This window comes from Lepidochelys kempii, chromosome 26, assembly GCF_965140285.1.
Source record: "Lepidochelys kempii isolate rLepKem1 chromosome 26, rLepKem1.hap1, whole genome shotgun sequence".
Lineage (NCBI taxonomy): Eukaryota > Metazoa > Chordata > Testudines > Cheloniidae > Lepidochelys > Lepidochelys kempii.
In genome coordinates this window covers 9,910,438-9,982,526 of record NC_136405.1, presented here as the reverse complement: position 1 = coordinate 9,982,526, position 72,089 = coordinate 9,910,438, and the positions used below count along the sequence as shown (strand labels likewise).

The window sequence follows — 72,089 nt, the reverse complement described above, 5'->3', positions numbered from 1 at the left end:
GAGAGGAGGAGGGAAGGACAAGGCCCCACTGCTCTTCAAAACTTATTGAATGCCAGCCTTCTGTTGCTTGGGCAATCCTCTGGGGTGGAATGGCTGGGTGCCCGTAGCCTCCCTCCCCGCGTTCTTGGGCGTCTGGGTGAGGAGGATATGGAACGTGGGGAGGAGGGCAGGCGGTTATACAGGGGCTGCAGCGACAGTCTGTGCTCCTGCTGCCTTTCCTGCGGCTCCACCAGACGCCCGAGCATGCCAGTTTGCTCCCCCATTAGCCTCAGCATTGCATCCTGCCTCCTCCCTCCTTTCATCGCGTTCATTTAACGCTTTCCTGGTCTCTGCCATTGTTTGCCTCCATGCATTCTGCTGAGCTCTTTCAGTGCGCGAGGACTGCATGAGCTCTGAGAACATTTCATTGCAAGTGTGGGGTTTTTTTTGCCTTCTAATCTGCACTAGCCTCTGGGACGGAGATGATATGGGGAGCGTAGAAACATTTGCAGGAGGAAAAAAAGGGAGCGTAGTATTAAAAAAATTAGACTTTCACACTGAATCAAGCAATTCACATTACATAGCACATGTGCTTTTGGTACAAGGTGGCATTTTGCCTCTTATATTGAGTGCCTGCTGGTTTGGTGTGAGACATCACACGTGCTCGGCTGGGCAACAGAATTCGGCTTGCAGGCAGCCGTGGTAAGGCAAAGGGTTTCGGCTTCTTCAACCTTCATAACATGTGGGAACAGTTTCAAATAGCAGTGCCCTCCTTTCCCACACCAAGCAAAGCCTGTTGGGTTGGCCATTTAAAAGGAGGGGCTGCAGTTTTAGGGTGACTGTGCAGCACAACCCCCTCCCCACAATTCTCTGGGATGATTGCTTCACCACCCCCCTGACACACACACACACACACACCGCATGGCTAGTATCAGGGAAGATCCCTGTCAGCCAAACGCGAACAGCTCAGCGTGAATGGGCCTCCCCCCACCATGTGGCTAACAGTGGGGATGATTTCTTTTCAGCCAAAGGCAAACAGCCCAGCAGGAACGGGCACCTCTGAATGTCCCCTTAAAAAAATTTCCCGTATTTGAACCAGGTGACCATGAATGATATCACTCTCCTGAGGCTAACAGAATGAGATAAAGAACGGATGTTGCTTGAATGCCACCAAAGCCCAGGCCCATTTGCTGTAATGCTTTGTTCTGCAATGATTCCAGACTACTACTGGCTTGGCGTGGTAAGTGACCTACCATGGAGGAAGGAATCAGGCTGACCTCCCCAGAAACCTTCTGCAAAGGCTTTAGAGTACCTCCAGGAGAGCTTCATGGAGATGTCCCTGGAGGATTTCTGCTCCATCCCCAGACACATAAACAGACTTTTCCAGTAGCTATACTGGCCGCTAATGCATCCCAAGCCGTCAGGGCAAATTAATCATTAAACATGCTTGCTTTTAAACCCTGTATTATATTTCCAAAGGTACACTCACCAGAGGTGCCTTCTCCGGCTTCATGGTCTGGGAGCCCGCCTTGGGAGGGTTGGGAGGATATTGGCTCCAGGGTGATGAACAGTTCCTGGCTGCCGGGGAGAAGGGATTCTCCGCTTGCCTGCTGTGCGCTATCCTCAACCTCCTCCTCATCTTCCTCATCCACAAAATCCTCATCCCTGTTGTGTGAGACTCCCCCCTTGCAGGTATCCATGGGCAGTTGTGGGGTAGTGGTAGGGGTGCTCCCTAGAATTGCATGCAGCTCATCATAGAAGTGGCATGTCTGGGGCTCTGGGCCGGAGCGACCGTTTGCATCCTTTGTTTTTTGGTAGGCTTGCCTCAGCTCCTTAACTTTCACGTGGCACTGCTGTGTGTCCCTGTTGTAGCCTCTGTCCATCATGCCCTTGGAGATTTTGGCAAATATATTGGCATTTCGTCTTTTGGAACGGAGTTCTGCCTGCACGGACTTTTCTCCCCATACAGCGATCAGATCCAGTACCTCCCATTGGGTCCATGCTGGAGCTCTTTTGCAATTCTGGGACTCCATGGTCACCTGTGCTGATGAGCTCTGCATGGTCACCTGTGCTGATCAGCTCACCACACTGGCCAAACAGGAAATTCAAAAGTTCCTGGGGCTTTTCCTGTCTACCCTGGCCAGTGCATCTGAGTTGAGAGTGCTGTCCAGAGCGGTCACAATGGAGCACTCTGGGATAGCTCCCAGAGGCCAATACCGTCAAATTGCGTCCACGCTACCCCAAATTCGACCCAGCGAGGTCTATTTTAGTGCTACTCCCCTCGCCAGAGAGAACAGAAATCAATTTTAAGAGCCCTTTAAGTCAACAAAACAGGCTTGGTCGTGTGGGCGGGTGCAGGGTTAAATCTACCTAATGCTGCTAAATTTGACCTAAACTTGTAGTGTAGACCAGGGCTAAGATGCCTTGACAATGCCAAAGTGGTATAAATAAGAATCAGGCTTGTTAAAAGCTCGCAATCACTTTTCAAGGTAGAACCATATTTTAAACTGGCTTTATTAATATTAAACATATTTTAGAACAACTTTTTATAAAGTTTTAACTATTTCTTTGCTTTCTTTTCCTCTTAGCTCTTTTAATTGCTAGTTTATTTTATCCTGCTCCTTCTGCCGAATTTACCTTTAAGCCAGAGTCCATTTAATACGGTGATCTGTTTTTTAAAAAAATTAAAATCTGTAGCTTGTTCTTCACCAATTCCAATGGGATCACATTTCATGTTCTGAGTCCACACTGATCTGTGATGTATCATATTGCCATGGAGATGTATATCACCATAGCAACTTGTACTTTCCTTAAGCACAGCAGTAAAGGTGGAACAAAATAAGGAAGCTTTGCTGAAGTAAAACAGCAAAATCTCAGTATGCCATTATCAGGAAGGATGCCAGGAAATCTTCTGGTCTAGCATGTTCCTTCTTCATTTTAATAATAATTTAGTGTTTAGAAAGCACTTTGGGGTGCTTGAATGAAAGTATTATTGGTAGTAAGTAAACAGTCTAATGATCTGTGTGTAGATCTAACTGTGCGGTAGGTAAGTATTATCAGTAGTAGAGATGGGCCCAGGCTGTCATCTTGATTCAGGCTTCTCCACAAGATTTGGAGGTGTTTGTGTCTGGGATTTTGGTTGATGCCCTTTACTTACCATTGTTCTTATTAGAGAGATGGGGAAAATAAGCGACAAAGAACTTGCCCAAAGCTATAGATAGCCAGTGTCAGAGATGGTACTAGGTCTGAGGACTTCCTTGTGCTCAGATCTCTCTCCCTGGCAAGGCGGTAGGGCTGGCTGGAAAACAAGAACTCCGTTTTGTGAAAAAAAACTGAGGTTTCAAATTTGTTTCATTTTTATATGGAAACAATGACATTTCTAAACAGAGAGAGAGAGAGAGAGAGACCAACTGACCAATCAACCAAACTGGCCTGGTGGTTAGGGAACTAGACTTGAACCTGAGTTTCCCACATCTCAGATAAATCTCCTAACCACCATGGTATTGGCTATTCTGGGATATTGTTTTCTTTGGTTTTGAACAGAAATTCCATCTTGGACCTGAGAAAGTTTCTCTTCTGCTGAACTGGCATTTTCTTAAGCGGGGAGGGGACAATTTGGCAAAAAATTCCCAAGCAGATCTAGATCGAGGAACCCTTGAATGTTCATTCTGGAATGGAATCTGTCTTACACGATGCCATCTCTGACTTTAGGCAAATCACCCCTATTTTCTGTACCTCTGTTTCCCAATCTACAGTATGAGCATACTAATAACACTTTCTTCAGATTAAGTTGCAGTGTCTCGTAAGTAGACAAAGGAAGGGTGCTGTCATAGCTGGCAAGCAGTAGGTAACCAGTAAGGAACTACCTGGATTGAGTCCCACATTTGTCATTTCTCGTATTCTCCAAAACATAGGTTATGTATTGATATATGTTCTCAGAGTCCATCTTGAACAGGAGTAATCTATTATACAGAAAAACTTCACCCAAGGAAACAAGCTTCCACACAGCTCCACACAAAAAAGCTTTTTTTTTTTTTTTCCACACAAAAAGCTTCCAGTTTTGTCTCCCTTGTTTACCAGGCAATACACCTTCTCTGAAACATTGCACACATCACACAGAAATATCTAGTGACTGACTAATGTAACTGTAAGTCCGTATCATTGCAAGCCCCATGACAGCTGAAAATACCATGGTGCCTGTGAGGCCGATAAATCCAGAGATCTGATTCTTCCCTATGCAAGATACTTCACTGGTAGTTACTTGTGTATTGTTTCTTCTGATTAAGACAGAAATAATTTATATTTAACAATTAATTGGTTTATTTACATAACAGCAGTGAGAGCTTCTATCAGCTGCAGCCTGCCAAAGTCTATTCTGCTCCCTGCTGTTTAGAGTCATGCCTCCCAAAATGGAGGATGACCTTTGATCTCTGCAGCCAGCCAGATCCCCACATCCTTAGATAACAGCAGCAGCTTTCCACATTGCTGAGGGAGAATTGGGACACATATTTTAGAAGCAAAATAAACGTATTGCATGTGCTTATTCGAACTAAAGAAATGTCCGAGCCTTAATTATTCTGGAGGGATATATTTTTCTCATCCAGTCATGCCCTTATGCTTTATTTAAGGTAACTTTCTCCAGTATGGCAAAGTTGCTGCTCACATATTTTCATGAGTGTTCTGCAAATCTTGAATGACATTTTCAAATATCAATAAGATGCAAGCTTTAGGCAAAATTAATTTTAAACCATCTTTCAGTACTTGAGAATTTTTTGAACACTAATCCATTATTTTAATTTTCTTTTCTTTTAAAAAATAAAATAAATACTGGGGAAATAGCCACGAGCTACGCAAGCAGCGTGTTCTCTAGATTGTCTATTGCCCTTATCTATCCCTTTTTTTTGGGGGGGGGGGTTATACATTTTCCCCCATCTGAAATGTGTTTCCAGTGAAATTAATTTTTAAACATGTCCAGAAAGAGACACTTGAGTAGCTTCCCCCATGATGTAATTGACATAGCCCAGATAAAGGAAACATATTGAATTGTGCACTATAGGCATAAAAACGGTTCTTTAAATTAAAAATAAACAAAACAAAACAAAACACCTAATCAAAGCCAGCTTCACTGGCCAAACCCTGTAGTTCCTTGTCCTCAATTAAATGCAAAGCTTGGCTCAGTGGCTGTTGTTTCACTATGTTAGGGACTCTGAGTGGCCACATAAACTTGTATTTCAAATAAAGGGTTAGACACGGGCTAGATGATGCCCCTCAATTCAACCCCTTCCAGAATTTAGAAGGACAGGTGGGATTTGAAGTGTGCATCATCATCCATCATCATCCCTAGCTCTTATATAGTTCTTTGCGCCAGTAGATCTCAAAGTGCCTGACGAAAGAGGTCAGTATCATTGTCCCCAGTTCTATGGGTGGGAAACTGAGGCATGGGGAGAGGAAGCAACTTATTCAAGGACAGGCGAGGAATAGAATGCTGGTCTCCAACCCAGTGCTGTAACCATTAGGCAACATTGCATCTGAATTTGTCCATTCCACAAGATTTCTGGAGTTACTGTCAAATCAACAGTTGGAATATGTAATATGCTGCTATTCCTTTCAGGGCAGGGCAAGTGGGGAATCCTCTCCGGAATATACAAGAGAATTACAAGAGGGAAGGCACTTTGTGGGCAAGTTTTGGGGAAGGGGACATTTTTAAGCAATATAATAAGGGGGGCTAGGAATTGAACCATTTTGGAGACATGGCTAGTTCCTGCTTTTCTTTCCATCATTGCTAATAAGCTGGTATGTAGGATTGTAGGCCTTGAATCCTTGGGATTCTTAGACATAATTTGAACCTGTATCAGTGTTCCAAAGAATCTGCTTCTAATTTCTGAGTTCCCATGCAAGCTATGTTTACCTGATCAATGGTGGGTATTTTGATGTTTCCTGTGAGTAGTTTAATACTGTTGGCCAGTGAGTTACAGTGCTATTCCATCTATACTACAGGTGAATGTTCACCAGGAAAGAGGATTTCTCATTGACAATAGCAGGCATCCATATAAATTATTTGTGGAGGAGTAAAAAGAAAGAAAAGCTCCATTACTTGTCTGTGTGGCAGCTGGGAGGGGGTATTTCTGTCTGCAATCACTTTGTCTGACAGATTAGCAAATTGAAGCATATTGCATGAACTCACAGCTGATCAGAAATATATAATCATCCGTACAATAGAAGAACAAATATATTTAGAAGGGGTGGCTGAACCTGCTGAGACATGAAGAACTGATTCCTTTTATATATATATCAAAAGAAAATAATTGCAATTCATGAAAAGTCAAGGTGACGCATGCAAGCTGCTGAAGTAAAGAGTAGTAGCTCTCAACTGTTTTTGAGCAGTTTGAAGGTGATGCAGAACTGGGCTTTACATTGGATTTACACTGCCTGTGGCTTGCCATTATGGAATTGATTTACCTTCTTCCCAATCAAGTTATTACACTATTGGCACTGTTGCATTAACTCTTCCATCGTGGGGTCTCGTTTATTCACTTAGAAAGTTTTGTGTGAGTGTTCTTCTATCGCTTTCCCTAGGCCCACAAGTCTTTCCAACCTTTTACCCTGCTCAAGAGTCCTTTAACAGGGCTTCAGCCTCTCCAGAGCCCTGCTTCTCAGGGCTTTCCAGTTAGAGCTGGGTGAAATTTTCCAGACAAAACTTTTTTTTCACTGAAAATGCAGATTTGGCTCGACCGAAACATTTTGCCAATTTGTCATTTGCCAAATGGTTTAGGTTGAAAAAAAGAAATTCTGGGGGAAAAAAAATCAAAATATTTAGTTTTTTGACATTTCCAGACCAAAATGTTTTGATTTTTCAATTTGAAGTGACTTCTCCTGTAGAATTTTGCTTTGATGTTATTTAAAAAAAAACATTAACCAACCCCTCAAAATAAAGGAAACCTTTCAGCTTGAATGGAACATTCCATTTGACCCCAAACTAATTAACCAAAAAATTAGTTATTCACATGGCTCTCTTCTCAGTCTTTTAGACTCCTCCCTAGTTACAGTTTCCTCCTGAGCAAGTTCTTGCTTCTTTTAGGTTTCTTTCCCTATAAGTTCTGCCTGGGACCTACAGAGAGCCAACTTCTCTCTGATCTTTTTCCTTCTACCTTAGCTACTCACTTCTCCTTATGCCTTTATAATCCTGTCACTTGGCCACCTGGGAATCAACTCCCGTCAAAGGCCAGCCTTAAAGAGTTGCTTTGGGTGGGACATGGACCCCTGGACCAGGGCCCTGTTGCACAGATGATACCTTCCAGATGCATGAGTTCCTTTAAGTTGATCTCCATATATTGCTTTTGGTCTTTGAATTCTTTTTTTTGACTTCCATTGAATACCCAAACAAAGCGCAACGGGGAACATTTTCTTCACATGCATTTTTATCTAATAATTTCTGATTCTCCATTGACTTGCAGTCATTCCTATCTGTGCACATTTGGCGTACCAACACAGAGTGGTACAGTTCCACAGAGGCTTGGCAGAATTCATTTTGTATTTTTTTTATCATTTTGATGAATATTATCAATATTTTTTAAGCATCTTTCCCCATTTTTATTTACATTTTCTCAGTTGTGGGAAGTTATGGGGGTCAGACAACAGGGTGGTTTGGATAAAAAATCATTTAATGACCGTAGACTGAGGTTCAAAAAGTTAAAGCTTTATAACTGTTACACCACAAATTGTCAACATCGCATGTCAAAATATGCACAGTAAATATCCTTTAATAGGTTCTTAAGAAGCATTTTTCTTCATTTGTTAATCTGTAAATTTTGCTTATCATTGATGGAAATATTTTTTTCGTCAGTTTGTGTGTGTATGGTGAAGTCTCCATTTACTGACATTTACCGATAAATCTGATCCTTCCAAGTCTAGTTGTATGCTAACTCTGCACAGGTGTAATGAGTGGGTGAATCCGGCCCCTAATGTGATACATGCTGTATAAGAAAACATACATAGTAAACTGCAGTACCAGGCCACGATGATGCAGCTAATGGAGTATTTAAATGTTGGTTTTTCACTTAAATTTTTGAATTAACAGGTTAGATCAACATTTCCTATTCAAATCCATAGAGTTACCTTGATTCCAATATTCCCAAGGTGCAAGGGACTCCTTTTTAGATCCATGTACATTTTGCCCATATGTAGGTAGGAGAAGGTCGGTTAAAGCACTTTGATTGTGAGCTGTTTGGGGCAGGGACCGTGTCTTTGTTCTACATTTGTACAGCACCTAGAGCAATGGTGCTCCGATCCACGTTTGGGACTCCAAGGTGCTCAGGTAATATCAATAATGAAGTATTAGAGGAGAGAATTTTCAAAGGTGCAAATGGCAGCTGAGCATCTAATTCCTTTTGAAGTCATTGGAAACTGGGCACCTAACACCTCTTTGAGCCTTCGAAAAATCTTTTCTCTGGATCTCATAATCTCTGAAAATCAGGTCACTTACTCAGTGCGCTCTCTCTCTCTCTCTTCCCTCTGCCCGATATATATATACACACACAAATAAGACAATGTGTGTGTGTGTGTGTGTGTGTGTGTGTGTGTCCTGGGTGCCCAAAGTTGGGCACTTAAACATGTGTGTGTATATAAGTGCCCAACTGCGGGCATCCAGGATTGCCTTATTTGTATTTAAAGCACCTTCTCCACCTTAAGACATTTTAAGTAAATAATACTGAAAAAAGAGTTAGCTACAAGTGACAGATTCCAGAAGAGCAATGTCACCATAATTCAACAGGATTAGCTACTTGATCATCAACATTCTGTGGAGTTGTGATTATACTTGTGGTTCCCAAACTGGTCCTTAGCCCAGTGCTGGTGACGATCTATGGAGAGCTGGTTGGTTATGGAATCCTAGCTTGTTTACAAATCGCATTATGGAGACTTTGCTTTTCCGTGGGTGGAATTGCCGTAGTTGCTTCAGCAATGCTCTATAATGAAGAGTGGGAAGAGGTGTGGCCTGCATGGTGATGTATGGGCGGAGAGTTGGTCCACAGGACAATCAAGGGGCGGTGTACACATTAGAAAGAGGTTGGTATGTACCCGGGTGGAATGGGAGTACAAACCTCACACTGGAAAGGAAGAGGTTAAGGAGCTGCTCTGGGCCCAGGTGGCTCCACCCCACCACACCCTCAATGAATGCAGAGGCTGGAGCAGGAGCTTAAAGCAGTGCAGAGTAGCTCACCGGCAGGCAAGCAGTGGAGGTCCACAGAACTACTTGCTGGAGTTATTCCAAAGGACCGTGGTGGGACACTCAGCTAGCAGGGCCTCTGACTATTGGTGGTCTGCCTGACATGCTGAGGGGAAAGGACTCTGGATGTTTGCAAAATTGGAGATTTCATCTTTGGTGTATTTTGTTTGCATGTCTTCACTTTTCCCTCCTGTGTGGGGCGGCTGGGAGAAAGTGATCCCGGGAGGCAGTCGCATAGTACTCAAGGGTGCAGGATTCAGCTGCCTACCTTTTGGACCCTGGATCTGAACCCGGTGGAGAGGGTGGGCCTGGATTCCGCTGCCCTGAAGGGGCTGGAGGCAAAAAGCCTTTCCCACATACCAGAGACTCAGGACTAGGAAGACCCCATATCCCAGAAAGTCCCCATGGTTGGGCTCTGACTGGGTGAAGCCTGAAGCATCTTGCTGAGCAGCAGACTCTACGTACGCCAGAAGGGGCAGACACGCTTGTGTCCCAGCCAGAGGGCTGAGTCACAGATGATCACTTGTTGCCCCATCACCTGGGCACTAGGGGACACCTGTGGATGCTCAAATAAATGTGTGAGTCTCTAAGGTGCCACAAGTACTCCTGTTCTTTCTGTGGAGAGCAGACCTCTTTGCACAGGGGTTGGCTCAGTCTTTTCAATTCAGCACATTCAGGCCACAGGTGAAGCAGAAAGCATACGGAATTCAGACATCTTGAGCAGTTAAGTCTTGAGCATTTGCTTAAACCACTGCCATTTTTATATTGTGTTCTCTATTCAGCAATCCTGAGATGGCAGTAAATTGTTGGAAGCGAGCTAGACTAACAGGGGGAAATATAAAAGCCTGCTAAAAGTAAGTGCACATACAGAAAATAAATATTTAATTTTGCTTTGAAAGATGTATTTCAGACCAATTCAGAAAGATCAAAGTTGGCAACTTAGCAATAAGATGATTTTTTCTATCTTTTAAGTTAATAGCATGATAAATTTAATTTTCCTTTCTGAGACGCCAAACTCTCTTTCAAGTTATATGGTTTGAGAGGTACAATTAATTGCTTTTGATATAAACATGTCTATTCAGATTTACTTGTATGAGTTAAGATCAATGTGTGATATTATCTCAATTGGAAGCCATAAGAGAAACTCCTGCTTGCTGCTGCTGCTGAATGAAGTTTTCTGGAGATTCAGAGTTTAGCAAACAAAGCCTTCCAGATGACTCAATTTTTTTTATATAATTACAGAAAAATAATTTAAGGGACTTCAGCTGCTAGCTGAAGATTCAGTCCGAGAGCCCTGTCGTATGAAGTTCTTTCTGTAGATCTGTATTTTACAGATTCTGTAATAATGACTGATTATAATATTCAGCCGTAGATCTCAAAAAACTCACGAGGAAGGTAAGCAACATAAGTCTCCATTTTGGAGATGGGGAAACTGAGCCACAGAGCGAGGCAGTGCCTTGCCCAACGTCACACAGGGAGCTAATGGCAAAGTTGGAGATAGAGGCTCCAGGTCAGTAGTGCATCCCTATTCAGAAAAGTAAGGAAGCACATGCTTGAGTAATTGCAGTGGGACATAAAACATCTGTTGACTTTAAGCCTGTGCTTAAGTGCCTTATTGAATAAGGATGGATGTAAGCACTCATTTAAATGCTTTGGGGCTAGAACTCTGGAAATCAGGTGTCTTGACTTCTAATCCAGCAGCCTAGCTCTGCACTGTGTTGACAATGACACTCCGGTGTGACCTGAAGGACCATCTCCAGGAGGAAGAAGGTAAGTCCACATCTATGTACCATTCAGTTCCTGGCCCTCTCCTGAGACTACCATCAAGTCTGCCAGTTATCATAATCCTGATGTGGATGGTCTTTTGTTATGTGGATACTTTTGCATTCAAAACTGGGCTTAGATCATGAAACCCACTCATTTCAGAGGTTCATGTCAGGTTTTGACCTTGCAAACTGATGCTGGGTAAAGTAGTCCAATTCAGCTTTGTCTGAATTACCCAGTGTGTCTTACTTGAATTGGGAGGAGTCGAGAGGTTTCAGAACCAGCCAAAGTAGAATGCTGCAGGGTCCACCCCACCATACGACATGCCAGATGATGCAACAGGATGTTGTGAGCATAGGGGAGAGAAAGGGAAGAGGTGGGATGAATGATGTATCTTCCCCATGTGATTAGAAAACTGCTTCTTCTGCGTGTTAAACAGATATAATCAGCCATGGCTTCAAGTTTTTGTGTTGGGAGTTGGGGTTTGTGAAAGGCAAAACCAACCACTATTGGTAATGCTAAATGTCAGATGTCCTGCTTTGCCTCTAGGGAAGGGGCGGGGGGAGTGGTTTAGATTTCACAGCGACGGTTAGTTTCATGTTGTTTCCCATCTTTCTGTGAGAGGAGGTAATAGCTGAAAGCTCGTGAGATGTAAAAACCCCAAAGGCCTAGAACTGGGGTTTGCAGGGTTCAAGGCCGGCGCTGCTTCTTCGTCACTACCACTGGCCCAGGCAGGATTACCACAGAGAGGTTAAGTTCTGCAGGAAGTCCCGCCCTAAGAGGCATGAGTGACAGCACTCTGTGATTCTCTGTTTGGCTGGCTCTGCCCATATAAACCAGGAATTCATTTCTGGGAGTTGATTGAGCAGCACAGACCTCTGCTGTGCTTCTGTTTTAAACCTCTAGTCCCATTCGTCTTTCCTTACTGAGCCTCACCTTGATCCTAGGCTCCTGGATCTTGACCTCTGCTCGACTCCTGATCCTGATCCAGGTTTACTGTCTCCAACTTAAAAACATTGCTGAAAGACCCTGGCCCAGCCTGACCCCCATTCTCACCTCATGCTCTCAATTTGGTGACAGACTCTGACTTGAAAAAGAAAAGGAGTACTTGTGGCACCTTAGAGACTAACCAATTTATTTGAGCATGAGCTTTCGTGAGCTACAGCTCACTTCATCGGATGCATACCGTGGAAACTGCAGCAGACATTATATACACACAGAGAATATGAAACAATACCTCCTCCCACCCCACTGTCCTGCTGGTAATAGCTTATCTAAAGTGATCATCAAGTTGGGCCATTTCCAGCACAAATCCAGGTTTTCTCACCCTCCACCCCCCCCCCCCCAAATTCACTCTCCTGCTGGTGATAGCCCATCCAAAGTGACAACTCTCTACACAATGTGCATGATAATCAAGTTGGGCCATTTCCTGCACAAATCCAGGTTCTCTCACCCCCTCACCCCCCTCCCAGATCTGGCCTGGCCCCTCTACTGAGCAGCTCACTTTGTGCCCGCAGGCTGCCCACGACCCGGCCCTGAAGTGAGGTCCTGGAAGCTTTACATTTTCTTTCATTGTTTATACTTAGTTCTCCTGGACTAGGGCCCCCAAGATTCCCAGGAGGTCTCCCAACCAAATACTAGCTTGGTCTGGGATTACTTAATTTAGATAAGAGGTGCAGTATGTCTGGTATGTACTGACAGTATTAGACAGAAGCTTTAGATTTCCAGACATGCTTATTGTATCAAGCTCACTGGTCCTAAAACATTGAAATCCAGTGATCCATCTATTTCTCGATACTGATGGATTCTCTGTTCTGCTAAAACATACCACACAGACTATGCTGACAGCTTGTGCCTCACGCTCTCAAAGAAACTGCGGAATCACCTGATCAAGATCCTCTACAGCAAACAGGGAAAGATTAAGAATGAGCTCTCAAAAATGGATACTCTCATAAAGAACCAACCTTCCACACAAACTTCCTCGTGGCTGGATTTTACTAAAACTAGACAAGCCATTTACAACGCACACTTTGCTTCTCTACAAAAGAAAAAAGACACTAAACTTTCTAAACTACTACATGCTACAAGGGGCCACAGCAATGGTTCCCTCACCCCACCTAGCAATATTGTTAACCTATCCAACTATACTCTCAGCCCAGCAGAAGCAGCTGTTCTATCTCGGGGCCTCTCCTTCTGCCCCTCCACCCCCACGAACATGATACAGTTCTGTGGTGACCTAGAATCCTATTTTCGACGTCTCCGTCTCAAGGAATATTTCCAAAATACCTCTGAACAACATACTAATCCACAGAGGTCTCCCTGCCAACACTACAGAAAGAGGGATTCTAGATGGACTCCTCCTGAAGGTCGAAACAGCAGACTGGACTTCTACATAGAGTGCTTCCGCCGACGTGCACGGGCTGAAATTGTGGAAAAGCAGCATCACTTGCCCCATAACCTCAGCCATGCGGAACGCAATGCCATCCACAGCCTCAGAAACAACTCTGACATCATAATCAAAAAGGCTGACAAAGGAGGTGCTGTTGTCATCATGAATAGGTCGGAATATGAACAAGAGGCTGCTCGGCAGCTCTCCAACACGAGTTTCTACAAGCCATTACCCTATGATCCCACTGAGAGTTACCAAAAGCAACTACAGCATTTGCTCAAGAAACTTCCTGAAAAAGCACAAGATCAAATCCGCACAGACACACCCCTGGAACCCCGACCTGGGATATTCTATCTACTACCCAAGATCCATAAACCTGGAAATCCTGGGCGCCCCATCATCTCAGGCATTGGCACCCTGACAGCAGGATTGTCTGGCTATGTAGACTCCCTCCTCAGGCCCTACGCTACCAGCACTCCCAGCTACCTTCGAGACACCACTGACTTCCTGAGGAAACTTCAATCCATCGGTGATCTTCCTGATAACACCATCCTGGCTACTATGGATGTAGAAGCCCTCTACACCAACATTCCACACAAAGATGGACTACAAGCCGTCAAGAACACTATCCCCGATAATGTCACGGCTAACCTGGTGGCTGAACTTTGTGACTTTGTCCTTACCCATAACTATTTCACATTTGGGGACAATGTATACCTTCAGATCAGCGGCACTGCTATGGGTACCCGCATGGCCCCACAGTATGCCAACATTTTTATGGCTGATTTAGAACAACGCTTCCTCAGCTCTCGTCCCCTAAAGCCCCTACTCTACTTGCGCTATATTGATGACATCTTCATCATCTGGACCCATGGAAAAGAAGCCCTTGAGGAATTCCACCATGATTTCAACAATTTCCATCCCACCACCAACCTCAGCCTGGTCCAGTCCACACAAGAGATCCACTTCCTGGACACTACAGTGCTAATAAACAATGGCCACATAAACACCACCCTATACCGTAAACCTACTGACCGCTATTCCTACCTGCATGCCTCCAGCTTTCACCCTGACCACACCACACGATCCATCGTCTACAGCCAAGCTCTGCGATACAACCGCATTTGCTCCAACCCCTCAGACAGAGACAAACACCTACAAGATCTCTGTCAAGCTTTCTTACAACTACAATACCCACCTGCAGAAGTAAAGAAACAGATTGATAGAGCCAGAAGAGTTCCCAGAAGTTACCTACTACAGGACAGGCCTAACAAAGAAAATAACAGAACGCCACTAGCCGTCACCTTCAGCCCCCAACTAAAACCCCTCCAACGCATTATTAAGGATCTACAACCTATCCTAAAGGATGACCCAACACTCTCACAAGTCTTGGGAGACAGGCCAGTCCTTGCCTACAGACAGCCCCGCAACCTGAAGCAAATACTCACCAACAACCACATACCACACAACAGAACCACTAACCCAGGAACTTATCCTTGCAACAAAGCCCGTTGCCAATTGTGCCCACATATCTATTCAGGGGACACCATCACAGGGCCTAATAACATCAGCCACACTATCAGAGGCTCGTTCACCTGCACATCCACCAATGTGATCTATGCCATCATGTGCCAGCAATGCCCCTCTGCCATGTACATTGGTCAAACTGGACAGTCTCTACGTAAAAGAATAAATGGACACAAATCAGATGTCAAGAATTATAACATTCATAAACCAGTCGGAGAACACTTCAATCTCTCTGGTCACGCAATCACAGACATGAAGGTCGCTATCTTAAAACAAAAAAACTTCAAATCCAGACTCCAGCGAGAAACTGCTGAATTGGAATTCATTTGCAAATTGGATACTATTAATTTAGGCTTAAATAGAGACTGGGAGTGGCTAAGTCATTATGCAAGGTAGCCTGTTTCCTCTTGCTTTTTCCTACCCCCCCCCCCAGATGTTCTGGTTTAACTTGGATTTAAACCTGGAGAATGGTCAGTTTAGATGAGCTATTACCAGCAGGAGAGTGAGTTTGTGTGTGTATGGGGGTGGGGGGGATGTGAGAAAACCTTGATCTATGCAGGAAATAGCCCGACTTGATTATGTAAAGAGTTGTCACTTTGGATGGGCTAGCACCAGCAGGAGAGTGAATTTGTGTGGGGGGGTGGAGGGTGAGAAAACCTGGATTTGTGCTGGAAATGGCCCACCTGTTGATCACTTTAGATAAGCTATTACCAGCAGGACAGTGGGGTGGGAGGAGGTATTGTTTCATGATTTCTGTGTGTATATAAAGTCTGCTGCAGTTTCCACGGTAAACATCTGATGAAGTGAGCTGTAGCTCACGAAAGCTCATGCTCAAATAAATTGGTTAGTCTCTAAGGTGCCACAAGTACTCCTTTTCTTTTTGCGAATACAGACTAACACGGCTGTTCCTCTGAAACCTGTCAATAAGCTCTCTATTAGTTGATGCTAATGATTGATGATTTATGTGGTTTTATACAACCGTAGTTGTGATTAATCCCATAAATGCTTGTGGAAAAGCTCTCCCTTGAAAATATATGTCTTGACAGATCTATTATTGGAGAGGTGTCAGTCACCATATATTTCAGCTCCCTGTTTTTCCAGTCTACTTATAGAATAGGCAAGAAGTAGTTCATGATTATGCCATCTTCAAATTGTTGCATGTTCCTGTCCTTGTTTCATAACTTTCACAGATACACTCAACTTCTTGTTGAGGATTCTGGATAGGATAATCCAACAGGCAATTTCCTGTGCTAAGTACTGTAATTAAATTTACAGAATAGAACATTTGATCCAGCACACATTCAAATACCTGGGTGAGTGCTGTATGTTACAGAGTGGTTGTTGAATCTGCTGCTGCAGCCCTGTATACTTGGGGTAGCGAGTGAATCTTTCCTCCTTTTGAATGCGTAATTGGGACAGGAAATGATTCTGATGCTTACAAATAAATGGTATGAGACTGTGACTTCCTTGGGTATGTTACATGGTAAAGGTTCAGTTTATGAGCCTGAGAGGATAATAATGAAAGCCACTTTCTAGATAAAAAAGATTTTGATCTCAGTTCCACCACTTCAAATTCAGAGGAAATCCACTGAGGTCCATTACTCTGGTGTAATAGAGATCCCTATTGTTAATAAAAGCTGGCTCACCTTTAGCTGAATGCACTGTAGACATCTTTCCCCTCCCAACCTGGCTAACAAACACATTCTTTATTGGTGTAATTGGGCCAAACTCCATGGAAGGCAATGGAACGGCATCTATTTGTACCCACAGGGAATTTCACTTTCTTCTCTGTTGGTGTATGTCCTGGATGTGTTAGGAGCATGGCGACTTGCATAGTAGGAGAGTCCTGGCTTCAAAGCTGGACGTTGTTTCTTTGCATGGGCATGGAAGCATTTTTCTACTTTTGGAAGCCAAGATGCAGGTCTCTGTATTAATAAGAAAGGAATCTGTTGGAGAGAGAGAGCGACTTATTTCAAGTGGAAGTGACAAAGTATTTGAATAATTTAACATGCTTCCCGGCAGCTCTTCCATATTAACAATCTCCCAAGCTGGTCCTTAAAGGAGAGGAAATAATGTACTTCTTTGTTCATGGAATTTCCGTAAACAGATCATGATTCTCTTCAAGTTACATTCTCAAAAATGATTCTTTGTGACTCCCTTGTGCTTTGTGAAATGCTGTTCAAAATGTAAACTTCAAGCAGTGTTGCTTAACTGCAAAAAGGGCTTTGAATCAAGAGGTCTTGGGAGATTATTCATATTACAAAGCATCTTACAGTGAAATCGCTTTTAATGTCACATCCTCTGTTCCAAATAAATGGACAGAGAGGGGGACAATGTGGCTGCTATGGGAAGAAAAATGGAGCTCCATTTTTTTAAAGACGCCGTGGGACACTAGAGGGGCATCTTCCGAGTGCTCCTGTTGAGCTGTGGCTCAGTTTTTTTTTTGGTGAACTTATTCCGAACACAGCTCAGTTTTATTAACTTCCTTTATTATTCCATCTTTCTCAAAAATGTTATTACCTGTCAGTGGTGAAATTAATTCAAGGCTACTTGGAAGACAGAAAATTGTACGTGGTCAGGTCCTTTACTTTTGCCCAATGGCGAGATGTATACACTGCATTAATAAGATTAGCTGAACGACAAAGAACAAACAAAATAAATTGATATTTTATAATTATGTCAGCAATTACAGGATGGCATTTTGCTCTAGGTTAATTTTCCTGCCTACTCTGGAAAATTGCCACTTGTAAGAGAACAAGCTATCGACTGAATTATTTTCAGTGAACTAGAAAAGGGTCCCAGTTCTAGCATTTCACTTATTGTTATCAGCATCTATTAGGGAGCTATGTCATCTTAAATGACAGGTAGAGAAATAAAATTAGTCTCCCAAGCCAAGCAATATTACATATGTACTTGTTTATATATTGATCCTCTATGGATTGCTTGCAAGGAAAAAACTAACCTCAGCTTATTAGAATTAATACATGACATTAATGTTTCAGCACCTTGCAGACTGCGACCTGCAATAGGTAAGAATCACCCTCATTTGGGACAATATCCCTGTTCAGGAAAGCACTCTAGCATCAGGCCTGTGGGTGGGTCACTGGCAGTAGGTATTGAACCTAGGACTTCTGTATCTAAATACATGAGCCAGTGTCACAATGGCTTGGATGCCTTCCTGTCATGACAAACCTGAGTGGTGCTGTGACCGCCAGTACTAGGTTGAATCGCCAAAAGAGAGAGCCCGGCCCAACCCTGTGGGACAAGAGCTGCAGGAGTCACCACTGTGGGGCAAGTTTTTCCTTTTATAAGTTGTTTTATTTCGTGTCCTGTTGCATTTTGTGGTGAACACAGGGCTCTACTCTCCGGATCTGAGCTCTGCCACAGACTTAGTGGGTGACCTTGGATACGCCACTTAATCTTTGTATGTCTCTGTTTCTTGACCTCTAAAAGGAGAACTAGGAATACTTCTTTTTGCTTACTCTTGGTCTTTTCCATTTAGATTGTAATTTATAAGCTTATCAGGGCAGAAACCATGCCTAGTACAATGGAGTCCTGATCATGAAGTACTTTCTAGAAAACCACAATCCAGAATGACCAGAATATTAAAACCGAACACCTTTAAAACCCCTATTCTGCAAAGACCGATGCACACACAGCTTTAAATGTGAGGAGTCCCATAGACTACAGTGGGACTAATTCCATGCTTAAAGTTAAGCTTATCTGTAAGTCTTTGCAGGACCAGGCCATGATAGAGTCAACAGGTTCCTTTCGGATACAAAATCTACCTATGTCCGGTAACTCATATGCCAAATTTCACTCCAGTGCCAATTAAAACAGCGGATCATGAACCCCTGATAGAATGGAAGTGGCAAGAAGCCATTAACTAGAACAGACCCACTGGATGCTCACTTAATCCTACAGTAGCGCGACTATTGCCTGGATGGTTTAGAGACAGTCTGTGACTTTTTACCCCCATCTCGTTTTTGGCTTGTAAATATGCAGGAAGGGAAAAAAAGCAAAAATGACGTCATTTCTGGGTCATCAGCAATGAAGCAGCGGCTTTCTTAACAGGGGGAAAAAAATCACCTGCTTGAATGGAATAACTGAGGGTTGTAGCTTGCTCACTGATGCGTGGTAAATCATATAATGGCTTTCAACTTCCCTTCACTGCCACAGCTGTTTGTACTGATCTTTTCTTCTGGTTTGATTGAAATATCACTTTTAGTAACTTGTAAATTGTAAATTGCTGGATTTTATTAGATGACACGTTAATTAAGCTGTCCTTTTTTTGAGGCCTGTAAGGCAGAGTGTCGGCTGAAGGCCAAACTAGAGAAGTAACTAGATAACTCATTAAAGGCAGAAGGCAAGTAACATTTAGGGCTTTAATGGTTTGCTTAAAAAAAACAGTGGTGAATAGGACGTGCAAAGATGTATACCCATACATCCTAGACCTGGACAGTTTGATGACCCTCAATCCTCCTGCACAATCTTATGTGACTGTGACTTGTGTAAATCCCCAGCCATTGAGAAGAGCCTAATAATTTGTTCTTGTTTAACACCATCTTATGTTCAATTTGGCATCATAGCTAGATTAAAATCAAGATTGGATTTTATTTTTTTATTTTTTTTTTAAGGAAAAGATCTGCTGTAGGAATTACGTTGAGGAAGTTCTATGGCCTGTGTTATACAGGAGGTCAGACTGGATGATCACAATGGTCCCTTCTTGGAATCTATCAGTCTATAGGGACAACCCATGCTAGACTGCTTCTTCACACAAGAATCACTTCTTTCTAATCCAGTGGAAGATTCTTGAGCAAGTCCTTATAACAGTGGCTAGAGGAGACCTGGAAAACACAATTTATTCAGACTGTCTGAAAGCCTGTAACAAAGTGCCTCACAAGAACCTATTAAAAGAACTCACGGTATGTCTGCATTAAGATCAGAGGTGTGACTGTGTGCTGTTTGTGTGAAAAGTAAAGTTAACAAAGAGACAGAAATTGAAGCCTAGGAATTAAACGGTCAATGTGTAAAGTAAACAGATGTCCACTGCCAACTAGGACCCCAGACCTGCAATGGATTCCACGTGGGCAGAACCCTGGGAATGTGCACAGCCCACTGACTGCAGTTGGTTATTTGTTGAGCTCATTGCAAGACTGAGGTTTGACTGTAGACCACCAGACTTGTTTTTTCAGTGAACCCATAATATACCAGGCAGAGGCGCCGACTTACTCTGTTCCGGGGAGTGCTTGACCCCTGCTCTGTCGCAGGCCCTGCTCCCACTCCACCCTTCCTCCAATCCCCTATCTCCACCCTCTTCCCCCACCTCTTTCCACACCCGCTCCTCTCCTCCCCTCTCCCCGCAAAAACTCCTGCACGCCACGGAACAGCTGATCACAGCAAGTGGGAGGGAAGGGGAGGCGCTGACCCACAGGGCTGCCAGTGGGTGCTGAGCACCCACTTCCCTCCCCCCCATGGAATCGGTGCCTGTGATACCAGGTTTCAACATGGGTTCTGAGATGTCACTTCTGCAGTGCTCAGATGCTGTATATACAAGCGCAGCTATATCCCATATAAGGGTCTTCTGCAAAGCATTTTAGAATGAAATAAATCAAACCTAGCAAAGGGATTGAGAATTTGAGATGAATTATTAAAATGTTTTTTATTATTATGAAGATTTAATCAGTACGTCACAGAGCATGGATTATGTATGTCCCTTCCGCAGAGACTAAGACGACATTACTATTTGTTTTGGCACATACAGGCTCCAGCCAACATTGGGGTCTCATTGATGTAGGCACTGAGCAACCACACAGTTTCCTTGAAGAGCTTATTGTCTAAATAGACAAAGACAAACAAAAAATGGGGAAAGGATGTAATATTATCCCAGTTTTACAGATGGCGGGGTGGAAATTGAGGCACAGAGAGGCTAAGTGACTTGCCTGGGGTCACACGGGAAGTCTGTGGCAGAGCCAGGAATGGACACCAGACCCCAAGAGCCCCAATCCACAATCTTTACCACAAGAGCAAACTTCCTTGTTTTTATTGACTTTGTGTATTGAAGAATATTCATGAATAAGCTTTTTTTTCTAAATGGGATCTTTCGCCCACCGCTTGACCAGTTTCCGTTATCTCAAATATTTACTTTCCACTGCAAAAGGAAATCACTTTTTTCTGTCTATTTTCTTTATAGTTCATAGTCCTACTATCCTCCAACATGCCATTTCCTCTTAATACCTACAATGGATCTGAATACTGTGACATTTCATAGGTTAATGCATTACTCTGTCTTCTGATAAATTAACTGGGCTATAATAGGAAGCTCATGTACCTGTAATGTTGTTTATACCTAAATCGTAAACTGGACATACTGTAGCTGAAATTGATTTCTAAATCATGTCCTTTAGATGAGTGTAGGAACGTGCAGCATAAGAATATGAAAATAACCATCCAGTGTCATTCCGAATGAATTGTATATTCATCGGGACATTGTTCGTTAATTTTTGAGGACCCTGAATCTAAACTGTTATTCATCAGGCTGAAATTTTTGGTTCAGTGCTAATTGCACTGCAGACACTTAGGACCTCTAACCCCCTTTCTGGACGAGGGGTAAATGTCAGGCAGAATTAGATCAAATGGTGTTTTAAGTCTCAGTGGGAATATATAGCTGTTTTAAATGTCTACCAGTTGTGACAGACAAAATAGGTTAACTTACAGCATGAATCCAAAGGCATTTCTTAAAGCTTCAAGTAAATGAAAAGCTTATATCTGAACCATAGTGTTTCACTGATGATTGATGATTATATCAAGACAACACAGATTTTGTTGCCACCGTATTTCATGGAGACAGATGTATTGATCAAAATACTAAAAGTATTGGTGATTCATCTTGGGCCACAGGTTCGATATTTTTGCCTTGTGTTGAAGTTTTAGAATAAACATTTTGACACAGAGTGCTTGAATGGAATGGTAAATATCAAATGGCTTCTCCATATGCTAAATGCCATACACTTCTGTGAGATGTCATTCATGTGCTTAGTCCTAATTCTGTTACAAAAGTAGCTGGGTTGAATGGGCCAATTTCTGTCTATCTGCTGGTCCTGTAGACACTTGCAAAAATGGGACCTGTGTTAAAATTCTAGGGCGTTGATTCATTAGGGATAAAGGTTGTAAGCTTTAGGGTAGGTAGACTGTTGTATATTTATCAACCACTGTGTTTCCTAACTCTGCTCAGAGTTCAGGTGAAATGTTGCAGAGGTGGGGCCTGAGAATGTTGAGTGACTATCTGAGGTGTACTCTTGGATTCTGTGCTGTGTTGCACTCATTTTTGCCAATCTGTCACACTAAAGGGACCACATAACCAGTGGGACCCAGTCCTTCTTCGTGATGGGATTGACCAGGTGACATAGAGAAAGTGGAATGGCTTTACTCTACCCTTCTTCACAAATTGAATGAGAATGTGGACATGTATGTGAGGGATGCAAGGAGCATGACCAGAACACATAATTTGGTTGTTTTCAGCTATGAAATGGCCTCAAAGGCTGTTGCAGCAAAGCATAAGTTAGAGGTTAATTCTAACTTATGTGGGGAATCTGGGCAGAGAAGAGCGGAGTTGCAAAGGAGGCTTAAGAACCCTCCATTTCTACATCAAGCATAACTATTTATCTCTGGAGACAAAATAATCAGTGGGTGGTTGAAGGGTTAATGTCTAGCTATTCCACCTGGAGGCAGGCGGGGCACACCCTGACTGTTTCCTAGGAGCAATGCACACATTGCTCTATCCAAGGACAAGGGCTAGATATGAACCCTGAGAACTTGATTGTTTGGACAGCAACTGTGGGAGGTTTCTTTAGCCTGGGCTCAAGGCCTGAGAACCAGGATTGTAGTAGATAGAGGATGGTAACTAAGCATATGAATCAACGTCATACATTCCTTTGTGTAGCAGTGTGTAATGCTTAGGGGGAGAAATATAATAAAAGGAGAAGGTGGAAGGCAGGGGGGGCAGAACAGCCCATCTCCGCTGACCAGCCTGCTTGCTTGCAAAAAGCTGTGTTCTGTCTCATCACTGAACCGCAACAACTGGCGCCCAAACGTGGGGCCCTCAGCACTCACCTCGCCCGGCAAGGGTTTCAGACGCGTCACTCATCCACTTCGTGGATCCCGGTGAGTATTTTTCATTGTGGTAAGTATGGGAAGCTCCCTCTCTGCTTTGCAAGTGCAACACCGTAATGAGCTGCAGTATTTGCTGCGTAAGGCTCAGCATGACTGCCCGGCTCGAGAACTCACTCTCCTGCTACAGGAGGTGCGTGCCAAGTGCCCGTGGTATCCTGAAGCTGGAAGCCTTAAGTTAGCGGACTGGGAGCGATTGGGCCAGACATTGCACAAAGAGCCTCGGGCACCCGTGCAGGCTTTACATGCCTGGCACCTCTGCCGCGACGTGGTACAGCGTGTCGCCTCAGACAGACCCTCCCTCGCGAGGCTGGTGCTCTCGCTGCCCCCGTCCGCCCCTGCAGTCATCCCCCCTCCTGGTGATGCGACACAGCGTGTCGCCTTGGAAAGGCCCTCTCCAGCCCCAACAGAGGAGCTGCCGATCCTGCCACCCCCGTCCGCTCCTGCAGCCATCCCTCCCCCTGCTTCGCCCCCAGTGCCTCTATTACCACCGCCTCCCTGGCCTTCCCCACCGGAGCCGGTGTGTGATTACCCTCCCCCCATGGGGCCCCCCGGAGAGTCATCTGCATCTGCTCAGAAGCTTTCGCTGGTGCAACAAATGGTTCACGCAGCGACAGCTCGATCAGATCTTACAGCAGAGGAGCTGGCTGATCTGGTCTCCGTTTGCCCGGTGACCTGGCAGAATGATGACCAGGGCAACCCCGTGGGCACCTGGACCACTCTGCCATACTCGGTGGTTAGAGAGGTAAAGAAAGCAATTCGTGAATTTGGCCTGACTAGCACCTTTGTGCGTGGTCTCATTGAAGGGATGGGTGCTGGGTACTCCCTAATCCCTGAGGATTGGAAAACGCTGCTGCGCATGATGTTGTCACCCAGTCAGTATGTTATTTGGCTTAGTGAGTATCGGCAGATGGCAGAACGCCAAGCCCAGGTATATAGAGAGCAAGGTATCATTTATGAGCATTTGGCAGGGGAGGGCCAGTTTGCTACTATTGGGATGCAGTCTCAACTCCCTCCGGCCGTCTTCCCCATTATCTCCACCTGTGCCCAGCATGCTTTCAAGAAGGTCCCGGATTCAGGCAAGCCTACCAAAAGCTTTGTCAGTATCCGTCAGGGTGCCTTAGAGTCCTTTTTGGATTTTACCAACAGATTGCAGGAGGACACTGACTTTCAGCTGCCAGGGGAGGTCTGTGCCATACCTACACAGGTGATGGGACCTCTCCCTGCCGGCTTTGTAGGTCTTGTTCTCCCTCGCTCACATGCTGGGAAACAGGGCTTTTTTGTCATTCCAGGGGTCATTGATGCTGATTACACTGGCATTATTAAGGTTCAGGTGTGGACTCATCTTCCACAGTCGCTCCCACGTGGACGGTCAATTGCACAATTGATTTTAGTCCCCTATCAGGTGCCAGCTGCCGAGGATCGAACTCGGGGTGGAGGAGGCTTTGGATCGACGTTGTCTCACTCGCCGTCTCACAGCGCGTCTTCTCCACTTGTTGCTCTGACAATGTCAGTCCGCCCCTCAAAACCTTGCTAGATAAACAATTAAAACAAGGGGAGCTGTGTCTCTGAACCTTAGGAGACATTCAACAACAAATGTATATCCTCTTGTTTACTTTAAATAATTTAACACTGAATGCAGATCAGCAGACCCCTGCGGATCGGCATTTTCACAAATCTGAGGTACTGGAAAGACCGCGTGTCTTTTACCGTCAGCTGCCCGATCCACAGTGGCTGGGCCCAGCACCTCTAATCACTTGGGGTCGGGGATATGCTGCTGTGTCTCTCCCTGCAGGACCGTTGTGGGTTCCAGCCCGGTGCGTGCGACCAGCACTTAAACAACATGGCATGGCACCAGGGGCTGTCGAATCCCATACCAGAGTTTCAGCTGACCTTGGAGGAGACCGCGTTGCCCCCCGAGTCGACAATGGCGGGACGGAAACGGAGGAGGCGTAGCGTCCCAAGCCAGCCCGTGACATGGGGAGCAGTAAAAGCATTGGTCGCCACGGCTCAACGAAAACTGGCAGCAGATCAGCAGCCAGAAACTCCTAAGACTTTGTTTGTGGCGATTCTCGCCCAAATCACTGCTAATTCTGTGATGATTGTGTGCCTTTTGTGCCTGCTATTTTCTGTAGGGGTTGGCTCGGAAGCGCCTCCCCCGTTACAAGCCCGAAGGAGAATAAGATACTGCTCTTTGCTTATGCTAATCTTTTCTCCCAGTATTTTAGCATGGCTAATTGGGGCCCGGCCAACTATACTCTGCCTCGCACGGCTATATCCCTCCACACACCGTACCCGGCCGGGGCTCACAATGTCACCTGTGCACGTGTAGTTAACTGCACTAGTACAAAGGTGCCATTGGGCTGTCAAAAAATTTCTTAATCCCTTTTAAATTGTTCCCATGCTGTTAATGTTTCATATAATTATGGCCATATCATCCTACCATCAGGATGGGTTTTTACTTGTGGTTCATGCACCTTTAATTATATTCCTGCAAATTTAAGTGATGGCACCCTTTGCTGTCTTAGTAGAATGATACTTATATTGCCTTTTGCTGGTTACAATTGTAGTAAAAGAAGTGTATCCCTTTTAGATGATTATATTGCAGATGTTAAGCTTTTGGTTATTTTGTGTTTGTAATTATTGGGCTTATTTTTTGTTGTTGCTGTGTACAATGTATTCCTTCCTTGTTAAGACTTTGTAAAATTTTTGCCCTGGAAAGCTCCCCAGGTTATGTCCTTGTCTGTCTGGGAGTTAAATAGCATGATAAAACAAATTGGCGGCTACCATGAGATGGCCAACTATCAATAAACAAAAAAAGGGGAGATGAAGGGTTAATGTCTAGCTATTCCACCTGGAGGCAGGCGGGGCACACCCTGACTGTTTCCTAGGAGCAATGCACACATTGCTCTATCCAAGGACAAGGGCTAGATATGAACCCTGAGAACTTGATTGTTTGGACAGCAACTGTGGGAGGTTTCTTTAGCCTGGGCTCAAGGCCTGAGAACCAGGATTGTAGTAGATAGAGGATGGTAACTAAGCATATGAATCAACGTCATACATTCCTTTGTGTAGCAGTGTGTAATGCTTAGGGGGAGAAATATAATAAAAGGAGAAGGTGGAAGGCAGGGGGGGCAGAACAGCCCATCTCCGCTGACCAGCCTGCTTGCTTGCAAAAAGCTGTGTTCTGTCTCATCACTGAACCGCAACAGGTGGTGGTTTCTTCCAGCTGAGAGGAGGTGTGCCTAGAAGAGCAGGTTCTTTGGCTGAGTTCTGAGATAGAAATTCTGAATTTATGAGGAGGGTTGGTGTATTTACAGGCCAATGCTCAATAACACAAATCAAGCCACCAAAGTGAATGCATTTTTCTTACTTCTCACGTCTCCTAAAGCACTTCTGGAAGGTGCCGAGAAACTACGGTGGTGAGGACTGTATACGGACTTCTATAGATTTTTTGTTCACTTATGTTATGAAGCTGGTCAGGAAACGGGCTGTTTTGGAATCAGTCAAATGGGCTGCAGGCAGCATGTTTGTCAAATGCCATCACTGTCCCCGGACCATTTTGTAAATAGGTGCAGTGATGGCTATTCAAAATTCTGCTTCATTTGTGAATTGCAGGGTGTCATTTGAGGAGATGTGGGAATTGCCATATGGAGTCAGACCAGTGGTCCATCTAGCCCAGTATCTTGTATCTGACAGTGGCCTGCACCAGATGTATAAGAGAGAAATGCAAAGAACTCCACAGTGGAGAATTCAGGGCTTTCCTAATTGCCTGTGGACTCCTCCAAAGGAGCACAGCATTCTCTAACGTCTTCCCGCTAATAGGTGTGTTGTCCTCTCCATATCCATCTCCTGATGCACTTAAGCAGCCTCCCAGCTGAAGTCAGGATAGGAGCGTAATTTAAACGGCTCGTATACAACAGCATATTTCTCCTGTGTGTGCCGGTTTTAGGGCCCAATCCGTCGACTAATCCAGACGCGGGCTAGAAATCTCATTGTCTATAGTGGGGTTACACAGGTGAACAAGGATGGCAAGCTGGGCCCATGCTGTGTATCTGAAATTCCCATAGCAGTGTTTCATTGGGCTGAGTTTACTACGTTAGTTTATCATTCATCACAATAAAGAGAAGCCCCAAACCTTCCTTTATTCTCCCTTCTCCCCGAGTGCATGTGTAAAAGGCACTTTGCCATTCATACCAATACCACACATTTCAGTAACAGCATCACAACCCAGGCCATTCTGGAAACCAAGAGGGGAAAAGAAAATCCATGACAGATTGCAGCTTCTGATTATCATGAAACCCTTGCATGCGTGAGCGAGTTCAGACTTTTGGAAGGGAGGCTTTGCTTTTCCTAGCTTCAGAGCCATGCTATCTGGAGGTCTGCAGATCTCTCTCTTAAACTATAGAAATTGTATATATTTTAATTTCATGGTGTGTGAACATTTATGCTGGTGTGTAGAGTGCAGCCATTGTACATCCAGCTAGCATGGGTATAAATAGCAATGTCACAGTGTCTCCCTTGAAATGTGCATTAACTATTTATGCTAAACAATCTGTTCCACCTTGTATTTAGCTGTGACACTGAGTACATTTCACAAGAAGAAGAAGATGATCAGAAGAAGAGCTCTGCATGAGCGCAAAAGCTTGTCTCACCAACAGAAGTGGGTCCAGTAAAAGATATTCTTCCCCCCACTTGTCTCACTGGAGAGCAGTGCTAATAACATGTTTCTGAATGTAGCCTTCAAAATTAAGTAAACATTTTACATAGCCCTTGGAGGTTCTTTAATTAAAGCCAGATATTCTGTGGAATTGTCTTTTCTCTTTGTATCAGGTATTACCATTTTTAGAATGTTTCCAGAACAACAGCTGACTGCTGATGGTTACTATCTTTCTCTTCAAAGCCAGTTAAGGGACTGAAACAACTTCGGCTTTTCTGACAATACAATTACTTCTGACAAGAAAAGTAATCATCCTGTTTGTGGGGAGGAAAACAAAAATCTTTGTCTCCCCTAATCTTTCTTTATAGTTTTCAAAAACCTTTTTTAATAGAATAACTCCCCCCCCCATCATAACTCAAGATTCTTGTCTAAATTCATTTATTTCTTGTCCTCCGCTTTGCATTATAGTGGCTGACAACGTGATTGGTAGCTAGGGTCTGATCCAAAGCCCATTGACTTCATGGAAAGATTCCCAATGACTTCAGTGGTCTCGAATACAGAGGTGATGGATCTTCTAGGTAGGGAGATCCAGAAACTCAAAAGTATGTAGGTACCTAACTCCCATTGGTTTCAAAGTACCGTTGAGGATCTACGACAGAATGTCTCTCATTATGTATTGCATAGAATTATAATTTATGTATGTATGTATGTATTTATTTATTTATACCATCGGAGCACCTAGGATCAGGGACCCCACTGTGTTAGGTGCTGTACAGACAGAACAAAAATATGTTCCCTGGTCTTGGTTGAATGTTGTAGTACTAATTAATTAAATATAAGGCCCTAAATGGCAGAAGAGAGATCACTTAATCACTCCCTCTGGGGCACCTGGCATTGGCCACTGTCGGCAGACAGGATACTGGGCTGGATGGACTTTTGGTCTGACCCAGTATGGCCATTCTTATGGTCTTACGTTAAATGAGGAAGCAGTATTCAAAGGTGCATTAATGATAATTTAATTGATAAACTTTACATTGGTGATGGGTTGAAGCACTTCTGAAATAAAATAACTGGGTATACAGTTTGCCCTCCCCTGAACTGAACTTCAGCCTTGTGTGATGTGTTTTGCAGATTTTTTGCATGGCTCCCTCTATATCCAATAAGGATGACTTTGCCTTTTTATATTGTGAACCTAACAGGCTAGCTTGCAGATGCACATATTGTACTTAGAGTGGAAGATGGTGAGTTTTGTGGTGGTCCTTAGTCCCTATAGGAGCTGGTTTCACAGACTTGGACCAGCCCTCTTCTCACAGCTTCCCCCCCCACCCCCCCGGCATGCAAAAACTCTGTCTCCTGCACAGACTAGCTTTACCCTTGTGGTCAAAAGATACATTGTGCATGAGGAGCAGAATTGTCGACCCTAGTCTTCACCTCAAAGCTTTAGATGAGCTTTTAGATATCCCGAAGCAGCTGACAGACCTAACATTAGTATGGAAAACTGCCTCAGATCCATCACTGTACGCAGATCACCCATCACACAGGATAACGCCATCTCAGTGTTGTGGGAAAGGCTTAATCCATGGCATTATAGTTGACAGACATGTGCTTGTGCTCTTTGCAATGTCATTTTTACCCTGGTACAGAAGTACTGAAGGGACATAAATATGCAAGAAACATAAAACAGCTGAGGATGACGAATGCTATAAATATGTTCTTTGTGAATGTGTCATTCACGTTTTTATGAGAAGAATAATTAATATTCAAGTGTGCATAGCCTTTGCTAGGTGGGGAAATGTGTACATCCTTAAACAACAAAATAAATTTGTTCCAGTTTATTGAAAATGAGCTGCATCTAGTGTTTTTTAACTCGCTATAGGTAAACCCTGTAGGGTAGGTGAAACATGCCATAATTTTAAATACGACTACTGTTTGATGCACTAGATGCTATATTGTTGCTTAGGCTGGACAGATTAAATTAAATTCAAATGAGATTTTTACTTCATGTAAATAGTACTCTTAATGACTAATGTTATAAAATGATATTTTATTAATGTGTTACTGTTGTAATTAGCAACTTAAAAAGCAAGCTCCAAAACACCTTTGAATTGTGTAAGTTTTGAGGCGTAGTAAAAGAAGCAGGAGGTACCAGTGAATTTCTAATTCCCTTCAGAAAATACAAATCCAAAGTAATGGCTTCAGCTATTTGTGTAAGACATAAAAATTGATATAATGTATGTGGTAAAGCTCCTATTGAGTATTATTATAAATGATAGATTTTTCTCTCCCCCTACAGTTTAGATGGTGCAATGCTTACTGTACAAACAACTCATGAAAAGTCAACATGTTTTACAAGTAAATAATTTACAACTGTTGTGCGGAATACGGAATAATATTTCACACTAAGTGACATTAATTAGGGCAGAAATATTCAAATGGAGAAGAACTGGGAGATGACTACGCTGCAAAGAAAATATTTTCTAGTTGCCATCTAAATGCAAATGAGCAAAAGAGATGCTGGCACATTACTCTTTAGGGGAAATGCTTTCTATTAAGAACCAAGTGCTTTAGTGATTACGAGACTTCTGGAATGGTACCACGAGCCAAATTCTGTTCTCATTCAAGGCAGTCTCCTCCATTGCCTTTATGGAGGCACCAGGATTTAGACTGGAGGTGTTGGGATAACTCGTATCGATTTGGGCCCCAATCCTGCGAACATTAGACATGTGTAACTTGACTTACAGGAGCAAACCCATTGACGTTAATGGGGCTACTCTCACTTGCATAAAGTTAAAAGAATTCAGGGCCAGAAGAAACCCTTATGATCATCTAGTCTAATTTTTTTGCATAACACGAGCTATAGAATTTCACCCAGTAATTCCTATATCAAGCTCAATAAGCTCTGACTAAACTAGAGCATGTCATTCAGAAAGGCTTCTAGCGATGGAGAATCCACCAAGTCCCTTGGAATGTGGCTCTGGTGGTTAATAACCCTCACTCTTAGAAATTTGCACCTTATTTTCCAGTTTGAGGTGTTGTCTAGCCACAACTGCCTGTTTCATGCTGTTGTCTGCTAGACTAAAGAGACCACTGCTATCAGAAATCTTCCTGTCATAGAAAACCTGTAGATGTGGCCAAGTCACCTGTTAACATTATTTTTGATGATCAAAAAAGACTGACCTTCTTAAGTCTTCCTCTGTAAAGCAAGTTTACCTCACAAGGTATGTCTACGCTGCATTGTAATCCCAGGTTGTTGGACCCAGGCTTGTGGACTCAGTGTTTCCAAACCCATGGTGGAGTGTCCACGTTGCATTCTAAACCTAGACTTATTATTGGTGGACCCAGTTTCACCGCTATGCTAATGCGTCCATACTGCACTACACAGACCATCTGACTCGGATCTGTGCCTTGCACTGCATCCACACTGCAAAATGATGGGGCTTAGACCCAAGTCACAGCTGGACTCGAGCTCTGACCGTCCCCTTTATCACGATCCAGGGACTGTGGTGCTGAGTGCTTGCTGATCTTAGTCAGGCTGATTTGTGTGTAGACGGAAGTGGGGCTTGGGTTCAAACCTCAAATCAGAGCCCAGACTCAGTATACAGTGCAGACACATGCATAAATTTTCACAGGATCCTGGCCATAGATCTCTTCTTCAGGTATGGCTGTGTGTGGACAGAGTCGGGGAGAACCATGAAGATACTGTGGTCCATTGCATAGGATACTTGGCTGGGAGGCAGTTCTTCCTTTGCAGATGGAGATATTGAGGCTAAGGCACTGCAATGACTTGCTCAGGGTCACAGCAGGAGAGTCAGTGTTTAGGATTAGAACAGAGGGGTTCCCTTCTCCCATGCTTTCTTCCCTCTCCCCCCTTCCTTAGTACAAGGATTTGACAGATCATGAACTTGATCACTTTACTAATCCATTGTATCCTTTCCCTCTACTTCGTGTGGATGGGATTTTTTGAAGGAACCGAAGGAAGTTAGATGCCCCATTCAGTGGGAGTTGGGCCCTGAACTCCCACAGGCTTCCTTAAAAACTCCAGCCTGCGTGGCTATGTAGAGTTTGAGCTGCGTGGGACGGGGATTCTGCTGCCTTTTCTGCTTGGAAAGAGCCGTATCAGAAATGACTTCTAATGAACAGTAATTTACTCAGTGGTACCTTTCTATTGTAACTTATTCTTTGTGTTACGGTAGCATGAAGGCGCCCTGATTTGGAATTCGAATCCCACTGCATTTAGGCACTGTACATACAATAGAATCATAGAATATCAGGGTTGGAAGGGACCCCAGAAGGTCATCTAGTCCAACCCCCTGCTCAAAGCAGGACCAATTCCCAGTTAAATCATCCCAGCCAGGGCTTTGTCAAGCCTGACCTTAAAAACCTCTAAGGAAGGAGATTCTACCACCTCCCTAGGTAACGCATTCCAGTGTTTCACCACCCTCTTAGTGAAAAAGTTTTTCCTAATATCCAATCTAAACCTCCCCCACTGCAACTTGAGACCATTACTCCTCGTTCTGTCATCTGCTACCATTGAGAACAGTCTAGAGCCATCCTCTTTGGAACCCCCTTTCAGGTAGTTGAAAGCAGCTATCAAATCCCCCCTCATTCTTCTCTTCTGCAGGCTAAACAATCCCAGCTCCCTCAGCCTCTCCTCATAAGTCATGTGTTCCAGTCCCCTAATCATTTTTGTTGCCCTTCGCTGGACCCTCTCCAATTTATTCACATCCTTCTTGAAGTGTGGGGCCCAAAACTGGACACAGTACTCCAGATGAGGCCTCACCAATGTCGAATAGAAAGATAATTCCATCCCAAAAAGAGCTTATGAAGTATGAGCCAGAACCTCAACTTGTGTAAATTATCATCACTTCACTGACTGAGCTAGGGTGATTCACATCAGCCAAGGATCATTCCATGTGTATCTTTATACATCTGCATTTTTATATGCACACAACTTTGTTTTGTGAATTCTTGCAGAAATATTGGTGGTTGTACAGCATGGGATGTTGGGTAGGTAACACCAGTCTGTCAGATTGGGTTAAAATCAGGTATGCTCTGGGGGTTTAAAAGTCGTGCTTCCTGTTTGATATGAAATCACCCTTCATACAGTTATATTGTTGTTACCAGCATGAATCTGCCAAGAGCTATTTACAGTGATCAGCTGCATGCAAAGTACTCTGCGAAATGAAAAGTGGAATAAAAGAAGCTTAGGAAGGGAAGCAAAAGCATATTAGAAGAACTTCTTGTCCCTAACATATAAAATATTGCTTTACTTACATAGAAGATGAAGCATTGATTCTGTGAGATGACTGCCATGACTCACCTCAAACTGTACCCCTACTTTCTAAGGGGGAAAGCTGACCTTGTAAAGATTTACACAGAGAAGTTACTGGGATTACTCCTAGGAGTAAAGATACTTATGAGCGTAACTCTTTACAAGAGTATTAAGAGAAGTAAAACCGGAGCCATCTTGTGACAAGGACCACTGTGCTCCTCCAGTCAGACCTCCTGTATACACAGGCTGCAGAATTTTCCCCGGAAGCTGAAGTAAAGCATATCCTTCAGAAAGGGGGATCGTCTTGTTTGAAAGACTGCATGTGATGGTAATTTTCCTAGTGCTGCTATGGCCACGATCCTAATACTGTTTTTCACATAATGCCTGCCAGAGTTCATGCTTTTAGGCTTGACCTCTTGGCAGGCAAAAATAAAGCACAGCGCTTGACACAAACGCTACTGAAATCATTGTCATCAGTGGGCTACAGATCAGGCCCTCAGTCATGCTGCAAAAGATCAACTTCAGGGGTGAACACCACCAAACGCTGACGACGGCAGATGGACAGTTTTGGCCCCAGAGCTTTTCAGGTATCCCCAGCACCTTGAAAATCCTATTTCCCTTGGAAACATTTCCACCCATCATTATTACAAGTGACCTCTAAGATGGCTATAAACTGAAAGAGATTTGAGAATTTGGGGTCTTCCCCACCTCATTTGTTGACATTGAGCATTCGGAAGCAAATTGAGTACAACCCTTATTATTGTTTGTTTACAGGACAGTACACTCTAATGGCCCCAAATTAAAATTAGGGCCCCATTAGATGCTATACAAACACATGATGAGAGAGACACTCCGTCCTGAAGAGTTCACAATCCAAACAGACAAGACAGACACATGTTCTGAGAGGAGAAAGGGGAAGTGACTTGCCCAAAGTCACGCAGCAGGTCAGTGCCAGAGCTGGCCATAGAACGCATAGAAATCATCTGCCCCCCCAGCAGCACTGGTTTATTAATGGTGTCCACAGTTCTCCCAGGTCCTGCGAGAGGATGATTTCCAGTAATAGCAGCAACCAAGGTGGCTGAGATGGAAAGAGAAGAATTAGCCAGGAGCCGGCAGGTGTATGCACAGAGAGAAAGGGGTGTGGGGACAAGAGGTGACCTGAGCATGTTTTGTGATGCTCAGAGGCATCAAGCCCAAAAGATCCTTCTAAACATAAACAGGGGAGTAGAAGAAGCCTTACAATAACTTTTGATGTAAAGATCAGCACAGAGTATTGAATGGGCACTGTATTGGAAAATGGAATTTAAAGAAAAATCAGTTGACAGTGGCCCTTTAAATAATGGAGCATTGCAATAGTTTCTGTGTTATATGTGGCCAACATGAATATGGGGTGAGCCCAGTTAATGATTTCTGAATCTCAGCCTGATCACCAGGCAATCATGCAATAATCTCCTAGCAAAGGAATTCACGCGTCAATTGATCCTACGACTGAAATTACTGTGTGTGTCATTGGCAGGGTAACAAGACAGAGGAAAGAGAGAAAAAGAACAGGGGCGTGTGTGTGTGTGTGTGTATATAGAGAGAAAATCAATGGCTAGTCAATGGGGTCAGTGCAGTGTGTGTGCAGATAGGGCAGTGAGAGAAATCATGTTTCTTTAGGGAAAAGGTCTGTGGACTTTTTCCCCCTTGCAGTCTCCCCAAAATAAAACATTGTATTGAGAGAGTTTAATCTAATCTTTGAGGGGCTATGTAAACATTCAGGGCTTGATTTTCAGGAGGGCTGAGGGTCTGCGGCTCAAGCTGACTTCACTGGAGCCGTGGAGGATCAGCTTGCCCCAGGGGATTATGATGATGGTTTATAGTGCAGTCGAGCCTAAAGGCCTCAGCCGGGCCAGAAGCCATTGTCAAGAAGTCGCACAAACGCACAGAGAATGACAGACTCTTCCGTTAAGAGCTTACTTACTCTGAAAGATTCGCATTGATTTCAGTGGGCTTTGGATCAGGCAGCTACAGAACTTCCCTCGCTGACAGGCAGGCCATGATGTTCTCTTTTGGCAGCCCCCGGTAAGGGCTGGGAGAAATGCAAAAGAGAGTTGAGGAGAGCGGTATGTCTATATTAGGCACTTGGAGGGGCCAATAATGAAGAGAAGGGGAAATCCATTAGGGACTGGGAAATTAAAAAGATGAGCAATTTGAGGCAGACTGTCTTTTTGTTCTGTGTTTGCGTAGCGCCTAGTACAATGATTCCTGACCTTGTTGAAACCTCCAGGTACTACTGCATTATGACGGTCCTGTCCAGGACTTCTAGCTGCTACCACAGTACAACAGCAATAGCAATAATAATGATTCATAACAGTGATGGGATAGGTTTGATGTTAGAAGTTTGAGTTAGTGGCAGGAAAGGCTGGACATGGGAAGAGCTCCTCATGCTGATGCATACTTGGGAGACTCTCTGAATATTCCTACACCTCTAACCTACTAGTTTCCCCCAATGAACTAGTCTTTAATTATAGCTGGTCAGCATTTTCCACATTTCAAAATGTAGATAAACTTCAAATTCTGAAATTAGGGGGAAAGTGGACAATTATTTGACAGAATGTTCAATCGTTTCCCTTTTTTATTTTATTTTATTTTATGAACCAAGTACAGCGCTGGTCAAACACGTTTGAATTTCAAAACTTCACATTTCAAAATTTGGAGGAGAGCGGAAATTCGGGGGAAAAACGCCCCACCATGATGCCCTTCCTTCCCCCCCCCCGACCCCCACCATTTTTCCCGACTCAGCTCTGTTAATAGTCATTAAAGAGGCACTATAAGCTTTGATGAAATGAACGTAGCATTGAAGTGGGACAGGAAAGTATTTTTTTTATTGGGATAAAAATGGAAACAAATTTTAATAATTAGAGGGCTCTTCAATCTGGCAGACAAATGTATCACAAGATCCAATAGTTGGAAGTTGCAACTTGACAAATTCACCCCGGAATTAAGGCGCAGATTTTTAACTGTGAGGGTAATTAATCTTTGGAACAATTTACCAATGACTGTGCTGAAATCTCTGTCCTTGACAATTTTTTAATCAAGGTTGGATATTCTTATAAAAGATACACTCTAGGTCAAACAAGAACTAATTTGGAGAAGTCCTATGGAATGTGCTATATAGGAGGTCAGACTGAATGATCACCATGATTCCTTCTGGCCTTAAAATCTGCAAATCTATGAATCAGTTTCTTGGAAGCAAGTTTCTTTCAGCAAGGCTGTGATTTATTTTGGTGTTTTCCCTGACTTCATCCAAGAATAGCTTTTACTCATTAAAAACAAATTAAACCATAATGCCTTAAAAATAAATACAAACTGAATTAGAAAACAAAACAAAACCCAGCCATTTGAGTTGCAAATTGCAATTAAGTATTCTCCCACATTTGCAGTAATTGAGTGGGAGCTGATGTGGTTTGAACACCCTGATGATATTTTCAATGAAATGTTAATTTTCCCTGTAGAAGTTGATTTATATTATGAATGATGATTTCAGATATCTGATAAAACTGGCAGGTAATTAAGCAACCACTTCCTTACGTGACATGCTATGGGAACCCATTCCCTCTGCATTGTGCTGAAGGTAATAAAAAGTACCATGACAGAGTGTTTACTGGAAGTAATTGACAGGAGAAAGCGTGAAGGGAGGGTGTGAGGGAAGGAAAACATCTTCATTATGACAACAAAAATGATAGCAATTTGAATCAGATTGCATATCAGACATCCTAATTCTTCTTTGGGTGACTGATCTATTAGATAATGGAAAAGTGTCTTGACGAAGATTTAAAGGTGTGTTAGAATACAGTCGCTACACGGTCTAAAATTCTAGTGGAGACTTCGCAAAAAGAAAAGGAGGACTTGTGGCACCTTAGAGACGAACCAATTTATTTGAGCATGAGCTTTCGTGAGCTACAGCTCACTTCATCGGATGCATACCGTGGAAACTGCAGCAGACTTTATATACACACAGAGAATATGAAACTTGGCAGTGTATACTTTAACGCGTGCTCAGATCATTACGTTTAAGCTTGCAGTGGGACCCTAGGTTTTAACTCACCAAGGTTAGCGCATGTTAAAGCATATTCTGCCTAGTGTTCAATAGTTCTTTGGAATGTGTTAGTTAATATAGGTAAACTAACATGTTCTACAATACACCTTAGTTGAGACAAAGGTAAAGTTGCAGAATTGGTCTCTTTCTGAATAATTGTTTTGCTCAAAGGAAGCTACATGAGATCGTGGGTCAGCAGTAAATTAGCCACCACTGGATAGAACGATGTCGAGAATCTGTCTGTAAAAATAATCTCATGAAAGAGGAGTAAAGGGGATCTGATCCTTAGTGCCTTGCACCTTGTGTGTTGTTTAGACGTCCACAAAGGATTGTAAAATGCTACCAGATCAGAATGATGATGTTTTATACCCATTTGTCAGTGATCTCAATGACTCCACAAGTTTCAGTGCCGTGGAGAATCAGGCCCCAAAAAGTTAGTGATGTGTCTGATCCTGTGAACGCTTATACCTGTGAGTAATCCCAATGAGAGCAACAGCACTACTGAAAGTTACTGAATTGCAGGAGTCTTTGCTAGATCAGGCTCTGTGGCAGTAGCTAGAAACCTTACTTGGAACTGAAATTTTTATTTATTTATTTTGAGTTTAATGGCTCGTGTTTTGTTCCTACACACAGGATAGTTTATTGCAATTGCTTCTGATTTCCACTGATGTTACCAAAATCAGAATTGCTCCCTTTGTCTCTAAAGTGGAGTTTGCAATTGTCCCAGCTTGAGAGGTGTCCATCAGATTCCATTTTTTGGTCTGGCTTAAATTTTTCTGTTCCCTCTTCTGTCTGAACTCCCCTTTGCTGGTCCACCGAATCACCCACATGTGTCTGCACAGGGCCTGACTGAAGTGCATGGCAGGAGGAGCACTTGAAATAGCACCTGGCATTGTGCATTGTAAAATAAGTCTTGACAATTAACTGTAAAAGTACTCTTGCTAATTCATCTTCTTCTAACTATCCATTCCAGTTTATTACCCTCGAACAACAACAACAACAAAAAAACCTTAAATGCACAGAATCTTGTTTACAGGGCCAATATAATTTAAAAGGAAATTAAACTGCATGATTCTCAATATGCCCATACATCTACAAACTGTTTACCTGAGAGTTATTTAAAGAGTCTCATGAAACCTTAAACTTATGGTACCACACGCTCCAATTTATTCTCCCAGCATCTTTTATTATCCTGCAGAAACTGGAGTTATTTTATCCTTTCCAATACAGGGGGCAGTTTTTCACGACTGTTAGCCTTAGGGACTGGTCTGTTTTAATGTCCAGACATCATCTGTTTTCATCAACTTTTGTAAGCCCTAAGCCGTTACCTATTGACATGTACAATATGGCCATGGTAGGACACTAATGACATTTTACTCAATCCACTGCCCCTTTCTCTGTGAGTGGACTCCTTGATCCAGTGGGTATGCTTATGCTATTCAGGCTCATAAAAGACACACACACACACAAACATCCAATGTTTCTATCCAGTTTATCAGTCTACCTTAGGCTTTTATATAGGGGTCCATCATTGTGGTATGTGAGCACCTTCCCTATAAAATCCATAGCACTAGCAAAGTCCCTATTGGGTTTTATGGAACCTCTGTCCCTTCTGACCTTTCTGGGTGAAAACTCTACTTGGGGTCGCGGGGGTGTGTGTGACTGTTTGTTTGTTTTTTGGTTTTGATCTGTTGTTTCTCTGCTTTTGGATTAGGTAGCAAGGGGTGGTTTATGTTCTGATTGTCATTCTTGCTATCACAGAGAGGTTTTTGTTTGTTTGTTTTTTTCCAAAGAGGTTTGGCAGCATTCCCTAAAAATGGCCCAGTAGATTTACCTGACCACCTTCGGAAGTCATTCTGTAGCCAATCTCTGCAAGCTCTTTGGGACATGGGCCATCTTACTATGAGTATGTACAGCTCCTAGCACAATGGCACTCAGATCTCAGCTGGGTTTTCTAAGCACTGTGTAATGCAAAGAAATAATAATAATGAACACACTCTGGGATGTCAGCTGGAGCTGTGGGTGCTCAGTGTCTCCTAGGAGCGCTCAGTATCTCTCATTAACTTGTGAGTTCAGATTCTATCGGCCTGATCCGAAGCTCATTGATGTCCGTATGATTGTTTCCATGGACTTCAGTGGGTTTCTAATCAGACCTGTACGAGGCTTGCCTGTTGAAAACTCCCACACTGGTGCTGCAGTCTGCTGCTCCTCATTTATTTGTTTTCACATTAATTCATTCCAGCACTTAATCAAATACTTGGTTTGTAGGGAAGATGTTTATGTTCATTGACATCAGTGGAGCTACGCTGATTTACACCAGTTGAGGATGTGGCCCCATGTCTTGAAGGTGAGCCCTCAAATGGTGTTTTCCGTATCAGATGATTGGAATAAATAGTGGGAAAACACCGGTGTCAAACTGAGGGATCCCTAGGGAGAGTTGGTCATTAGGGGCTAGAGTCAAGATTGTATTAATTACTTTGAATTGACACTGGGGTACTGAGAATCAGAACCTGTCCCCTTGAAAATAACTGTCCTGACGTGCTATGCTTGCAAAACAGTATAGCAAATCCTGGTGTTTCTTGTATTAGCTCTTCACCCACTTGACACTGTAACATGCACCATGAAAAAGCTGTTTGGGGCTATATTTGAGCTCCAGTTTATGCAATGAATAGTAATAGACTCTTCTGTTCAGACCAGATTTCCCACTTCTCTGGGAGTTACGCTAACGTATCACAAATGCTGCTCATCATTCACCCAGATCTAGCCACGCACACCAAACTGGCTTGCTGTTCTGTGAGCATATGGTCAATGCAGTCATTTTTCTTGATGATACAGTAATTTATGCCAGCACCTGGTGGGAATGTCACTGGCAACATCTTGCTACTGTTTTATCAAGTTAGCGAACGGACAGGATGATGGTAAATACTGACATGTACCCTTAAGGAAGCCAGGCAGTGAGACGCCTAACTCATTGTTCTTGGGAAGAGACCAACCCTTTACAAAGTAGAGGTGACTTAATACAGTCTCATTCCAAATGCCAAACCACACATGGGAATGCTTGCAGCCTTTTCAATTATTAAATATAAGCTTATTGCACATTTTCATCTTTGCAAAGAGCGAGCGCTCCATTTTTGTAAAATATTGGCAAGGAACAGAAGTTAAGTCGCAACCATTTGATGCTGAGTTCTGCCCTTTTTAATTCCAGTCCTATGTAACGAGATGGTGTAGAAGTGTGAGGACTTTTTCTCCCCCCTTTTTTATTTCATTTTATTAAGCCAATGCCCCTGACCTTAGAACTCACATGCTTTCCCCATGCTTTGAGAGGAAAGACAAGCTTGTAAAATAATCCCTCTCCAGTGGAAAGAGGAAATCAAAATGCAGTGCATAGCAGTGTAGTGAACCCTTAATTTCCTTTGCATGCAATGTGGCGAAAGACCATGTATGCTCTACGACCCATTTGATAGCAGAATTAAGGAAGTAATCATGAATTCAAACATGCTCGCATTTGTCACTCGATGCAGATCTTAGAGACAAGGGTGTAAATTTGGAGCAACTTCAATTGCTGTGGGTTTATCCCATTGTAACTGAGCTCTGAATATGGCCTTTGGTCCCCAATCTTTCAAGAATAAAATTGAGCATGGTGACAGAGAATAGAAAAGAAAATACCCAAGCATTACTCAGGATGCCCAACCTTAGAGAAGTTATTATATCGATCTGAAACTGAAAGGATTTTGAAAACCCTGAATGGTTGGCTTTTTATTTTTACAGGCATTGTGGATCTTGCTTTCCCATTCTGAAAGGTAATACGCTGGAATGCTTCATTACATACAGTTACTGTTTAAGGTCCCTATCTTTTTCCAGTATAGATAAGTAGTTTTAACATCAATGAGAACTAGCCATTTTTCAAACAAATGACACAAAAGAGAATTGAGGTGCCAAAGCAGGCCTAGAATGGGGCAGAAAGGGTAGGCTGGGCATCTGATCATGGCATTTTTTTCCCCGCTCAATGATATTGGGCAAGATCCTTATTCTCACTGGCTCTCAGTTTCCCCATGTACAAAATGGACTGTTTCTATCTCCCAACTTCGTTAAATCACCTAGAGGCAGATTTCAATGCTCTCTGTCTCGCTGAGTCTCAGAGGAATGCTCGATTCTCATTCACACTAACGATCCTGTAGCCTGCTCCAATCTTAGTGTGGATGTAAATTACATTTACGTTGGCAGAGCAGTGTAAAAGAACCTTTGTGTAAATGAGAATCAGGCTCAACAGTTTTAGCTATTATTTGAATTGAGGTCAGATCCCAACCCCCATATTTGAAATTCCTTCCCCCCTGCAAACTTAGGGAAGATTTGGACCATCCTCCAAACTTCACAGATAGCCCATGTCTCTCCAATAGACCAAACCAAACCCATGATCCAGAACAACCCCAGACATTGGGGAAGTTGGGTCCACATCCAAGCTTAAGAACTGGACCTCATTTCTAGCCTGAGTAAACATCTGGAGTGAAACCTATTGAAGTCAATGGGAGTTTTGCCATGGATTCCAGGTGGGGCCAAGATTTCACCCCTGAACTTCCAGGTGTTCAACCCCATCAAAAGACTACAACCCATGGAAATGGAGGTACCAAAATCTTTCTTTGGCCCTTTTGTTACAAACACAGTTCTCTCTATCCCTTGTTCCAGTTTATCACGCTCTCTTTCTGTACCATTTTATTTTATGCATTTAAAACATGAACTCTCTTCCTATACTTTCTCTCCCAAGACTCTGCTGGAAACCCGGTTTCTCGCTGAGATATGATTCATAATTTATTAGTCAACAAGTGGGTGTGTGAAGCAGGCACCTCGGCTCAGCATTTATTGTACCCAGGGGAGCAGGCATGCCTCGCAACTACTGTAGAATTGATGGGATGGGAGTATATTTATTCTAATAAACAGATTATTCCTATTAAATTGGCTTGAGCATCTCTGGGAAAATTCGTAATGCTCCCCAACATGCAGCTTGTCTTTTGAAATATAAAAGGAACCGGGAATGTCAAAGCCAATTTATTTATCTGTAATAGGGTTCCAAAGATCCTTTATATCTGTGATGTTGGCTGCACGCAGTCATATAAGGCTGCTGCTGCTGCTCGCTGTCAGGGAGAAAGTCTTCAGTTACGGTGCACCGTGGAGAGTGCAACACAGCAGCTGTCAGGGAAGCTCTGCCGAGCGTCAGGTTAAAATATTCAAAGTCAGAACTGACTAATGGAGGAATCTCCCCTCGCCGCCCCAAACCGATAGAGCCGTGAATATATTTCTAAAGCCACTCACAGCCAGCCTCGTTTTGTATTAGCGGAGGAAGGATGGTCCAGTGGTTAGGGTGCCAGTCGAGGACTCAAGAGGACTGGGTTTAAGTCCCGGTTTTTGCCGCTGGCTTCCTCTGTGACCTTGGATGCATCAGATGCTGCAAAGATTTACTGGCAAAGCTTGTCTTCTGCCAGCCACGTTCAGTTTTGAATCCTCCCAACCACGCAGGAACCCTGCACTGTTAATGGTGAAGTTAAACTAATTCCCTGAGCGATGCAAGCCCTCTGTTGCTACTGGCACAATACCTTTGAGGATAGTGATACACCTGTGGTGCTGCAAGCAGTCCTCTAGCAAGAACAGTCCCCACAGCAGTGACCGCTCTAGACAAATTTTTGAACTCTGCTGCCTATGGAGTCATAGTGACAGTATGTCCCCATAAATCCCCAGTATGTTTTGGAAATGCCTTTTTTCCTTCTAGCGCATCTTTGTGAGCACACAGGTATGACTCCAGGTAAAACTCCAGCTTGACCTCGTGCTAATGCCTGTTTCAGGAAAGGAGTGCCAGATTTTCTAGGCCTGTGGGGAAAGGAGCAGTGCAGGCCGAGCTGTGGAATCCCGGCAGGAATAAAGGTGTTCGCCCAGGTGCTGGAAATAAGATGCAGAAAGGGAGGTGTGACAGGGACAAGTGCCAGAAACGGGCACAGGTAAAGGAGTTGTGGTAATCTTACCAAAAGGCAAAGAAGGGCGACAAAAACTCTGGGTTTTGTCCCACACACTCAAGAGCTGCTGCTGTTAAATGGAGCTCAATGCCATATTGAGTGGGGATGCCAGCCATGATGGGCACCCCGTGATATCCAGAGGGGGTCCCCACAACTGCATACCAGGGAGAGGAGTTTATGGAAGAGGGAGATGCAGAGGTGGGAGAGAAACAGGACCTTTGTGAGAGCCAGCTGAACCCAGAAAAAGAGAACCCACTGAGGAAGGGGATGGGGACTCTGGTAGGTGTATCTTTCTGGCCTTATTCATTGATGCTATTTTTTTCTAAAGTCTTCACCCTCCTCCCCCTCTCAAAATGGTGGCTGACCATGCATGGGCAGGGAACAAATGGATTGTGTTTTAAAGTCGCTGCTTTATGTTAAGATAGTGCCCTGGCAGTACTAGGCAAAACCCTCTTCCTGTTGGGCCAAGAATCTTCTCTGCAGCTCCTGCCTTTGGATGCAGCTTTCCATCTCCTGGACGCTCAAGCTCTTTTCAGATCTCCTCTATCGGTATTTCTGAGCAATGGGGATTCAATGCGGGTGAAATGCATGGAGGCTGGAGAGGTGAAATCCATCCATTAAGGTTTTTCTCTGCAGGACCTCTCTGTTCCTGACTCTCTCTAGTTTCTTCTCCATCTAAGATGCTTGGACGGTACAGTAATGAGCCCAGAATCAAAACCTGTATATTACAGGCTAAATTGCCCCCAGCCTGGATAACAGTGTGCAGGGCAGGAATAGGGTCTGAACTGCAGCCTCTGCACATCCCAGGGTCAAATGACCATGAAATCTTACTTAATCCACGTTCATAGCCACCCTGCTCCCCTGGGCCAAGGAAGAGATCCACTGCATGGAATGTAGTTGTGTGGAGGCTCCCCTGAAGACCTCTGTCCATGACTCCCTCATGCATTCCCACAGCAGGGCATGGGTGGTGCAGGGCTCTCCAAAATAGCGGTCAAGATTTCCAAACCCCGAGTGCCTAAAACAAAGCACCTAAACCCATCCTGGGCACAGGCTTCAAAGAGAGCTGTAGGTGTTCAGCTTCTTTGAAAACCGAGCTCCGTGGGCCCCTGTTATGCTGATAAGGGGGTGTCTCAGGCCTCACATAGAATAAGATGTTAATAAAACCCTCGTTTAATGTTGTAACAGTGAAAAAGGGTTTAAACATCCCTTTACCGACACTATAGAGGATAGAGGCTGATGTGGATTTAGGCACCAACTGTTAGGCAGTCATATTCAGAAAATGAAGTCAGAGTCTATTGCTTCCAACGGATTTTGGAGAAGACCTTCATTGTTACAAAACTTGAACTTTAGGGTTGAAGCCAAAGGGGTCCTGTCCCTTTAAATCCTTCCCTTTCCATCCTACCCAAGATGCAGTATTTTGAGGGCACCTTTTGTAATCCATCAGAGCTGCTTTTTCACAGCATGGAGAAGCAACAGAGAGAATTTCAGACTTTCTCTTCATCTTGCTGGCATGAGAATCCTCTCCTCTCCCACGTGAAGGGCCTTTCTTTCAGTGACAGCTTTAAAATCTTGACAGCACATTGAGAATCGGAAGAGACTTTGCATGATCAGAGTGATAATTTTCAAATCACTTTGCCTGTAGCTGAAAGGAAGTTTGGGAGCATTATTCATTCAAGTTGCTAACACAAAGGACCGCATGATAGATGTAAAGGAGTTTTTCCTGGAAATGATGGTGTGGGGAGAAGTTGCAATTGCGTGAGATAGCTGTATTCTAAACTCAGCTATTTACTAAAGTGCAATGGAAAATGTCACCCTGAATAAAAATTACACCATCAAATATGCCGAGAGTAAATTTCAACCAACGTTAACGTGGAATATGGCTAAATTCTGAATGTCCTTTGGATTCTAACCTCAACTCAAGCTTGATTTAAGGCTTTAGACGAGTTTGGACAAGTACTTACTCTGAACATAATATAGACGCATAGCCTGAAGTTCAAAATACCCCCTTCCTGGCTTTATTATCATCTTAAATAACAAATCAATATAAAAATCAGTTTAAGCTTTCCTCCCTGCACATCAGCTGTTCTTAAGATTTTCCCTGCAGACCTACCTGTCTCAGACCCTAGTTCCTTCTGTATCTAAGAAACCGGATCCAATCCCTTTTATAGCCAAGCTGGAATTAGCAAGATGTGCCAACATCTGTGGCTCAGCAATAATTAGCCTGCATCTTCATGCGGGATTCCAGCACCTGAGTTTAGAGAGACTCGGCAGAGGAGCACTATATTGCTATGCAGGCTTCGGGCTTGTCTGCCCACAGGGGTGTACGTTTTAGTTCACACTAACAGGTTTCTCACGAACAGGCCCATATGAAACCTGTTGGCATGCACTAAAGGGTCCCTAGTGCACTGTAGTGCAGTCCCATTTCAAACAGTACTAGATTATATGCACTAGGGAATTGTTAGTAGGCTTCAGTAGGATCCACACAGGCCAATAGTGAATGGCACACTAGTGCAGACTAAAGCACCATGTAGACACGCCCTTAGAAACTGCCAGCTTGTCACAGCAAGCCCCAAGGTGTCGTGCTTTTCTTTGCTTTGTTTTTTTTCCCCCTTTTTTGATTAATTTTATTGACTTGCATGAAAAAAAGTCAATGAAAATTACAAAAAGGTAAACATCACAGGTAAAAAGCTTGTACATGTTCCCGAATACAGCATGCTTCAATGAAATGACGTAGTTTTCTGAGTGGTCAAAGCTTGCAAACCCAGACAAGACTACTTTGCCGAAACACACGTAAGGCGGGAGTAACGGTAATAAAATAGAAGATAAAATAGGAAGAGGAGGGAAGAAGAGGAGCAGAGAGGGAGGGGTTAGGTGGAATGGAGGCCTTGTGTTCTTGAAGCAATCTCAATGCTTTTTTTTTTTTTTACTCAAATGTATCTAGAATTAGGGGTCCAAACTCTTTGAATTCATCTAACGGATCTTTATGGTGATAAGTTTTTTTTTCCCACTGGCTGCTAATTCAGAAAGGTCCAAATTGTCAAGGTTCCTTCCCACTCTGAACTCTAGGGTACAGATAAGGGGACCTGCATGAAAACCTCCTAAGCTTACTTTTACCAGCTTAGGTTAAAACTTCCCCAAGGTACAAACTATTTTACCTTTTGCCCTTGTACTTTATCGCTGCCACCACCAAACGTCTAACCAGTATATTACTGGTTATAAAGAGCCCATTTGGAAATGTCTTTCCCCCCCAAAAATCCTCCCAACCCTTACACCCCCTTTCCTGGGGAAGGCTGGATAAAAAATCCTCTCCAATTTGCACAGGTGAACACAGACCCAAACCCTTGGATCTTAAGAACAGGGAAAAAGCAATCAGGTTCTTAAAAGAAGAATTTTAATAGAAGAAAAGGCAAAAGAATCACCTCTGTAAAATCAGGATGGTAAATACCTTACAGGGTAATCAGACTCAAAACATAGAGAATCCCTCTAGGCAAAACCTTAAGTTACAAAAAAGACACAAAAACAGGAATCTACATTCCATTCAGCACAGCTTATTTTCTCAGGCATTTAAAGGAATCAGAATCTAACGCATATCTAGCTAGATTACTTACTAAATTCTAAGACTCCATTCCTTTCTGTTCCCGGCAAAAGCATCACAGAGCCAGAGAGAGTCTTTGTTTCTCCACCGCTCCAGCTTTGAAAGTATCTTGTCTCCTCATTGGTCATTTTGGTCAGGTGCCAGCGAGGTTATCCTAGCTTCTTAACCCTTTACAGGTGAAAGGGTTTTTCCTCTGGCCAGGAGGGATTTTAAAGGTGTTTACCCTTCCCTTTACATTTTTGACATACCACTATGCTTGTCTGACCAGGAAAGCCCTGGATTGTTCGTGAATACAAGCAAATACTCAAAAGTCCATCAGACCCACCTCTGGATACTTTGGAATAGTCTTTTCAGTCAAGGGTTGCCCTGTATGGGTGGCCTATTAAATAGATTTTTCTATATACAAAGGGTGGGGTTTTCAGAAGTGAAAGATTAAAGATTGTGAGGCTGTCAGCTACAAAGGTAACGGGGGCCAATAAGTAAGGTGATCAGATAGCAAGTGTGAAAAATCGGGATGGGGGGGCGGGGGTAATAGGTGCCTTATAAGAAAAAGTCCCAAATATCGGGACCGTCTCCATAAAATCAGGACATCTGGTCACCCTACATATAAGTACTGTGGGTATGTAGGTAGGTGTGCTTGATGTTTATCTAATTTTTCTCCCATTTAAGTCAAGAGTAAAACACAAAACACTGACATTCACCACAACGTATAACTTACTTTCACATTGAGTTTTCGCAAATACAGAACCAGAATGGGAATGCTACAAACACAGCAGCACCTTTTACTTCTATGCATTAAATACCTCAGCAACACGCATTGCGCCAGATGACAGCAGTAACTGATGACACAATGACTTGTTGCAAACCTTGAGTGTCATAAATATAAAGGGAAGGGTAAACCCCTTTAAAATCCCTCCTGGCCAGAGGAAAAATCCTCTTACCTGTAAAGGGTTAAGAAGCTAAAGGTAACCTCGCTGGCACCTGTCCAAAATGACCAATGAGGAGACAGGATACTTTCAAAAGCTGGGAGGAGGGAGAAAAACAAAAGGTCTTTGTCTGTCTGTATGCTGCTTTTGCCGGGGACAGAACAGGAATGGAGTCTTAGAACTTTTAGTAAGTAATCTAGCTAGGTATATGTTAGATTATGATTTCTTTAAATGGCTGAGAAAAGAGCTGTTCTGAATAGAATGACTATCCCTGTCTGTGTGTCTTTTTTGTAACTTAAGGTTTTGCCTAGAGGGATTCTCTGTTTTGAATCTAATTACCCTGTAAGGTATCTACCATCCTGATTTTACAGAGGTGATTACTTCTATTAAAAGTCTTCTTGTAAGAAAACGGAATGCTTTTTCATTGTTCTAAGATCCAAGGGTTTGGGTCTGCGGTCACGTATGCAAATTGGTGAGGATTTTTACCAAACCTTCCCCAGGAAGTGGGGTGCAAGGGTTGGGAGGATTTTGGGGGGAAAGACGTGTCCAAACCACGTTTCCCAGTAAACCCAGATAAAGTTTGATGGTGGCAGTGGAAATCCAAGGGTAAAATAACTTTGTACCTCAGGGAAGTTTTAACCTAAGCTGGTAAAAGTAAGCTTAGGAGGTTTTCATGCAGGTCCCCACATCTGTACCCTACGGTTCAGAGTGGGGAAGGAACCTTGACACTGAGGTATGGTACTATTTGGATTTTTTTTTAAAGCATGGGTTATTTGCAGTGGCATTGTTCTGCAGTTCAAGAGAGGGAAAGAAAAATCATGAGTTAATTACTTGGTAGGAAAATACATCTCAGAATAACTTTTGGGTTAGATCTGTTTTCCGATTGCTTCTGAGGCTTTAAAATGCAAAGAGATTACCAAATGGCATTGCTAATGATCAATATGTATCGCCCATAAGCTTTTCTGTTTTGTTGCACACAAGCTATTATATGAAGAGTTTAAGAGCTGAGTTTCTGGAAGGCCTCAGCTTTCAGCTGCTGTTATGTGCCAAAGAATTTGAATATTAAATCAGATGAAAACTAACATCTTGAAAACATGCAATCTGCCATGTGCTGAAATGCACATCTGTCTGCTGTGTATTGGGAATCTTTGGCTCCTGCTGTGGTGGCCTTAGACAACGGCATGACACATTTTGCTCTGGAGCATTTTTTTTGGTTTTTTAATTTTTCTGATGTTATTGTTTGCTTGTGAAAGGGGCTGGATTGACTGCCTTAGAGAGCCAAGCTCTTTGTTTTTCCATTAAAAACAAGCGTAGCATGGGCAGTAGCAAGATAAGCCTCTACCACACTGCATTGTTTATGTGCCTCAAGACTGCACTTGGCATGACCATCTCTAAGTCTGGGTAGTTCTTTCCCCTGTGAGCCATTCAATCCAAAACCTGGCTCCCCAGAATGGGGTGGGAATTGGGGGTAGAAGGGAAGAGAAAATGTTATTGACTTCCTGAATCCCTTATGTGCCAGTGAATTCAACGGGAATTGAGGGTGCTCAGCACAAGAGCTGTGCAAAATATTTCAGTTGACTAGTAAATTTGCCGAGCGCTGTTTGGGAGCAAACAAAATTATTTGAGAATTCAGGTTGAATTCGGCGAGTAGTTCTATCCAAATGGAAAAAAAAAAAACCTAGAAAAAAATTGAAATGGTTCATTTTGACATTTTTTTTCACACGAAATGTTCTGGCTTTTCATTTCAAAACATAGCTAGATGTGTTTAAAAGGATTACAAAATAAGGGAAAAATCACTGAAAAATTAAACTAAATGCAAAAATGGGGCAGGGGAATTGTTTTCGCTCGAGCAGAGTGTTTTGTTTGACCTAAAATGATTTTTTCCACAGTCTCCAGCATTTCTTTCGGGGGGGAGGGCTTGGGTTCGGTGGCCAAACAAAAAAATTTAAAAAACCAGTTATTCACTCAGCTCTACTCAGGGTTGCAAATATTGGGCTCAAACAAAGCAATTGAACAGGTAAAGTGTACTTATTATATAGGAGAGCTGGAGAATTTCTCTCTTCCATCCAGCCAACAATGGGTAAAAGCTGCCAGTGTCTGCTGCTTGCCTGAGAGAATCCACACAGAAGTATTCCGTGAGAGACAGCTGAACACTAACATACATGGTGAGGGTGGAATAGGCTAGCAGTTGAGGCTGTCGGGGATGCCTGTAGGCCAGATTGGTATTTTCAAAGCACCCTCGAAAAATGGAATCAATACCACTGTGTATGTTCGTGCTCAGATTACATCCTACTCTGTTGATTTCCTGGGACTATTTTCTTGGCAGTAATTATGCAAATGGCTGTTTGGTGTGTCTCTTGCTTAGCAAACATTTCCCCAGGGAAGTATTAAGGGGAGGGAGGACTCAACAATAGCATTTTGTATTTGTATGTGTTTAATCATATTTTAATAAAACAGAAATTTCTGCAACAGGCAGAGATTTGGGTACCCGCCCTGCAATTAATAGACCTGTAACCCGACACAGATTATATTGCAGGACCAAGGCTGGCTGTCATAATGTCATCACTGTGTGTGTGTGTGTGTGTTGCAAATGGGTAACAAATGGAGAAACACGAGTCAATTGCTAGAAGTGATGGTGAAAATAGAGGGGTGAGAGAAGTACCATCAAAGCAGGTGATCCTCAGATATGCCAGGCCTGATTCTTCTTTTCCTTTATACCTGTGGAGTAGCTCCAGGGAAAACAACAAGGTTGCACTGGTGAGAGGGAAATCAAACCCACTGGGTCTAGTCATTTCTGATCCAATCCAGCAAAATATTAAAGCATTAGACTGTAAGCTCTTGAGGGCATGTATCATCCTTTTGGTCTGTGTTTGTATAGCACCTAGCATGATGGGGTCGTGGTCCATAACAGGGGCTCAGAGGTGTCTTAGTAATACAAATAACACAGTAATAATAATTATGAACTTTAATCATTGAAGCCAGTGGGACTGTGCATGTACCGAAGTGCTTTGTTGGACCAGGGCTTTAGGGTTTGATCCTTCCAGGTGTTGACCCTCCATTTGCATTCACAGTGGATGGAATTTTGGGAGCTCCGCACTTCCCAGGATCAGGTCCCATAATGTACAATCCTGCTTCCAATGACCTCAGTAACCAAATCCCCATTGACTTAAGTGGTGCAGCACTGGGATCTTCCTTAGTTGAAGACAAAACCTATTGGTCTTGTATCCCTAAAAGCATCACGCTCTACAGAGTGCGTATTCTGAATCTAGAACAGTGCTGAAAAGACATACGACTTGGCGGGGAGTTAGAGCTTCTAGTTCCAAAAACCCCTTTGGCTGTGGCCAAATTTGGCTGCAATAACGTCACGCGGCCACAATCTCCGTGGGGAGTTCTGCCACCACCAAGCCCCTGATGCTAAGGGGCAACACTGTTACTACCAGTAGTGCCAGCTTTCGGGGGCTTCTGCTGTTATTGTCTTAATCCCTTGCTGCTGGTAAACAATTAGTAAACAATTCGGTAATGATGTGGACGCTCTCATTACCACATAGGTGGAAAGTCCAATACAAAGGTATAGGAGATGATCACCTTTCTATAGGGTTTTAGGTTTTTTTGGACCACCCTATATAATATCATACACAGTTATACCCCGGCTGGCTTCATGGGAGCAATAGGTGCTCGGCTCTTCCAGGGCTGTGTCACAGAATGTAAATGTCACGCATCGTTCCTGGAGCGCCATCCATAGCCTAGTGAAGCAGCAACAACATCAGACCAAGGCAGGGACCATGTTTTGCTTTCCTGGTCTCCCTTTTCCATCATGGTAAACCCAGAGTCATGTGGCTGAAGGCAATGGGATTACACACCGCTTCAAGGCCCAGGCCAGCATCTAGTTATTGGGGATTAGGAAGAACGTTCCCTGGGGGCAAGTTACGACATAACTGCCTGTTGCGGGATTGCTGTACCTTCCTCTGAAACAGATGGTAGTTCCCTCTCTGTCAGAGATGGAATACTGCACAAGAGGAACACCAGTTCCAGGCCAGTCTGGCAGTTTCTGTGTTCTCCTGTAACTAGCCGTGCAGGCTGACACAGCTCAGCATTGTATTTGCCCTTTCTAATGGCAAATGTGGGTATTTATTAGATAAGAAGTTAATCTTTTTTTCTTTTTAATTTCTGCTCTGCTACTCCCAGCTTCTCTGCATGCTAAAGATGGATTGATTTTATGTCACTGAAAATGGTGCTTGCGGCCTTTTCCCATTGCACCAGAGAGAAGGTCAAGCCGCAGGCTAGAATTATGCTGTATCAATGGGGAATGCGTTAAACACTACTCTATATTTATGATGATTGCTGGAAGACTGCAGTATTTCAGCAGCGGTTTACAACACAGTGACCACCAGTCCATTTGTGAAGTTGGCATTTGTATATTTTAATGATAAACATAAGTCTTAGTAAATGATCACCTTACAAAAGTTAAATGTTACCCGTTGGATGATGACTACTCGGACCTCATGTTTGGAGGCAGCTGAATTAATTTGAACCACTTTTGACCTTCTCGTTTCCTAGCCATTTCTAGGATGCCTTTACCCATCCTTTGAACTTGCAAATATTTTATTTTGCCATTCATCGATTCCAAGTTCAGTAGTGACCATTGTGCTCATCTAAGTTTGACCTCCTGTATAACACTGGCCATAGACTTCCCCAAAACAATTCCCGTTTGAACTAGAGCATATATTTTAGAAATAAACATCCAATCTTGATTTAAAAATTGCTAATAACGGGGAAACCACCACAACCCTTGGTCTGTTGTTTCAAGGGTAAACTACTTTTGTTGTTAAAATGTATGCCTTATTTCCAATCTCAGTTTGTCTAGCTTCAACTTCTAGCCATTGGATCTTGTTATACCTCTGGTAGATTGTAAGATCCCTCTGTTTATCAAATATTTGTTCCCCGTGTAGGTACTAATAACCTGTGATCAAGTCACTCTCTACCCTTTCTTGGTTAAGCTAAATAGATAGACTCAAGGAGCTTAATCACTCTAAGGTGTGTTTTCTAATCCTTTAATCTCTCTCATGGCTCTTCTCTGACCCTTTTCCAATTTATCAACATCCTTCTTGAATTGTGGGCACCAGAACTGGACACATTATTCCAGTCGCAGTCGGTAAGGTTAATATCACTTCCCTACTCCTACTTGAGATTCTCTTGTTTGTGCATCCACAGTTGCTTTTGGCCACAGAATCACATTGGCAGCTGAAGTTCAGCTGACTCTCCACCCATGACCCCCAAATTTTTGTCAAGTCAGTGAAGTCTCCCATCTGATAAGTATGCTACATTTTACATTCTTTGCTTCTAGATGTATGCCTTTACGTTTGGATGTATTAAAATTCATGTTGTTTGCTACCACCCCGCTTACCAAACCATATGAATCACTCATTTTAGGGCTTGTCTTGTACTCCTCCCATTGGTCTGTCTGTACCCATCAGTTGATGCTTGTCTTATACTTAGTTTTTCTCATCTTTGGGGCAGGGATTGTCTTTTTGATCTGTATTTGTACAGCAGCTCACATAATGGGGTTCCTGGTCCATGACTGGGGCTCCTGGGCACCGTGATGATACAAATAATAATCTATACACAGAAGTTGTACCACTTTTCACAACACCAGTATAGTTAAAGTGGTACAATCACCCTTACTGTGATGCAGATACTTCTGTATAAAGGTGCTTTATACCAGTATAGCTCTTCCTGTATGGGAAGGGGAATAAGGTACACTGGTATAAGGCTTCTTTTACTCAAAAAACCAAACAAACGGTGTCCACACTAGGGGTTGTATTGGTATAACTGTATCAGTTTTAAAAAAATCATACCCCAAACCAAAATATTTATACTGGTACAAAAACCTGTGTGTATACCAGGCCTTAGTAAGCAGACTGATTTGAGCAAAGGTGTCCAAATATTTAGCTGAATATAAGTGTCTGTTCCAAGCTGCAAAATTAAGACAGATATCTAGTTTAATTCCATCCCCTAAGCTTTCGTGAACTTTATTAATTTTTTCTGTAGGTTTCAGCTGTGACGTGAGATTGGCTAATTAACTTCCTGATCCACAATGCCATGGAAAGAAGGGGGGACAAGATAATTTTCGACAGATGAGGGAAGGCCTTCGGCAGCTGAAAGGCTAACTAATTTATCTTCAAAGTCAACAGATATTCAGGCTTCAGGAGACTCACATAATGAATTTATATGAGGAGCTCCACACTGCTGGGTCACACAGCAATGGTCTGGATGCTAGTGTCCCCCAGCTCTGAAGCCAGATCTGGGTCCAGATCCTCCCGTGGAATAAATCAGCATAGGTCCATTGACACCCTCTGACTCCAAGCAGGTTGTGAATTCTGGAGAGGAGTTTAGGGAGCTGTTAACCAAGCCTTTCTAGGTGACAAAAATTAATTTGGCATTTTCTGAACTCCAACCTGCAATCTCATAAATACATTTGTGAACAAACAGATGTTAATTTTGTTCTCCGAGTCTCTTCTTTCCCTTAGTTTGACTTCAGTCATACACATTAAGCTCAGAGATGTACTATACAAATCATCCCTGCAGCAGGTACCTCTGAAATCAGTAATGGTTGAAACTCACAATCAATGTTAGATTTTCTGCAAATCTGACAGCCTGAACTGATGGGTGCCCACAATCTTGCAAAGCAGCCTTAAATGGATGATTTAGCCCTCCAAAAGCCACATTCGGGTATTTCTGCAAAAGCAGGGTGCTGTTGGAACCCTGCATTCCAACTGTAGGAAAGAATTAGCTACAGGCCGTAGTATAGTATTAGCTTCAGTATAATTAATAATAGACTTAACGATAATCCTAATTTATTTAGTTCAATTCATCCCAAAGCATTTTACAAATGACAAACAGGGAGTGCTTAGGGCCAGTTTTTCAAAGGTGTTTAGGGGCTTAAGGATGCTCATGGTATCGTGTAGACTACAGACACTGCGTGCCCAGCGAGCACAAATATAAATAATGTGTAAACAATGTGGCATTGCTTAAGTGAGTAGAGACACGCCTGAACCCGATGGGTGTTGTAGCGGGGTGGTCACCCTGGTCCAGCCCTGAAGGGGTTAAAACAGCCCTGGGAGAGGGCTTCCCTGGGGAGCCAATAGTAAAAGCAGCCCTGGAGAGGGCTGGGGAAAGGGAGTGAAAGCAGCAAACCTAGGCTGATTGGGGGAAGTGGCCACAGCTGGTGCTATCAGAGGGCTGTGGGCCAGAAGCAGAGGAGTCTCACTTTAGTAGCTACCTGGGAGCAAGGTACCTGAAGTGGAGCAGTGCAGGGGAAGAGGGCAAAGGAAGCTGGCGAGCTCCAGCCTGGTAAACCCACAGGCTGCAGGCCTTGTTGAAGGCCTAAGGAGGCACTGGGGCTGCAGTGGTGCAGCCTGGGGATAGGCAGAGGCAGCTGGTCCTACCCCCTAGCCAGTGATGAGTGGCCATTACAGACTGCAGTGTGCCCCAGTGAGTGGGGGCTAGATGGTGACTCGCAGTAGCCACTGAGGCAAGGTGGGTTTAGAGGGCTGGGGGTTCCCCTGGCAGGACCCCGAGGTAAAGGGCACCGGGGTTCGTGAGGGACACAGGGCCAGTGGCAGGCGAGACACCGGCCTGCAGAGGGCACTCCGGGCTGGAAGAGCTAATTCCCAGGACGACCAGCAGGAGGCGCCATGCTGGTGAGTCGTCCCCGTGCTACAGTATGTACCCTACCTGGCACGCTACAAGCCCAAGCAGTGCATCCCTTGTCTACGTTGATGTTAATAGCAGTATAGTGTCCTCTGACAGAGAATGTGGATGCAGCAGCCTTCCTTTTACTGTGTCATGTAGTTACCTATAGCGTATACAAGCTGTATATAGCATACCTATACCTATCTATAAGCATAGACAAGGCCTAAAGATGCAGAGAGGTGTCGAATAGGATTTTCAAAAGTGCCTGTGGAAGCAAGGCTTTCCAGGCTGATTTCAATGGGAATGAGGCATCAAACTTGTTTAGACCCTTCTAATAGCCCAGTGGGCACATACCTGAATCTTTAGGTACCAAGAGACCTCTGAAAATCTGCCCTTAGCCCAGCCCCCCCGGGGACTGAGATGATTATTCCGCCATCCTCAGCAATGTTACACAGCCATTTAGGAAAGGCAGTGATGAATCCAACTGATCCAACTTAAGCACAGAGGGAATATTGGTCAACCTGGTGGAGTTACCCAAATTCCAACTTGGGTGTGGAAAAAAATGCACATTGAAGAATGTGCAATATCTGCACCTCCTTCCCCTGAGGCTGCTGCACTCTTAATCTTGCAAAAATGCGCCAAGGGATTGAGTGATCACAGAACATCATCCAAAGGACTGCGCAGCCAGCAGCGCAGTAGTTGAAATGGCCACCCTGGAGCATCAGCTTTGTGGTACCAATAGGGGAACCATGCCATCTGCTGAATCACCATTTCCCGCAATACCTACAGCGGGCCTTGAGCCAACGTCCATTAGCGTCAATGGAAAAACTCCCGTTCACTTCAGTGGGTGTTGCATTGGGCCCCGCATGCGTCCCACCAACGTCCACCTTGCTAGTTTGTAAAGCCTGGCAGTCAGTGGTACAACGTGACCAATAGCATTACGCAACAGCCTCATTAAATGAGTAGTCAGGCTAGCGTTAGTCTCTGGTAACACGTAACTTTTGTAAGGCAATGATTTCTTAAGGCTGAACTTTCAGGCCTGTGTTTCCTGCAGCTCTGAGAACAAGTCCCACTCTTAGCTCTGCAGGTGTGCACAGTAATCGTGGCCGTGGTGCTTGGTCCATTGAAATCAATGGAAAGACCCGCGTTGACTTCAGTGGACGTTGGACCGGGCCTGCTTTCAACAGCACACAGACAGGCTTAAACTAAACTGCTGGATATGAATGTTCATAAATTCAGTTTGATTTAAATCACTTCGGTAAAAGTGAAACTCAAGGCTAAACCCTCTGGTTTCATAAAGCCGTATAAGTTGATGCCGTTTTCCAAGGAATTAGAAGGGCTGCTTAGTACACTCCAGTATGTCTACCTCTACCAGGTTACCTGCTGTCACAAGAATTGTTAAGACTCCACAGTACTCTATCTTGAAAATAGCAGGTTCTGCCTGGGGACAGCAGAAAGCTGAGCTCAGAAAGTTTCACACAAAACTTAGGAAAGTATCCCATTTTCAAGCCCCAAACTAGCTCAGTTCTACATGAATTCATTATCAAAGGTCTGTTAATGACTATCTAATGAACAGTGATCCTGGCAACTCACAAAATTATCACCTGCAGAGTAATTTGGTGCAATGCTTGGTTCTCGTTCCAAGGGTCTACCATGAAATCTACAGAGATGATCAGCCGGGGATGACATTGAACAAATATGTAGACACGGGCTACATAATGCCCAGTTATCATCCGAGTTCCAGCACCTTTGTTAGCACCTCACATCATCCTGCTTCTGCTAGCACATTTTTCCCTTTCATATAATATTTTTCTAATGCGGTTGAAAGCTACCAAAGGGTGATTGATCTGAGATTTCTTCCACTCCCATTGAAATCAATAGATACTTCCACCAAGTTCAGGGCAAGCTGCATCTGGGCCTTTCTTCTCAGAACAAGTATAAAATGGGCAGCAACAGAGTAGACCGTGACCAAGTGTCTCAAGAGTGGACTGAGGGTATGTGTAGGCTCTGCAGCTGGGAGCAGGTTGCCCTGCATGGGGAGACAGATGCACCAGCTCTGCTTGAGCTTGTGTGCTAAAAATAGCAGTGTGGCCGCAATGGCACAGGTGCTGGGGAGGGGCTAGCCACCCAAGTACAAAGCCCACTCATGTGGCATGCCTATGCATGTTCCCACTGATGCCACCGCAGTTCTATTTGTAGGAGGCTAGCTCAAGCAGAGCTCGCGCCTGTCTGTCTGCCTGTACTAGGGAGCACACTGAAGACATATCCTGCATGTGCCTATAACAGGTAAAAAGCAGAACTGGGCAAAAAATTTTGGGTGAATAGTTTATTTGATAAAAAATGCTATTTTGGTCAATGTGAAACTCTTCACAAATTTGACCCAAATAGTTTTGGCAATTCATAAAATGGCTGGAAAAATTGGTGGTGGTAATGTCCCATCTTGTAATCTTTAACTCAGTGGTTAGGGCACTGACTTGGGGACTCAGGTTCAAATCCCCACTCTGGAAGAGACCCAATATGGACTTTTTCAGTTCACTAGAAATCCTCCCTCCTCCTCCCCCAAAATTAGATTTGGTTAGACCTGCATCATTTTTTTTTCACAACTGCCATAGAAGCAAGTTAACAAAAACAATCCAATTATTCACTTAACTTTAGTGAAAAGATTGTCTCTCTAGCCCATTCAGTCCCTGGCTTCTCTGCTCAAGCTGTCAACAAGTGTACCAATTAGTGTCAAATGTGGGTGATGCTTTCAATGTGACTAGTGCCTTCCTAACATTGCACAGAATTCTTCTATTTTCTATGAGGATTTATCCTGGGATGCTTAGATTCATCCTCTTAACATATCTTTTGCAACTTAATTATGGTTACTTCACTTTACATGTTTTAGAGGTGCTTAGTGTTGCTATTTCCTCACATATTAAGTCTTCACTATTTGCTTAATTTTCATATTATTCATTATTATTTTCCTTAATCCTAAATAATACAAACATGGAATAAAGTTGTATAACCATCAGTTTCTCTGTCTTATTTCACACCTCTCTTCTTTCTCCCCGCAAAGGCATCCAAGCATTTGACCCTTTACGCACAATCTTGTAAATGGGAGACCATCCAACATTGTAGTTCCTACACGAACAAGGTTTGTTGGGATTTCTTTCGTCCCATCCTCTCCTCTCATATCAAAGTGTGATCTGAGCAAATGCTGCAATTAGTTCCCATAACACATAATATTTTTCAGCTTCACAGTCCAGTAAATTTAATCCTTTCATTGGATTGACCATAGCGGCAGCATCTGAAGAAGAAACGTTACTGCCATTGTAACATTAATGATGCTTCAAGGAAAGCAGCGTATGGTCGAAAAAATAAACATGCCACACTTCCTGAGTTAACAACCCAGTGTTATGAATGATCTTCTCTATTGCAGCATGCCAGTTTTTCTTTCTTTCTTATACACTGAATTCTTCCCCCCTAGGTAGACAAACAAACAATTCCTTATTTGTTATGTTGTTTTTGAATTGCTAATGGTTTATAATCCCCCACTATAATAACAAATGTAATTGTAATCTCAACTACAGAACTACATAATACTGGTCCATAATTATGGTTAATACAATGAGCCAAATTCCCTGCTCGTGTAAATTGGCACAACTCCATTCAAGTCAATTGTATTTACAACGCTAATTTACAGGCATGGACAATTTGGCCCATGGTGACAAATTGCTCTGTAATGATCGTGTGTGTGTGTGTACCACTGCCCCCTACAGGATGAAATCAAAAGAGCTCAGTGTATTTTGTATTAACCCCTATACTGCTTCACCAAGGGTTATGGTGGATTTTCCATCACTGACAATTTTCACATCAAGATGGGATGTTTTTCTAAAAGATCTGCTCTAGGAATAATTTTGGGAAATTCCATGGCCTGTGTTATACAGAAGGTTAGATTGGATGATCACTCTTCTGGCCTTGGAATTTATAAATCTATGAATACTGATGAATTTATCCTCACAGCTTGCCTCTGAGGTTGGTATTATCACTATTTCATAGAAGTGGAGCTGAGACCCAGAGAGATTAAGTGATTTAATGATAGTGATTCATGGAGCCTGATTACTGGTTGTATCATAATCTCCTATCTTCCAAGTCCTACTCCGGTGCTGTAACCAAAAGGTCATCCCTTCTTCCTGGCCACACCATGGAGATTCTCCTTTAACACAAATGGTAAGGGGCTTGTTTTTTCAAGGGCCCTGCAGTTGGGGACCTCAATCATTGTTACTCCACCCCTGCTTTCAGGCAGCATTGAATATCTTCATTCCAGCCAGCACTGAATCAGGACGTGCAGAAATGGCACAAGAAATCCTTTTCAAGAAAGCTCATTTGTGTAAGATGAAGGCCTGGCTCTGACAACTTTATAGTGAGTCGAACCAAAATTGTCAATTCACCCTTCACACTGTCCCAAACTTCAGCATGTTCTGAGCTGTGTTCCCCAATTCTATCTCTTGTAGCCATAGAGCTAGCTTAAAAATATTGTATTTAGCAGTAACGCAAGAAACGTACAGGCCATTTTCCTTCCCCACCTGAATCATGCGCATTTACAGCCAGAAATTCCTTCTCTCTATGTTTAGACAGGGATAAACCTCTCAATGTCAGCGGTTTGGCTTCGATTCAGGAAAGCTTCCAAAGGTTAAACAGCTTATCCAAAGAGTAGCTGAATGAAGCACTGTTTAAACACACGGTAAAAGAGGGAGTCCCTCAACTGAAGAGCTTACAAAGAGGCACAGAGAGGTGAAGTGACTCAAAGGTCATGTCTCAGCAGAGCTGAGACTCAAACCCAGGTCTCCTGGGTAAAGCTGGGAATTTTCGGCCAACCTTTTTTTTGGTGAAAAATGCGGATTCGGTGACGCCAAAACATTTTGCAAATTCTTATTGGTTTCACCAAACAGTTTGTCTGAAAAAAACAACTGAACAAATGAAACATGTCCATGTTTAAGTTTAAAACAACTTTTCATTGAGAAATTGCCTATAATTTTATTTAAAAAACAAAAAACAAAAAAACCCAGTAGAAATGTTGAAAAATGCTTGTCTGAAATAAAATGAATTTTTTGAGTTGCTGAAAATTTTGAAAAAAATCATTTTTGGCTCAATCCAAAACATTTTTGTTTTTATTATTTTTTGGAATTGCCAGCAAACTGAAAAATCCATTATTCGTACACCTCTGCTCCTGAGACCCAATCCCAGACCCTATCCACGAGACCACTTTGCCCCTCGAATCATGTTTCTGTTGCTTTACTTATTTTTGTTTTCTAGATCAGCTTTTACGAGTTACTCAGCTGGGATGAAAGGTACAGCCTTCCTCTGCAGCTCCTGTGCAAAATATACACAGCCAGCCAATTTCCCTAGCTGTTTCCTCAATCTATCTATTTTTAATCATTTGTAATTATTAAAATGTTCTGTTTTTTGATTGTGTAACTGTTTCGGAAAGCTGAGATGAAAGTAAAATACGGTAGCATTTTTCTTCCACTTTTTTCATCAGGCCTCTGGAAACTAATGAGATTTATTCTGAGAATTAGTTTATAATTGTGCTTTAACTGCACTGTGACATTTAATAATGTCAGAAGGATTTTGCTTTAGGCAGAGTGATTTCAGTCTCTGTAGAAAATTAATTACCACTTTCTGAATAAACTGATTTTTTTTTCTGTGACCTAAGCAACATTTTCAAGGTTAAGCTGCTTTCTCATATTTTCCCAAAGTCTTAAAGAGAAAAATGTGTATTAGAGATAGAGACCTGGCATGCTGGTTTACATTCACTGCTCTACAAGAAACTGATTGCTAAGCAGTCCGAGTCCTGACAATGACTTCTTGGTTTTTTTTCTTTTCTTTTTCTTTTGTGATTTTATTTGTCCAAGAATTTTCAATGGGACTAGTGATTTTTGGGAGTCTCCATTTTCGGATATCCAACTTGACACCTTATGGGCCCCTGATTTTCGGAAAGCACTGAGCACCCACGCTCTGAAAATCTGGCTTCTCTATGGAATTGGGCAACGAAAAGTCACTCATCACTTCTGAAAAACTTGGCCATTTTCCATAGTGTGGGACTAATCGTTCGAGCTAGATGTAATTTTTTGACTGAAACTTTTTTTGGCCAAAAATATACATTTGGTAACACTGAACCATTTCACAACTTCATGTCCATTTCACTGAAATGTTCAGTTAAAAAAAAAAATCCAAACAATTGTAAATGTGCTTTCAACATTTTTAAAATAAAACATTTTGATTTTTCAGATCTAAACAATGTCTTGGTTTCAAAATGTCCTTTAATTTTTTTTGTAAAAAAAGCAAAAACATTTTAAAATGGTCAAAATCGAAACAATTTTTTTTTTTTACATTTTTCGATTCACCAAAAATTTGGGATAAAATTGCTTTTGGTCTGACCAGAAAGTACTTTTCCCCCCCTTTTGGAATTGCCAGGAAACTGAAAAATCTATTATTCACCCAGCTCTAAAATTACCACCTCATTTCTGCTACCCTTCATCCGTCTTGCCTATGTAGTTATAAGCTCTCTGTCTGTACAGAATGTAGCACCTGATGTCATAGGCGCTGACTTCCCCTCTGCCCGGTGGGTTCTCAACCACCCATGCTTCAGGCCCCACCCCTGCCCTGTCTCTGGCCTCGCCCCGTCCTGCCTTCGCCCCACCCCTTCCCCAAAGTCCCCGACCCACCCCTCCTTTTCCCACCCCAGCCACGCCCCCTTCCTGTCCCCATTCGACCCCCTTTCCCCAAGTCCATGCCCCTGCCCTGCCTCTTCTCCGCCTCCTCCCCTGAGCACACCATGTCCCCGCTTCTCCCCTTCCCTCGCGGAAAGTCCTAAGTGCTGCCAAACCACTGTTAGGCCGTGGGTAGGAAGCGCTGGGAGGGAGGGGGAGGAGTGGGGATGCAGCATGCTGGCGGGGGGGAGGAGGCGGCGAGGAGTGGGAGCTTGGCTGCTGGTGGCTACAGAGCACCTGCTAATTTTTCCCCATGGGTGCTCCAGCCCTGGACCACCCACGGAGTCCATGCCTATGCCTGATGTTGTTTTGGGCACTGTTGCTCTAGGCATTATTGGAATACGGTCAATCAATAATTATTTCAATCTGCCTCACTGTAGCATGGCCTGCTCTCGCAAAACTACCTCTTCCCAACAATGGGTGCAAATGAACTGTCAGCATATTCTAGCTGGAATTGTGACCTTGGAGAAAGCCTGTCTAGCACCATTTCAGAATCTGTGGTTAAAAACATGATTTATCCTTGGCTGCATTTGCAGCTAAATTGTGCTCAGGGCCAGTTCAACAGAACCCATTACTGGTGATTTTGCTAGTATAGACAAGATCTTTCTCACAACCTGTCTCACTTTCCAACATAAGCCGCACCTTTGTGTCCATGCTATGCTCAAAATTTCCCCTTCAGTCTGTTCTCATTTTAGCCCCACTTCCCCAAAACCTTGCTGTCCAAGCCCAAGAAAAGGAAAACAACGATCCAGATGGATCCTATTTGCTGTACTGCTGAACAGAACAGATTAAATCCTAGCACCCCATTGGTTTTATGGAGATATTAATGGATGATGGTAGTACAGTGGAGCTAGTGAACAAAAGGATTGATCATACGATCATACGCAATATAGTATATGGCATTGCCCTATTATTTCCTCCGTCTTTTGATGGAACTGTAGATCTTTTTGCAACAAAATAGCTTGGTCTTGGACTTAAACGAATATGGGAAGCAAAGGGAAACCAGCTTGTAAAGCTGAATGTATTTATTTTGCCCAGCTCAAAACCGATGTGCATATTATGAGTTCGAAAGTCTGAGTTAAACTTGCATATTACTAGGTTTGCATTTCGCTGAGACTGTGAGGGGAAGCTGCAGCAGAGAGGGGGAAGAAGAAGAAAATGCTGATGAAAAAATAAATACAGGATGTATACCATATATCTGGTAAAAAGGGTATTGAGTACTAGCCTAGCTTTGATGTTAATAATTAGTTCTTCTAATCCAAGTTCAGGGTTTTCTTTTAACTCGAACATGCTGTTTTAACATAATAAAATAAGACCAAAGGTTAAATTGGGGGCTGTGGGGGGTGGAATTTGGTGAACTTGTACTTGGGTTGTGAAACTAAACACTGTACTAGTTAGAGTGGTTTGAAAAAGCCTGAAGTTCCAGGAGTGTCACCGTCACAAAACTTGAGTGGACATTTTTATATGCACTTAGTGTGAAGGACCACTAAGGCTACTTAAAAAGAGCTACTTTGCTGCCTTATCCGGAAGTAAATCTTCCAGTGGAGTGTGTTGGCTTTGCCAAGGGTGCGGCAGCAAGGCAGATTAATTTAAACTGCCGACTGGTAAATCAAGCATATTTGTGACTTTCAGAATAACAGCTGCATTTACATTCACTTTATCCTGATCACAAGGTCAGATCTCAAATTTATTGAAGTCAGTGGAAAGCCTCCTGTTGACCTCAAAGGGTGTTGAAACAGGCCCTTAATTCCTTGGGAGTGAATTCAGAGTCAGAAAACTTGCCTATATTCACACAATGCCTGCTTATGCCCTGTGTGTCTGCTGGTTCTACTGATAGCGTCTGAACTCTTTTCTCCTCTACTGTGACTGTTTCTCCTGTTGTGAATAGTTCTTTGAACTATTTAAAACTCATTCTACCTGCTTGACACACTCATTGTGATTATTGTGCCATCGTCTATAACAGATGCCTTTAAAGTGAACTTCAGTGTGAAGCCATATTAATTATCTGAAATAAATGGCTGGGAGAAGGCAGAAATGATCAATTCATTTCTCAACAGGATTCCCACGGTTGCAAATTGTGGGGTCAGTTCCTCAGAAGGTGTAAACCAGTGTAGCTCTCCAGGAGTCAATGGAGTTACACCAGTTGACACCAGCTGAGGATCTGGCCCTGTACGTTTTCTTTCCCTTAAGCCATGGGAGTGAAAGCTCCAAGTGAAGCGCGAAGCCATTCCATCGCTCAAAGTGACAGTGTCTAAGAAAAATGGGAGTGGAATGATGGTATTTAGAGATTCACAGATCCTTTGGGGGACAAAACAACCCAATTCAGGATGGAGCAAGCTGCTGTGATTAAACAAAGTCCTGATATTAAATGGTGAGTTTCTCTCACCTGTTTTTTTTTTTTCTATTTTTTGTAAAGTGCAGTTCAACCCTAACGAGCGGGACAACGGGGATTCCATGATCATGGGTGTCTCATTGTCACGCCATGTTCTGCCAGGCTTTTGCTTTGCTAAAGGGGAAAAGGTGAAAGGAGCCTTTATTCCCTTGAATCCCCTGTATAGAGACTGGTCACAGTTGCAGTCCTCCTGTCTGCTCTCTGATAGCACCGTTCGAGTGCAATTCAGCACAAATAGATGGGCCTAGGAGCCCCACCCATCACCTCCGCATTGCCTAATAGAGCTAGCCAGCCATTCAGGCCAGTGCATGCTGCACACTCCTGAGGTGCAGTGATGCTGCACTTGGCTAGATCTCCAAGAGGGATTATGATACACCCGACGTGGATGTCTAGCATAGTGCTTAGCGTCTACACAGATCAAAGAGGCCCCCGGTTTATTACATGTAATTCAGAAAACCTGAAGACCGTTTGAAGACTTCAGTGAGGCCATGAGTTCACCCAGTCTGTTGGCTTTGGGAGGATTAAGGGGTGAGTTGACATTTGAATCCATGTTTCAAGAACTAAGGGGGTAGCTGGTACAATTTCTCTCTTAGCACTTAGCTCTAGACCACAGCTTCAACCGTTCATCATAAGAACACAATTCTTTTCCAAAATCTGGCCCTTATCTAGGGACCTAGAGGTGTTAGGGTGGTAAACACGTCTGAAAATCTGTTCCTAATTGTGGCTGGTGGGAACTTGAAAATCTAGCCCTAAATAATGCTCGTGAGATGGAAAACTGATCTTGGTTTATCAATGTCACAGGTCAGCTGGCCCTTTAAGAGCAGCTGGTCTCAGCGAGACCTGTACCAGATTAGCTGTCCCCCTCCCCCACCCCTGGCTGGTCCTGATCATCTGGGGAATTTCTTTGAAAGGGCCAAAAAGCTCATTTTGAGAGTGGAACCTCAGAGGCGTGCTTCCTTTGGAAGGTGCGGAGTGAGTCTGCATGAGGGCTCCAAGGAAAGACGCAGAACTGGAGCCAGAAAGGTAACCCAAAGGGGACTGGGAACTGAGCCCCGTGGGTTGACTGGAGAGGCGCACCAGTGGGGAGAAAGCACTTTTGATTTTGGTTGAACTCTTCTCAGATGGAGAGCTGAACCATGAGAACCCTGCGAGAAAGAGAACATCCGGAGGCGGAAGAAATGGAGGCAGGGCCTGGCTGCAGTGCTACACTTGGCCAGCAGGTGGTGATGCAAGGTGATGCCCTACAACAATATTGAATTCATTAGCCGTAGAATGTGTATATATTTTATGATTATTATAGTGGCCTCAACCAAGATCAGGACCCCATTGAGCTGGATTTTTCTTCTTTTGGTGTTGGCAGTGCTTGCCGAGCCATCCGACAGCAGCTTCATCAGCACAATGAAGGTCCCTAGGGCCACCATAAAATCTAGTCAGTTGACACTCATCGGCAACATGCGCCATTGACTATTGAGCTAGATGCTGTAAATATACATGGTAAGAGACTATCTTGGCTCTGAAGAGCTTGCAGTCTAAGGGTAGATCTGTGTTGCATGGAAAGGTGTGATTGTAGCATTGGTAGGTATACCTCTGCTAGCACAGGTAACAGGAGTCGTGTTGATGTGGTGGCAAGGGCTAGGAATTGGGGTATGTACGTAGGGTTTCCCAGGGGGCTTGTACTCTGCCAGCCCATCCTGTCATGTCTACAGGATTATTGTTACTCATGCTAGATAGCCTACCCATGTTACAATTACACCTTCGGTGTAGAAATACCCCTAAATGACAATCTCAGAATAAGAGGTGAAAGACGGGTGTAGAGAGATGAAATGACTTGCCCAAGAGCATGACAGTGGAAAAGTGGGGACTAGAGTCTTAGACTCTCCAGGGCCTAGCCACTGGAGCACACTGCCTTTCACTGTCAATAACTTGCGCTAATAGCCTCAGAATTCAGTATCCATAGGCATACCCTGGATATGAGCACTTCTGTTCTACTGTAGCTCCTAACTCCTGTAACTTCCAATCCAAACTCCTCAATTTTAACTCTCATTAAAAACAAATGTCTTAAAACCAATTTATTTCCCCCCAGATATTTAATCCATTAAAAGTTTTATTATAATAATAACTTTAGGGAATTTCCTGTCAACTTGGTAATGACCACATCTTGGATAAATGCTTTGGCCTTGGGCCTCCGGAATATATTAGCCCAGGGAACTGGTTGTCACCTCAAACAGGAAGTACCTTCAAGTGATTTAATGACTCGTGTTTCCCTCATCCTGGGCTTCTTGGAAGTTAGTCTGACACACTGGAGAGATGAAAAAGGTTAAAATAAGTAAAAAAAATAAATAAATCATAGTTTCCACTGGCAATTACTTAATGACACACTGGTGTTGATGGACTTTTGAAAAGTCAGTCCAAAACACGATGGAATAATCTGCTTTAGCTGTTTCTCAAGTAATTCACATAATCTTGGATGACTTCTCTTTTGTTTACTTATGTAAAGTGTTGAATAAATGTTTTGCTAACATACTGCCTTTGCCATTAACGTGGTGTCCTACATCACTTTTCAAGGACTTCACCTGAAGACATGCAAATGAATTGCTCGCTCTTAATGAGGACGACAGACTGCTCATTTCACCAGGAGTAATTTGATGGTGGGGTTTTGTTTTGTTTTGTTTTTTAAAGAAAAATGTAGGAAGGAAAAGTACAGAGAAAATGAGGGATTTATTTGTGTTCTCAGCTTGTGCCTCATTAACCACCGCTTGTTTGTCCACATTGGCCTGAGAGGAAGGATGGCCTTTTGGTTAAGGAACTGGAGTGGGTCTCAGGAGATCTGGTTTGATTTCCAGCTCTTGTTGCGATTTCCTGTATGACTGGACGGATTGTGTCTCAGTGTCCCCAACTGTAAAATGGGGATAATATTGACCTACTCATGGAAGGGTAGGGGGAGATGCAGTGAAGATGAAGTCAGTAATGAGTGTGGGGAGACACCAGGGTGTGGAGGGCAGTAGAAATATCTAGAGGTTAGGAAGAAAAGAGGTAGGTGTCAGGATCCTAAGCGAAGATAGGTGGGACTAGTGTCAAAAGCTTAGTCGGCAGGAACAACTTCTGGGATTTGGGGTTTGTAGTCTGGCCCAGGGTCAGACTGAAGGGTAAAGCTGGAGACAGGTCAGGGATCAAGCTGAGGGTTAAAAGCGAGTATCTGAGTCCTTGTGGGTATTCCAGGGTTCGAGCAGCAGTCAAGTTCCAAGTCAGAGCTGAGGTCAATACCAGGAGTTCAAGAACAGAGACTACAAGGCGGTTGTGGCTGCTAACTTGTGATCCACGTTGTTGCCTGGACACTTCCTGGAATGCTCCTTGGGTTACTATAGGGCAGGGAGCCAATCAGAGACCAGAAGGCTGCTGTCTGTCGAACCCCTTGAGGCAGGACTTCCTGTTGTCTTTGTCTGCAGTGGGTCGCGGGTAGGGGAGCACAAATTGGTTACAGCTGCTGCTGGGTGGCAGTGTGGAGGTGTTTCCTGCCCAGCAACTCTGCAGGCCTGGGTTGGAGACCCATTGGGCCTTACATTAGGAGACTGGAGGTGTTGGGACACAGGTAGTGGCATATGGATCATTACCCTCTATGCTGCCTGTTCAAACCCACATAGGTCAGTGGTAAAGGAAAGTTATCAGCTGGCAGCTTTCAATGACCTCTCATGCTTGGTAGATCTCAGCTCACTTTCTAGTGGGCTAGCATCTCTCAGAAAATATACCTCAACAAATGGAACTTACATTGGGTGACTTTTGTGAAGCCTCAGCAGAGAGGCCAAACACTGCGGGGAAAAAACCCTTGGAGATCGTTTATCCCCTAGAGGTCATTCCTTCACACTCAGGTCTGATCTAAGGTACGCTGATGAGGCCATAAGGGGACCTGTGTTGTGCTAGGTACGCAAAGGAGACTTTACTTTCAAGGGGCCTGATTCTGATCTGACTCTCACAAGTGTAGATCTGGAGCAACTGCATCAAAATCAATGGTGTTTCACCAGTGTAAATCAGAATCAAGCCCAAGGCTTGAATCCTGCTCCTTTCAGCTGCACAAAACTAGCTATTGTACTATTTAAAAGAGAGAGGTTTAATCGCTGGAGAAGGAGGCACCTGGTGTTTGGTACAACAGGGCCTTGGTCAGTATTGCCAACCCCAAGCTTTCAAAATTCCTGCGGGATGGCCCCCAAAATTCTGAAATTGGCTAAAAATCATGTTTTAAATAAAATAAAATAACATGTAAAATACCTTGGGTTCTTTGTATTTGCCTTCTGGTATCAGAGCTTTTTATGTTCGTTTTCGGCTTTCTCTGCTTCTGTGAAAGCTTAGAGACTGACGTTCTTGTTGTTGTTTCAAGTAAGTTTCTTGCCTTCATGGCTCACATGATAAAGCGATAAGAGTTGGCAACACACAGCTTGATCCTGCACCGTGGAAGTCAATAGAAGTTACGCCATGAACTTCAAGGTGGGAAGGGGAGCAGAAACATCGGCGCTGTGACAGAAAAAGCAAAGGTGGGCAGGAGCAGCTCAAAAAATGACTGTGAAACATCCCTATGTAACAGTGCATAGAAGCTACTGCATAATGGCAATCTGGATGATTGCCTGTTTTTTTCATTCCCTCTGAAGCACCTGGTACTGGCCACGTTTGGAAGACAGGATACTGGGCTCGATGGACCAGGTGTGGCTGTTCTCATATTTTATGATCGGAAACTTGTTAGAAGTGACTTGCAGAGAAGTATTTTGATGTCACAGGTGCCAGCCCAAGCAGAGTTACTCGCTTGTGTAACGGAGAGTAGAATTCATCCTGCTAGCCCTGATGGCAGAGATCCAGTGCATTATTGCATTGCAAGCCTGTTTCCAATCCCTACACTATAAAGAAAGAGGTTTCGTTAGTAGGCTTTTTTTCCTTCCCCCTCTGTGGGTTTGTGATTCCAAGATGTCCTAGGAGTAGCAACAAGCCCCACGTGCTCCAAGTGTTATAAATCACTGCAGTTCCTGGGAAGGAAAATACAAAACTCATGAATGAGCTGCTTTCATGCTTTACCAAGCTCTCTCCAGCCTCAGCGAGCAGTCCTTTGAACAGCAGTGGTGGTGAGTCAGGCAGTGAAATGCTTAATGAGGAAAGCAAATGCTTCTGATGACACTCTGTTTCCAGTTGTTGGTTTGCTCTCGCTCATTGCATACGGAAGCAGGAGTGTAACACTCATGCTCATCTGGAAGCTAGTAGATGCGCCTTAGTGATTACGATGCATTAGGAAGGAACGTGTGCCTTTCAGAGATGTACTAAATTGTGTGAGTTGACCTTTTCTTTTCTTATTTTATTTCTCAACTCTGAGTTGATCTGGTCAAAAATTTGTTGTCAAATGATTAAAAAACTCAACCCTTTCTGTGGGAAAATTTCAGTTTTGCTGAAAAGTTTTGATGTTGGGGAAAAATCAAAATGGCAGCTCCATGGCTGTCAATTTCAATTTGACTTTTTCCCCATGAAATTAACAAAAGCTTTCTGGAAGGGTTGCCAAGGCTAAGCACCCTAATTCTCCATCTCTCACTACTTCCCAGCTTTAGGGATGGAAAGGCAGAGAACCTGGGTGCTCAGCCTCCCTGCCCCCTTTTGTGCCACCCCATCCCCGCCAAGCTCTCGGAGTGAGAGAGGCTCGCCTGCAAAACAGAAAATTTCAAAATTCCCATTTTCAGAAGTGATTTGTGTGCTTAAATCTCATTGAAACTCTGTGTGCCAAGTGAGCTCCTCACTGCAGACTTGTAAAGGTATTAATGATGCAGATAGGCAACGAGTGGGATTTTGAAAAGCATCTAAGCACCTAACTGTTGCTGATTTCAATGGGAATTAGGCACATAAGCACATTTTAAAATCCCACTAGGTTTCTATTTGCATCTTGAGGCACTGTAACAGGGTGACTTGCTCATGGGCTGGAGAGCCTGGAGCTAAGCCAGCCCTGATTACAAGATAACCCCCGCACCCGCACAAACCCACACCTGAGAGGAATCAGGTGATCCCAATATAAAAGGCAGCAGGAAGCTGCGTTGAGGAAGCTGAGGAAACAAAAGGTTGTGTGGAGCTGGGGATGGTGGACGTAGCAGCTACAGAGAGAAAGTTGGGGTTATGCAGAGCCCTAGCAAGATAAAGGAGGAGTTAAAGAAGGGAAGATGAGCTGAAAAACAGTGTGTTTCGTTTGGGCTTCCGAGTTCTGTTTTTTTTTGCAAACTCTGTTGCCAGCCTGAGGAGACCCCGTTGAAGAGTGAATTTGAGCAGAGGAGGTCACTGGAGACTGAGTGAGTTCTGAAAAGGGCCTGGTTGAAGGGGACATAGAGGCAGAACGGTCAGAGAGGCAACTCTAGCCCCGAGGGGGCAGTTCGGAAGCAGTAGGTGGCCTCTGAGCTACAGGCACCTTCATACCTTTGAAAATCTGATAATTCAGAAAAGAAATATCCGAAGTGACTTGGGTGCTTTTTAGAAATTCCACCCATAAGGCTTATTTTCAATTAATCATTTTTCTTTTGTCACACTCACAACTAGCTATGAAAAATAAATGGAACATTTCAGAACCCGCCATTAATACTTATGAGCTTTACATATGGCCAAAGTATTTCAGTTCATTAAACGGAGTTCCAACCATTAATTATGTACTGCTCATTCAATTTTAATAAAATTGAATATATAGTAATGTATTGGAACTGCATGATGTGTTCAGGCCAATACCATTCCACTGATTCTTCCCAGAACAAGAATTACTCGCAGTACGTTTTTTTTTTTCCTGTGTGTGTGCGCACATGCGATCTGTCGTATATAATGTGTGTTTATATGGCGTCCGTCGTTGAATATTTGTAAGGAACACAGATATAAATATATTTACCCCTGTGAGTTAGGGATTTATTATTGGGGGTTGGACTAGATGACCTTCTGGGGTCCCTTCCAACCCTGATATTCTATGATTCTATGATTCTATTATTATTGTTGCTGGTTTACACATGGGAAATTGAGTCACCGAAGGATTTAAAATTAATGTAAATGTGTCTAAATCCCTACACTCCTTTAAAAATGTCAACCACTGTCTTCTTTTTTCTTTTTGCCTGTCTATTGTATTGTATTTGAACATTGTAATAAACATAATTCCTGATACACCACAGCACTTGTGCCAGGACATAACTTTAAGAATGTGCTCAAGTCCATCCCTTTTCAGTCAATACTTAAGCACATGCTTAAAGTTCAACACATAAAATCATAGAATATCAGGGTTGGAAGGGACCTCAGGAGGTCATCGAGTCCAACCCCCTGCTCAAAGCAGGACCAACACCAACTAAATCATCCTTGCTTAAGGGTTATGCTGAATCAAAATTTTAAAGATTGAGAATGGGATTGTCAAACCATAGGAGAGCTAGGTGCCCAATTCTCCTTCATTTTAGTGGAAATGGGATGTAGCTTCAAAATTTCACTCTAAAGTTCTAACACAATGACCATTGAAGTCAATGTGAGCCGCCTTGTTGGCTTCAGTGGGTATTGGATAAGAGCCCACACTAGCTTAAAACTCTCTGCCCCCCCCCCCCGCCGAAAGCCCCTCTTCCCTGCCCCTTTCTGCTGGATGTCTCCTCAGTTGTGGAGTATCTGTAGCAAATGTCTTCTGTTAATGGTG

At 43.4% G+C, this 72,089-nt stretch overlaps 1 long non-coding RNA gene across 2 annotated transcripts; it reads left to right on the top strand.

Moving 5' to 3' along the window:
* The first annotated feature begins 22,593 nt into the window (after positions 1-22,593).
* On the top strand, positions 22,594-26,230 carry LOC144929905 (uncharacterized). Of its 2 annotated transcripts, none has more exons than XR_013635069.1 (2): positions 22,594-23,045; positions 24,344-26,230. It is a non-coding gene; the product is annotated as an uncharacterized LOC144929905 (long non-coding RNA). The 2 variants fall into 2 exon arrangements; XR_013635070.1 differs by lacking the exon at positions 22,594-23,045 and adding an exon at positions 23,674-23,796.
* The last annotated feature ends 45,859 nt before the right edge of the window (positions 26,231-72,089 follow it).